Source organism: Bubalus bubalis, chromosome X, assembly GCF_019923935.1.
Source record: "Bubalus bubalis isolate 160015118507 breed Murrah chromosome X, NDDB_SH_1, whole genome shotgun sequence".
In the NCBI taxonomy this organism is placed as follows: domain Eukaryota; kingdom Metazoa; phylum Chordata; class Mammalia; order Artiodactyla; family Bovidae; genus Bubalus; species Bubalus bubalis.
In genome coordinates this window covers 125753033-125825121 of record NC_059181.1, presented here as the reverse complement: position 1 = coordinate 125825121, position 72089 = coordinate 125753033, and the positions used below count along the sequence as shown (strand labels likewise).

At 38.8% G+C, this 72089-nt stretch overlaps 1 long non-coding RNA gene and 1 pseudogene across 1 annotated transcript; both read left to right on the top strand.

The window, feature by feature from the left end:
• Nucleotides 1-14361: 14361 nt before the first annotated feature.
• LOC123331957 lies at nt 14362-41293 on the top strand. Its single transcript, XR_006640624.1, has 3 exons — nt 14362-14421; nt 18475-18803; nt 41237-41293. It is a non-coding gene; the product is annotated as an uncharacterized LOC123331957 (long non-coding RNA).
• An 8218-nt stretch (nt 41294-49511) lies between these two features.
• LOC102391273 lies at nt 49512-50680 on the top strand (annotated as a pseudogene).
• The last annotated feature ends 21409 nt before the right edge of the window (nt 50681-72089 follow it).

The following is a 72089-nucleotide window of genomic DNA, read 5'->3' as shown; positions in this document are numbered from 1 at the left end:
AGGTTTGGATTGGTGTGATCGAAGGAAATAGGGTATGTCAGGCACACTATACAATTACTGGATGTTGGGGTATGTACATGTAAAATTCTAATATAAACTTAAATATATAATTGACATTTTATAGATTTCAATGTAGAGCTTTAATAGTCAGTAACAATTTGCCTTCTGAAAAGCTTGCAGCAATTTATAATCACTGTCACCAGTAGGATTTAAGAGAGTCCACTTCTCCATACTTTCATCAGTGGCATTGCATGCATGCTAAGTCGCTTCAGTTGTGTCCGACTCTGTGCGACCCTATGGACAGCAGCCCACCAGGCTCCTCTAGTCCACGGGATTCTCTAGGCAAGAATACTGGAGTGGGTTGCCATTTTCTTCTCCATCAGTGGCATTGGATACGCATTGACAAGTGTTTGATTGTTTTCATTTTTGCCAACCAGAGTAAAAAGAAAAGATCTCATTGTTTTTTAAATTGATTACTAGTGAGGCTGAATGCTTTGAATTGCCTGTTTATACCTATTTTTCAAAATTTTCTTCTCCTATTGATTTTTGGGAATTCTTTATCCTTTATGTATATTAATCCTTTAATTTGTTAGTGTATTTTATCCAAATAGTACTTATTAGTGTTTTATTAAAACACTTGATTTTTATTTATGCTGTCATTTGTTGTGCAATTTTAAATTTATCTGCAGCCAGATCTATCATTTTTTCACTTTATAATTTCTGTGTTTTGTGAGTTGCTTTTCCTATTTCAGTATTGTCATGAGTCTTGTTTTTTCTTCTATATTTTCTTTTAGATCTTCAATCCATCTGGAATTTATTTTTTAATTTTTAAAAGGTTATTTATTTTTAATTGGAGGATAATTGCTTTACAGTGTTGTGTTGGTTTCTGCCATTCAACAACATGAATCAGCCACAGGTATACATATGTCCTCTCTTTCTTGAATCTCCCTTCTACCTCCCACCCTGTCCCACCCCTGAAATTTATTTTTGTATATGGTATAAGGTAGAGATTCTAATTCTCCCCCAAAAGAATAGAAAACTGTACTATCCTTATTTACTGAATAATCATTTTCTTCCCCTCTGATTTGAAATTTCACTGTTATCACATACTAAATCCCCAGATGTGCATAAATATGCTTTGAAACTGCATTCATCACTGTTCCTTTATATAAATTTTGCTTTCTTGTGAATCAAGTCCATTCTCATTATTCCTCTTTTTCAAAAATTTCTGGGGTATGTTCTTCCAGAAGAATTTTGGAATTAACTTTTAACATTTCCAAAAATTTCTTTAGGTTTTTGATTAAAATTGCATTAGATTTATACATTAATTATAGGAAGAATTAGGTTTTTGATTAAAACTGTGTTAGATTTATATATTAATTTTAGGAAGAATTGTTTTATTTAGACTACTTATTCTAAATAATACAAGTTCCTCCAGGAACTTGGTATACTTTTCCATTTTTAAAAATTTTCTTTTATGTGCATCAGTGAAGTTTTATGATTTTCTTCATATAGATTTTACACATTTTTTTCTAAGTATTTTATAGTTTTGCTATTATTATGAATAGGTTTTTTAAATTGTATTTTTGGTTAGTTATTTTCATTATATAGAAAGCAGTTGATTTTATGTATTCATCTTTTATCCTGGTGTCTATAATTTTATTGACTTTTATTCTTTCCCAGTTAGATCATCATATCATCATCAAATAATTTCAATATTTAGCACTCACTTCTTTTTCTTCTTCTTTTTTGTTTTTTTACTAAGACTAGTGTGGGGAAAGTGGATATCTTTTTCTTTTTACTTAATCCTGATAGCTTCAATGATAGATGAATGCTAAGTCTGCACCTCTTGCAATTTAAATTCAGATTTGGGTTTGAAATGTTGGGTAGATGCTTCCTGGAACCTTAAACTCAGCATATCTAAAATTAAATAAAGTCCTAATTACCCACACTTGCCCAAACCTGTGCCTAGTATTCATTTCTTTTTTCTGTTACCCAGGTTTAAATTACTCTGTTATTCTAGTCATTCAGGTTCAAAATCTTAATCATGCTTGATTTTCTCCTTATGTCTTTCCTCTCTCCCACTATTTTGTTCAGAAAATTCTCTCAATTTTGTCTCTATCCATTGTTGTAACACACATCTCCTCTCTATTCTTACTGTTACCTCCTTCCATCTAATTTACAAACTATTATTGAGGACCTTCAGTTTTTAAGTACAGTATCAGTTCAGTTCAGTCGCTCAGTCGTGTCTGACTCTTTGCGACCCCATGAATTACAGCACGCCAGGCCTCCCTGTCCATCATCAACTCCCAGAGTTCACCCAAACTCATGTCCATCGAGTTGGTGATGCCATCCAGCCATCTGATCCTCTGTCATCCCCTTCTCTTCCTGCCCCCAATCCCTCCCAGCATCAGGGTCTTTTCCAATGAGTCAACTCTTTGCATGAGGTGGCCAAAGTATTGAAGTTTCAGCTTTAGCATCAGTCCTTCCAAAGAACACCCAGGACTGATCTCCTTTAGAATGGACTGGTTAGATCTCCATGAGTCCAAGGGACTCTCAAGAGTCTTCTCCAACACCACAGTTCAAAAGCACAGTATATAGAGGTGCAAATGTAAATAACACAAAGTTCCTGCTCTTGAGTTCACAAGAAATGGATGATAGTTCTTAAACTTAACTAACTATAATACAATGCAGTATATGCTATAAGAACTTTTGGTTGCTTTGTTGTTTAGTTGCTAAGTCATGTCTGACTCTTGCAACCCCATGGACTTTAGCCTGCCAGGCTCCTCTGTCCATGGGGTTCTCCAGGCAAGAATACTGGAGTGGGTTGTCATTCCTTTCTCCAGGGGATCTTCCTGACCCAGGAATTGAACCAGGGTCTCCTGCATTGCAGGCAGATTCTTTACCAACAGAACTATGAGGGAAGTCTGGGCTTCCCTTGTGGCTCAGTTGGTAAAGAATCTACTAGCAATGTGGGAGACTTGGGTTTGATCCCTGCGTTGGGAAGATCCCCTGGAGAAGGGAAAGGCTACCCACTCCAGTATTTTGGCCTAGAGAATTCCATGGACTGTATAGTCCATGGGGTCATAAAGAGTCAGACATGACTGAGCGACTATAAGAACTACACATATACTAACTACAGTAGCCCAGAGGAAGAAATTATTATTTCTGCTTTATGCTGAATCAGAAAGGGTTGACATTTGAGCTGAATCCTGAAGAACAAGTATAAATTTTTTTTCAAGTGCAAAAGGAGAGGGAGAAGAGGCATTTCTGGTAGAGGAAATAGTATGAATATATGTTATATATTATTCAACAAGCATCTATTGAGTGTTGACTATGTGTCAAGCATAGTACTGGGTGTGCGGCTTTAAGAATCTCTTACTTTTGTAGGAAATACACAGATAATCACAATAAGAAATTATGGGGAATATAGGTCATTCATTTTTAGAACTGTCGGTTCACTCAATGAAGTTTTTCTTTTGGCCAAATAATTTGCATATAGAAGCAATATATACACAATATTAAACAGTCTTAGCCAAATTTGACAAATTTCTCAAAATGTACTTATGACTGGGTTTGGACCAGATTTTTTTCTTCCTCAAGGCATTACTTCATTTCTGGATTGGGGCAGGGGGATTGGTTTAGCAATGAAATGACAGGACTGAGTTCATTTATTTTTTTATTTAACCAGCAAGAATTTATTGAGGGCCTGTTGTATACCACATATTGTTAAACCTTGGGAATACACAGAGAGAAAAGAGAGAGCCCTTCCCTGAGAGTGCTGCCATTAAATGGGTTCAGTGGCACACTAAAATATAATTAAAACACAGTGAATGAAAAATTGTAATAAATTCCATATTCTGTATTATAGGAGGATGTATGAGAGATGTTTAACCCAGTCTTTGGCGAGAAGCTACCAGGGAGCCACGGAAGATTTCCTGGAGGTGATGACACTTGAACTGAGGTTGGTTTTAATAACTTTAAGGCAATACTGTGATGAACGTTTAGTTGCATATATGTGTGTATATGAGTGTGTATGTTTGGACCCATTAAAATAATTTCTTTAGAATAAACTACTAGATGTATAATGGCTAGATTAAAGGATATGAACAAGAAATTTATACAAGAAATTTTAATAACTTAGGAGCACTTTGGTGTAGGGTAGGCAAGGCTAAAGGCAAAGGACAACAGGGATTTCAGTTGCTGGCATGTTGTAGCTTCAGCCAGGGAGTAGGTAAAAGCCTGCCTTCTTCTTGAGAAGGTTTGTTGGTAGGGTTACTAGGGTGGAGGTGGAAAACTGGGGGAACTCCAGAGATCGGTTGATGCCCTTAATAATAGTTCAGGGGGGTTTCCACTCCAAGATAACTGATACTTTGTCCAGCATCCTGAAGATGTCTCAGCCAAAGAGAACTTATCCTTTGCACTTCTAAGTTTTTTAAAATAAACATCTCTAGGTTGGCTGAAGAATGTTACTGTGACAGCTAAGATGCAGGGAGTTCTACAGACTAGTGATACCCTGTGCTACTGAGACTCAAAGGACAGCCAGTGGCCAGGGGCCCAGCCTCAATAACCATGAGGACATCTTGGGAAGGAGAACGGAGTGAAACATTGAAAGTCTAGGCATTTACTCAAAGGAGATTATTTGAAATAGAAAAATACTATTTTTTAAACTTAACGAGTTACAGATATCTTTAATTGAAAAATTTATGTCTGTGTGCCTCCTGTATCATCCAGAAGAATAAGGGTATTAAAGAAACTTTAGATATAAAAAAATAAAGTGGCTACACATATTTGCTCAATATGAAGTGTAAAGTATAAATTTCTTGTTCATATCCTTTAATCTAGCCATTATACACCTAGTAGTTTATTCTAAAGAAATGATTTTAATGGGTCCAAACATACACACTCATATACACACATATATCCAACTAAATGTTCATCACAGTATTGCCTTAAAAATTGAAAATTGGAAACAAGCTAAATGTTTCATCATCTGAGGAATGGTTATAGTATAATAAATCTACACAGTGAGTATTAATAAGCCGTGTTCTTGCCTGGAGAATCCCAGGGACGGGGGAGCCTGGTGGGCTGCCATCTATGGGGTTGCACAGAGTCGGACATGACTGAAGCGACTTAGCAGCAGCAGTTTAATAACTCTTTAGTCATTACAAAGAGTAAGAGAAGTCAATGTGTATCGGGATGGGAAACACATTTGAATCATATTGTTAGGAGATAAAGTCAGGATGAAGAATATTATATATAGGATAATCTCATTTATATAAAAGTGTATAGTGATCAAGGGCTTCCCTGGTGGCTCAGTGGTACAGAATCTGCCTGCCAATTCAGGAGACACAAGAGATGTGGGCTCAGTCCCTGGGTTGGGAAGATCCCTTGGAGAAGGGCATGGCAACCCACTCCAGTATTCTTGCCAGGAGAACCCCATGGACAGCAGAGCCTGGCGGGCTATAGTCCATGGGGTTGCAAAAGAGTCGGACATGACTTAGCAACTAAACCACCACCACCACATATAGTGATCTATGTTCTCATAGAAATATACCCATATTCTACAGGAAAATTAAAAAGATTTTATCACTAAACATAGAGTGTGATCCCTTATTTGTTTAAAGTGTATATAATATAAAACTTGTATGTGTGTATTTACATATACACACAGAAGAAGGTTTCCAAGTATTTACAGCAAATTTTTAGCAGTGATTATCTATGGATGGTGAGATTAAGTAAAAATTTCACTCTTATTTATACATTTCTCTATTTCCTGATGCTTTCCCCCCAGTGAGCTAATATTATTTTTATAATTAGAAAAATTAACATGTTTATTTCCTTTTGAAAACAAAAATGTATATATTTAGTGACATAAACATGTTTTTAATGTATTAATATAGTGCATGCATGCATGCTTAGTCACTCAGTTGTGTCCCACTCTTTGTGACTCCATGGACTCTAGCCCACCAGTCTCCTCTGTTCATGGGATTCTCCAGGCAAGAATACTGGAGTGGGTTGCCATGCCCTTCTCCAGGGGATCTTCCCAACCCGAGGATCAAACCCAGGTCTTCTGCATTGCAGGCGGCAGATACTTTACCACCTAAGCCATCAGGGAATAAAAGAACAGATTACAAAAAAGTTGTGATTTAACATTTGTTCTTATAGAAATGTTATAAAAATGAGTACATGTGCACATAAGTAGAATATATACCAAAATATCTAGAATGGTTATCTCTGGTTCTTGGGATTAGCAATGATTTTTATATATTTTTATTTTTGATTAATCTATTTTTTTGATTAATCTATTTTCTTTTTTTAATTTAAATTTATTTATTTAAATTGGAGGCTAATTACTTTACAATATTGTATTGGTTTTGCCATACATCAACATGAATCCACCACGGGTGTACATGTGTTCCCCATCCTGAACCCCCCTCCCACTTCCCTCCCCATACCATCCCTCTGGGTCTTCCCAGTGCACCAGCCCCAGGCATCCTGTATCCTGCATCGAACCTGGACTGGCGATTCATTTCTTATATGATATTATACATGTTTCAATGCCATTCTCCTAAATCATCCCACCCTCTCCTTCTCCCACAGAGTCCAAAGACTGTTCTATACATCTGTGTCTCTTTTGCTGTCTCGCATAGAGGGTTATCGTTACCATCTTTCTAAATTCCATATATATGCGTTAGTATACTGTATTGGTATTTTTCTTTCTGGCTTACTTCACTCTGTATAATAGGCTCCAGTTTCATCTACCTCATTAGAACTGATTCAAATGTATTCTTTTTAATGGCTGAGTAATACTCCATTGTGTATATGTACCACTGCTTTCTTATCCATTCATCTGCTGATAGACATCTAGGTTGCTTCCATGTCCTGGCTATTATAAACAGTGCTGCGATGAACATTGGGGTACACGTGTCTCTTTCTGGTTTCCTTGGTGTGTATGCCCAACAGTGGGATTGCTGGGTCATAAGGCACTTCTATTTCCAGTTTTTTAAGGAATTTCCTCTAATGTATTTTGTGAAATTAAGGGAAAAAAAACCCCATTAAAGTACCATCAAGTTCCAGCCTGCTTGAAGGAGAGCTAAAGTACCTGGTTGGTAGGTTTGAGGTGGTTGATGTGTCTTGCAGGGAAAATGTGCTCATGCTGGACTAGCTGCCTGATACAAGGCCCATTGCAAAATGAAAATGCTTTTTTTCAAAAGCAAGGGGAAAATTGCTGTTAAAGGTACTAAAATACAAAGCTTTTTTTCTTTGTTCCACATATCTTCTCTGCTCATGAACATGATCTATTGTCCCATTGGACTTCACTTATAAAACATAAATTCAAAGATAAAATCGTGAAGAATTTCAAGATGGTTCTCTATACACTTGGCTAGGAACACCCATGAAACTGTGGCAGTGTCTTTTCCTATCAGCTGCAGAACAATTTGGAGTGGCATGCTTAGAGAGGATTCAGATCAGGCTTCTCTAGTCCAGGCTCTGCTTTGCAAAGCTAATAGTTACTTTTCCAAAGTGTGTCTTTGGAATCCATTTGTATGTATTCTGATCTGCACTAAGGACTCATGTTTATTAGGGGTAGTGCTGACCCAACCAATTGTCCCTTTATTTGTGGGCTGTGTGGTTTCCTAACAGTGACTGTGGTTCTGTTTTGAACAAAGAGACCTGTCCCATCAATGATTAGTGAGGACTTTACCCAACTCTATCAACTTTTTCTTCCTTACTTTGAAGGTAGTTTCTAAGCTTTGACTTCAGCCTCATACAAAAGTCTATTCTGTCTTGCTGCCTTCTAACTCAGTACTTCTTACCCCAGTTCTAGAGCATTCCCTGCTATTTCCTGACAAACAGAACTGGAGACTCCCTAGGTCCAAGTAGCTAGTGGCAGCTTTCCTGGTCTGCCATTCTGGCTCAATAAGATGAATGCAGGCTGAGTATGGAAAGGAGACAGAAATGAAAGGATCTTGAGTTGAGGGACCCTAGGGAGAGGATTCTGTAGAACGATATGGGATGGGAACAATAGAAAAGTGAAGAAATAGAACATAGTTTGAGGAAAGGAAAAGGTGGTTGAAAAAGAGGAGCAAAGACTCCAGAGGTCTGGAGAAATGTGGCAAAGTTTAATCTTGGGGATTTATTAAAAATAAATGTCAAGTGAGGGATTAAAATTGTGGTATATTTAAAGTGTTTACTTACATTTAAAGAATTCATGCTTTTGAATTGTGGTGCTGGAGAAGACTCTTGAGAGTCCCTTGTACAATAAGAGGATCAAACCAGTCAATCCTAAAGGAAATCAACCCTGAATATTCACTGAAAGAACTGATGCTGGAGCTGAAGCTCCAATACTTTGGTCACCTGATTGGAAGAGCTGACTCATTGGAAAAGACCCTGATGCTTGGAAAGATTGAGGGCAGGACGAGGAGAACGGTTTGAGATGCGATGATTGGATGGCATCACCAACTCAAAGGACATGAATTTTAGCAGACTCTGGGAGATGGTGAAGGATAGGGAAGCCTTGTGTGTTGCAGTCCTTGGGGTCGCAAAGAGTCAGACAAAACTTAGCAACTGAACAACAACAACACATTTAAGAAGTTGTTTTCTCTTTTTTTTTAGAAGTTGTTTTTTCTTAACATGGACAATATTTACATTTGAATCAGTTCTAATGAGGCGGATGAAACTGGAGCCTATTATACAGAGTGAAGTAAGCCAGAAGGAAAAACACCAATACAGTATACTAATGCATATATATGGAATTTAGAAAGATGGTAACAATAACCCTGTGTACGAGACAGCAAAAGAGACACTGATGTATAGAACAGTCTTATGGACTCTGTGGGAGAGGGAGAGGGTGGGAAGATTTGGGAAAATGGCATTGAAACATGTATAATATCATGTATGAAACGAGTCGCCAGTCCAGGTTCTATGCATGATACTGGATGCTTGGGGCTGGTGCACTGGGATGACCCAGAAGAATGGTATGGGGACGGAGGAGGGAGGAGGGTTCAGGATGGGGAACACATGTATACCTGTGGCAGATTCATTTCGATATTTGGCAAAACCAATACAATATTGTAAAGTTTAAAAATAAAATAAAAATTTTAAAAAATATTCTGAAATATTATTTAGAATGATTCCTGGGTTTGTACAAAATAAGTATTTATAGTATGTTATATAGGCACATATTGGAAATGAAAGACAATGTTAAACTTACACAATGATTGTTTTTTTAAAAAGTTTTAATTGTGGTAAAATATACATAACAAAATTTACCACCTTAACCAGTGTTATGTGTACAGTTCAGGCATGTTAAGTACATTCACATTCTTGTGCAACCAATCTCCAGAACTCTTCATCTTGTGAAATGGAAACTTTACACCCACTAAACAACAGCTCCCCATTTCCCCCACCCCCACAAGTCCCTGATTAACCACCATCCTACTTTCTGTTTCTATGAATTTGACTACTTTAGACACCTCATATAAGTGGAGTCATAGAGTATTTGTCTTCTGTAACTGGCTTATTTTATTTATCATAATGTCATTAAGCTTAATCCATGTTGTAGTATGTGCCACAATTTCCTTCCTTTTTTAAAGGCTGAATAATATGCCACTGTATGTGTATAGGATTTCCCTGCTGGCTCAAAAAGTAAAGAATCTGCCTGCCATGCAGGAGACCCAGGTTTGATCCCTGAGTTGGGAAGATTCCCTGGAGAAGAGCATGGCTACCCATTCCAGTATTCTTGCCTGGAGAGTTCCAGGGATGAAGGAGCCTGGCGGGCTATCACATTTTGTTTATTCATTTGTCTATCGATGGACATTTGGGTTACTTCCATCTGCTGCTATGAATATGGGTGTGAAAATATCTCTTTGAGACTCTGCTTTCAATTCTTTTGGATATATATCCAAAGTGAGATTGCTAGATTATTTGGTAGTTCTAAATTTTTGAGAAACTTCCACATTGTTTTCCATACTGGTTGCACCATTTTACAATACTGTAAACATGTACTATGGTTCCAATTTCTCCACATCCTCACCAACATTTCTGTTTTTTTTTTTTTATAGTAGCCATGCTAATGGATATGAGGTGACATTCATTCCAGTTTGCTGCTGAATATTATCCCATAGTATGAGTGTAACACAGTTTAGCTATCTACCTGTTGAAGGACATCTGAGTTATTTCTAGTTTTTGACTATTATGAATAAAACTACTATAAACATTCTTGCATAGGTTTTTGTGTGAACATAACTTTTCATTTCCCTGGGATAGATGCCCGGGAGTGCAATTGCTGAGTCATATAATGGTTGCATGTTCAGTTTTTTAAGAAATTACCAAACTGTTTTCCAGAGTGGCTGTACCATTTTACATCCCCACCAGCAACGTATGAATAATAGTCTTTTTACATCCTTGCTGGTATTTGGATGTTGCCATTATTATTTTTTTTTTTTTGCCCTTCTTATAGTAGTAATATCTCACCATTTTGATTTTCATCTCCCTAGTGGCTAATGATTTTATTTTAAAAAAATGATTTATCTACTTTTGGCTGAGCTGGGTCTTTGTTGCTGCACAAGGGCTTTCTCTAGCTGCGGTGAGCAGGGACTAATCTTTGTTACAGTGCTCAGGCTTCTCATTGTGGTGGCTTCTCACTGCCGAGCTCTAGATGCATGGGCTTCAGTAGTTGCAGCACGCAGGCTCAGCAGTTGAGGCTTGCAAGGCCTAGAGCATGAGTACTTGTGGCACACAGGCTTAGTTGCTCTGCAGCGTGTGGAATCTTCCCGGATCAGGGATTGAATCTGTGTCCCCTGAAGTGGCAGGAGAATTCCCATCCTCTGTACCACCAGGAAAATCCAGCTAATTACTTTTAACATATTTCATGTTGTCATATGTATATCCTCTTTGGTGAAATGCCTCTTCAATGTCTTTTGCCCATTTTTCTAATGCTGTTGAGTTTTCAGAGTTTTTAAAAATATATATTCCATATATTAGTCCTTTGGAATATTTGGACTATCTTCTTCCATTCTGTAGCTTCTCTTTTCATGTTCTTAACTGGATCTTTCACAGGGCAGAAGGTTTTCATTTTGTTGAAGCCCAACTTAACCAATTTTTTCTTTTATGGATCCTGCTTTTGATGTCAAATCTAAGAATGCCTTGCCTACCCCAGATCCCAATGATTTTCTCATAAAAGTTTTATAATTTTATTTTTAAATACCTGATCTATTTTTAGTTAATATTTGTATAAGGCATGAGACTTAGATTGAGTTTCATTTTTTGCTGATGGATGACCAGTTGCTCCATCATTTGTTAAAAAGTCTATGTTTCTTCCATTGGGTTGCCTTTACACCTCTATCAAAACTCAGTTGGGTGTATTTGTGCAGGTCTAGTTCTGGGTTCTCTATTTTATTTCATTGGTCTATGTGTCTCTCCCTCTACCAATATCACACAGTCCTGATTACTATAACATTATAATAAGTTTTAAAATCATGTAGACTGATTCTCTCCACTTTATTCTTGTTCAAAGTTGTTTTAGCTATTTTAGTTACTTTGTTTTTCTATATAATTATGGAATAATCTTGTTTAGATCTATAAGAAATTTTGTTTAGATTTTGATAAGTTAGGTAGGTTTAGTTGCTCAGTCGTGTCCAACTCTCGCGACCCTGTGGACTGTAGGCTGCTAGGCTCTTCTGTCCATAGGATTTCCCAGGGAAGAATACTGGAGTACGTTGCCATTTCCTTCTGCATTAAAACTGTGTATCAGTTTGGGAGAAGATTGACTTCTTTACTATGTTGAGTCTTCTAAGCCATGAACTTGTGTTTAGATATGTGATTTATTTTATAAGCATTTTGTAATTTTTAGCATTTAAGTCCTGTATGTGTTTTGTTAGAATTGTTGTTAGTTAGTTGCTAAGTCGTGTCCGACTCTTTTGTGACCCTATGGACTTTAGCCCACCAGGCTCCTCTGTCCATGAGATTTCCTAGGAAGAATACTGGAGTGGGTTGTCATTTCCTTCTCCAGGGGATCTTCTCGATCCAGGGATCAACCTCCATCTCCTGCACTGGCAGGTAAATTCTGTACTGCTGAGCCACTAGGGAAGCCCTTATTATTAGAATTACACCTACACATTTAATTAATTTTTGAGCAATTATAAATTGTATTTTATTTAAATTTTGGTACTTTGGTGTAGATGTTTTCATTGCTATTAGATTGGTGCAAATTTAATTACAGTTTTGGACCATGAATTTTAAATCATTATAACTAGGCTAGGAACCATTAAATCAACACATTTTTTTGCCAACAAGAAATAAATTTGCTTTTTCCTATAGCATGAAAATCCATGTTTCAGGATTCAGTGAATTCTTGGAAAGCATTTTCTGCCTCCTACTGGTTGTGGAAGTGTTTTCCCTGCAAAAAGTTGTCAAGATTCTTGAAGAAGTGGTAGTTGGTTGGTGAGAAGTCAGGTGAGTATGGCGGATGAGGCAAAACTTTGTAGCCCAATTCGTTCAACTTGTGAAGCATTGGTTGTGTGATGGGCAGTCAGGCATTGTTGTGGAGAAGAATTGGGCCCTTTCTGTTGACCAATGCTGGCTGCAGGCATTGTAGTTTCCAGTGCATCTCATTGATTTGCTGAACATACTTCTCAAATATAATGGTTTCACTGGGATTCAGAAAGCTGTAGTGGATCAAACAGGCAGCAGACCACCTAAGAGTGATGATGACCTTTTTCTTGGTGAAGTTTGGCTTTGCAAAGTGTTTTGGAGCTTCTTCTCAGTCCAGCCACTCAGCTGGTCATCGCCCATTGTCATATAAAATCCATTTTTCATCACACATCACAATCCGATTGAGAAATGGCTTGTTGTTGTTGCGTAGAATAAGAGAAGACACTTCAAAATGATTATTTTTTTGATTTGTGGTCAGCTCATGAGGCACCCACTTACTGAGTTTTTTCACCTTCCCAATTTGCTTCAAATGCCGGATGACTGTAGAATAGTTGACATTGAGTTCTTCTGGAACTTTTCGTATATTAATATTATATAGAAGTTCAGTGGATTTTTATGTATTTATCTTGTATACTTAAATTTTGCTGAACTTCTAAGGCATCTATGGCAGATCCCTTGGAATTTTCTGCATAGACAATCATGTTGTCTGCAAATAGCAACAGTTTTATTTCCTCTTTTCATGTCTGTATACCTTTTTTCTTTTCTTTTTTTTTTTTTTTTTTTTTTTTTTTTTGGTCTTATTGCACTGGCTAGAATTTCTAGCACCATGATAAATAAGACTGGTTCAGAGTAGATATCCTTGCCTTGTTCCTGATCTTAGGAGGAAACCATCTAGTTTCTGCCGGGAGCCGGCATATTGCATATTGAGTGCATATTGCATATTGAGTGCAGCACTTTCCATAGCATCATCTTTCAGGATCTGGAATAGCTCAACTGGAATTCTATCACTGCCGGGAGCAGGAGCTCCGCCCATGGCAAAGGTCATGAGGAAGGAGGCTCGGCATACTAAAGGCGGGATCGAGCCTCAGGAGTCCCCCTGGAAATTCTCGAGCATCTACCCCCAAAACCAGAGTCTGCCTACTTTCTGCTTTGTGCTTTCACCTACACCTCTGACTTTACGGGGTGCTGTCCCCCACTACCTCTCTCTGAAAAAAGAATTAGCTTACAGCTCCAGTGAATAATTCCTGGGTGTGACAGTGTTTCAACCTACAAACTCCTTTGGAAATCCTCTAGCCTGCCTGAATAGGTTTTTCCGGCCACATGTGATTGTTCAGAGCCTCCCAACTGTGAGAGGCAGGAGATGTTCTAAACTGTCTAAACACAGATTCCTTTGAGTAGTTAAAAGATTGATTAGAAATTGTATTGGTGAAGGGTTTTTCACTTATTGGGCCAATGTTTGCTGCTAAGTCTCCATACTCCTTACCTACTGTGTCCTTGGCAGTGTATTGATTGATATAATGAGTGTATAGAAATGTAAAATGCAGCTTTGTCCAATGCTTTTTTGGAGGCTGGTGCCTGACTTTGGAATAATCACCTTTAGAGAAAAATAAGTTTCTTACAATGTTAACAGGCCTCCGGGCCAGAAGATGATGTAATTCACCTGAAGTTTTGCATATGATAAGTTTGAAAGCCTGGCTTCGATTAGGACCAGGAACTGCTGTCCTTGCATGACTCCACCCCTTCCCCCATTATCCTCTATGCACAACTTAAGGTATAAAAACTACTCTGGAAAATAAAGTGCGGGCCTTGTTCACTGAAACTTGGTCTCCCCATGTCGCTCTCTCTCTCAAATTCTGGCTGAGTCTCCATCTGGAGCGCGGAACCCGCCATGCTTGCTAATTATGCCTGGGCTTCTAAGATCCGACCGCGGAGGCCTCAGTGTCTCCTCTCCTTTGGGAGAACGGAAGGACGCCTGCGACCTACGTAAGTGGTGCAAACTTCTTGTCTTGAAGTTTTATTGGTCTCCCGCATAAACCAAGCTACTCAGCCTCTTTTCTCCACTGAATTTTCCTACTGAGCTATCCTCATTCTATTACTCTTTATATCCTTAACTAATGTTTAATTAAGCAGTTGTTTCCTGACCCTCGCCTACGCCGTCTCTCCTTCGAATACCCTGGATCAGCTGGGGCTGGACCCTGGCAAGTTTCTTACATTAAGTATGATGTCAGCTGAGGGGATTTTGTAGATTTCTTTATCAAGTTGAGGAAGTTCCTCTATATTTTTGGTTTTTCTGAGATTTTTTTTCTTATGAATAGTGTTGGATTTTATCAAATTCTTTTTCTGCATCTATTGATATAATTATGTGATTTTTCTTCTTTAGCTTGTTTGTACAGATGATGTTTGACTGCTTCAGAGTAGTTGTTGCCTAAAAGTTTTCTGTCTTACTAGGCTGTCCCTTTCCTAATCTTTTAGATAGAGAGTTCAGTCTTTTCTAATGGATTTTTGTGTTTGTGCCCATTGTAGTTTTGGGGATGCCAGTTTACTCATATTTAAGCCTTTTTTATATTGCTGAAAGAACTTTTAACATGTATTTTGACTAAACAAACTCTCTTTACTAATAAAATGAACATCTCTACCCTCTTCCAAATCAAAACAAGAACTTCAGAATGCTTTAACTCCACTGAAACCCCACACCTCTGCATTTGTACTTTTTACTGTTGTCCAGTATTTACTTCCCCCTTATCCAAATCATATATTGTTAATATTGTTTCATACAGCCAATGCTTGTTTGATTTGACCACATATTTTCTGATTTCCTTCCCAGTCATGGGTTCCTTTTTCTTCTTTCTTCAGTTTGCTGTTGTTGAGTTGCCAATTTGTGTCTGACTGTTTGTGACCCCATGGACTATAACCCTCCAGGCTGCTATGTCCATAGGATTTTCCAGGCAAGAATGCTGAAATGGGTTGCCATTTCCTTCTCTAGGGGATCTTCCCAACCCAGGGATAGAACCCCTATCTCCTACATTCACAGGCAGTTTCTTAAGTTTATTCATTAGAATTTCCTTTGATGAAGGTCTTTTGGTAAAACTTCTTAATTTTTTTTAATTTAAATTTTTTCTGTTATTTTAGCCACACGAGGTCTTTGTTGTGGTGTGTGGACTCTTCATTGCGGTGCACAGGCTTTCTCTAGTTGCAGTGCTCTGGCTTCCCTTGTTGCGGAGTATGGTCTCTAGAGTACATGGGCTCAGTAGTTGTGGTGCACGGGCTTCTTTAGTTGTGGCAACAGGTTTAGTTGTCCCACAGCATGTGGGATCTTAGTTTCTCGCCCAGGGATCAAACCTGTGTCCCCTGCATTGGAAGGTAGATTCTTAATCACTGGACCACCAGGGAAGTCCCTCTAATTTTCATTTGTCTGAAAATGTTTTTATTTTGCTGTATGTAGTTTTTGACAGCTAGTTTTGCTGGTTACATAATTCCAGATTGACAATTATTTTCTCTCAGCACTTTGAAAATATTATTTTATTTTCTTCTGGCTTTTATTGTTGCTTTTGAGATACCTGCTGTCAGGTGTTTTTTTTTTTATATATATAATAATCTATCTTTTCTCTCTGGCTGCTCTAAGTTTTTTTTTGTTTTTAATATTTGACAACAACGTATTTAGATTTGTGTGAGGTATTAATAATATATGTATATTGATTTCTGTCTCAGTTCCTGGCACAGAGCTACTGAATCCCTTGTAATTTCCTAAGTGATAAGAATACTGGGAGCATCTTTTGTTCTAATTCTGTCTTTGACCCTATCCCTGACACAGGGCTCCTAAAACCCTGGTAAATTCTTAAGTGATCAGAGCAAGGAGGAGCATCTTTTGTTCTCCTGAGGTGATTCTGGGTGAGTTCTTGCATGGTTCCTGCATGGGAGTGATCTCCAGAAAGACCGAGCCATAATAAAAATCTTGAGATTTTCAGCTCCCTCCATATTATCCAGAGAGGGAAGAGGGGCTGGCAATGGAGTTAATGATGGATCATGCCCAAAAAATTTATGGAAGCCTCCATAAAATCTCAATAGTAGGGGGTTCAGAGAGCTCCAGTGTTGGTAAAACACATCCATACTGGGAGGATGACATATCCCAGCTCCACAGGAACAGATGTTCCTCCATTTAGGACCCTCCCAGACCTTGCCCTGTGTATCTCTTTTGTCTGGCTGTTCATCTGTAGCCTTTATATTCTTTAATAAACTGGTAAATATAAGTGTTTCCCTGATTCTGTGAATTGTTATAGCAAATTAAAGAAGCCTAAGGACGGGAGTTGTAGGAACCTCTGATTTGTATCAATAACTAAATTGGATGGAAGTTGTGGGTAACCTGGAGACTTACTACTTATAATTGGCATCTGAAGTGGGGTAGGAACAGTCTTGTGGGACTGAGCCCTTAACTTATGGAACCTGACAGTATCTCCAGGTAGATAGTATTAGAATCAAGTTTAAAATTATAGGATACACAGCTGTTGTACAGAGAATTGCTTGACATCACATTTGGTGATTGGAGCATCAGGAGTGAAGTGTTCTTTGTGTGTAGGGTGTCTATGTAAAGGAAAGGAGAAACAGGAGGGAAGAAAGAGGTTTTTCCCAACATGGGAGGTAGACTTAACTGAGGTTCAAAACTCAGAAATCTTGAGTTTTCCTTTACAGTTTGGAATTTCTTTTTTTTTTTTAATCCTGTTTATGCTTTTAGAATTTGAGGCTTTATAACTTCCACAATTTCTGAAAAATTTTCTGCTAATATCTCTTTGAATGTTCATTAATGACAACTGCAAAAACACTCAGGGCTGTTGAAGCATCAACATTTGATTAGTGTTCTATCAACTTCTTTTCGTTTTTGACCTCTGGAGATTTTTCTTTTCTCTTGTGGGCTGAGTTTTGTTACACATCAGAAAGATTAGATAAATCTACAGAGGGCATCCCTAGTGGTTCAGTGGTAAAGAACCCGCCTGCCAGTGCAGGAGACAGGAGTTTGATTCCTGGGTCAGGAAGTTACCCTGGAGAAGGAATTGGCAACCTACTCCAGTACCCTTGCCTGGAAAATCCCATGGACGGAGGAGCCTGGTAGGCTGCAGTCCATGGGGTCACTAAGAGTCAGACACGACTGAGCAACTTCACTTTCACTTTTCACTTTCATGCATTGGAGAAGGAAATGACAACCCACTCCAATATTCTTGCCTCGAGAATCCCAGGGACAGGGGAGCCTAGTGGGCTGCTGTCTGTGGGGTCACTCAGAGTCGGACACGACTGAAGCAACTTAACAGCAACAGCAACAGCATCAACTTCTTTTCGTTTTTGACCTCTGGAGATTTACTCTTTTCTCTTGTGGGCTGAGTTTTGTTACACATTGGAAAGATTAGATAAACCGGCAATGGCACCCCACTCCAGTACTGTTGCCCGGAAAATCCCATGGATGGAGGAGCCTGGTAGGCTGCAGTCCATGGGGTTGCTAAGGGTCGGACACGACTGAGTGACTTCACTTTCACTTTCCACTTTCATGCATTGGAGAAGGAAATGGCAACCCACTCCAGTGTTCTTGCCTGGAGAATCCCATGGACGGAGAAGCCTGGTAGGCTGCAGTACATGGGGTCTCACAGAGTCTGACACGACTGAAGCGACTTAGTAGTAGTAGTAGTACAGAGGGCTTCCCTAGTGGTTCAGTGGTAAAGAACCCACCTGCCAGTGTAGGAGATAGGAGTTTGATTCCTGGGTCAGGAAGATACCCTGGAGAACGAATTGGCAACCCACTCCAGTATTCTTACTTGGGAAATCCCATGGACGGAGGAGCCTGGTAGGCTACAGTCCATGGGGTCACAAAGAATTGGACACAACTTAATGGCTAAGCAACAATAACAACAAAACCTACAGAATTTCTAGTTATTATGTAGCAGGAGATTTCTAAAAGAGATCTAGTCCCCCAGATTCCTGGAAATGAAATTTCACGAAGATCTTTCCATCCCTTTATTTGTCTCTAAGATTGTATATATGACTTTATTGTAGGTAACATTTAAGAGTTAAAATAAAGACCCTGATGCTGGGAAAGATTGAAGGCAGCAGGAGAAGGAGACGACAGAGGATGAGATGGTTGGATGGCATCACCGACTCGATGGACATGAGTTTGAGCAAGCTCCAGGAGTTGGTGATGGACAGGGAAGCCTGGCGTGCTGCAGTCCATGGGGTTGGAAAGAGTCAGACATGACTGAGCAACTGAACATTGAGAGATAAATTTGAAGGCTATTGAGAATATGGGGCTGGAGGCCATTGACCTGCATGGTCCCGTGAAACTGAGCCGTGAGGTTGAGGGCTTCAGAGAGGTGGTAAGGAGTAAGGTGAGTAAAGTTTGCCTCTGTCTTGTTTTTTCTCTCTCTCTCTCTCTCTCTCTCTTTTTTTAACCTTTGCTAGCTGCCTAAGTATTGAGCACATTTTAAAAGGTTTTAGCCTCAATTTCATCATCTGTCCATTGAGAATCAGTTCAGTTCAGTTCAGTTGCTCAGTCGTGTCTGACTCTTTGCGACCCCATGAACTGCAGCACGCCAGGCCTCCCTGTCCATCACCAACTCCCAGAGTCCACCCAAACTCATGTCCATCGAGTCGGTGATGCCATCCAGCCATCTCATCCTCTGTCTTCCCCTTCTCCTCCTGCCCTCAATCCCTCCCAGCATCAGAGTCTTTTCCAATGAGTCAACTCTTCGCATGAGGTGGCCAAAGTACTGGCGTTTCAGCTTCAGCATCAGTCCTTCCAAAGCACATCCAGGACTGATCTCCTTTAGAATGGACTGGTTGGATCTCCTTGCACTCCAAGGGACTCTCAAAAGTCTTCTCCAATGCCACAGTTCAAAAGCATCAATTCTTCGGTGCTCAGCTTTCTTCACAGTCCAACTCTCACATCCATACATGACCACTGGAAAAACCATAGCCCTGACTAGACGGACCTTTGTGGCAAAGTAATGTCTCTGCTTTTGAATATGCTATCTAGGTTGGTCATAACTTTCCTTCCAAGGAGTAAGCGTCTTTTAATTTCATGGCTGCAGTCACCATCTGCAGTGATTTTGGAGCCCCCAAAAATAGTCTGACACTGTTTCCACTGTTTCCGCATCTATTTCCCATGAAGTAATGGGACCAGATGCCATGATCTTACATTGAGAATAATAGCTCCAATTATTTAAGGCTGTTGTAGAAGTAAATGAGATGACATGTATAAAATATTTGGCTCACTGCATGGCACAAAAGTATGTTCAAGGAACCCTCGTTCCTCTCTTCCTCATCAGTAACATCATTTTCTTTTTCCCGATCTCCATTTGCCAACCAGCATTTATGCAAAATGGGACTAGAACTGAGTGGAAGAGATACTAGGTAGTGTTTGGCAAAGTAACAGTGGAGGAAGTGTAACTAGGAGAAGAGGAAAGCCCCAGTGATATGGGAAAGAAATGGAAATATTGACTTCCACCCCAATGACTCAGCCATTCATATATAATTTGGAAACATGGAATCAAAGACCACCTCCCTCTGCATCACATACAATAGTTTTGTCATTCTGTTTATAAACAATGTTTCAATCTCATGCAGTTGTACCTTATCCATGATTCTAAGAAAAGAGGCATCAAAAGGAAAAAGGAGAGAATGGGAAAGAAAAGAGTATAGACTTACATCACAACTAAGAAGAAATAGGATGTAATTCCTATTGCTAAGAATAATGGAGTGTAGATTTGATGGTATAAAAGTGCTTTCTGGAATTTTATTAATTGGAAAAATATGTTTTCAAAGGAATAACTTGTCATCTGCAAATTATTGACTTTTAGTTTAGATAAAAGGCCCTAACCTAAGTGACAGGCAAAATAAATGAAAACAAAATATATATCTATTTAGCATGATATGAGCTGTAGTTTTAATACTGAGGATTAGAAGTAGAGTTTCAATTCTTAATTTATGAGTTATCACTCTAGAGTTTATCACTCTAGGTGATAGAGTTAGATTTTATGGTAATTTATATAGGCTTGCTTCATGGTTTAATCTTAACTATATATTACTGATCCTAATTCAAATGTCAGAGTCTTAGATTAAGAACCCAAAGAGGATTTAAATTATGGGCTTCTTCTGTTTTTTTTTTTTTTTTTTTTTTTTTTTGCTGATTTACCAATTGCAGTAAAGCATGAATTATAGCCTTGCTATTCTCTGGAAGACCATGACTAATACTAGAAATAATAATAATTGTTACCACCCCTAAATCAAGAGAAACAGCATAAACGTAGTAACTGATTTGGGATGTGGATAGGAAATTTATTTCTTTTGGAGTGAGAGTGAAAAATAGGCAATTTGCCTGTGGTTTAGGGGAAAAGATATAGGAATGCTTTTGTGATAATCAGTCAATAGTTATTCAAGGGAGACTTTGAGAGAAGAGCAATTATTTTGGAAACTCTCGGACTGATGTGGGGAGCTGTATGTAATTCAGAGGAAGTCAGAATGCAGGTCAATTGGCTAATTTAAATCTTTTTAGTACATCACTCAAAAAAGTCAGGATCATTGTTTTAAAATCTATATTTACTAATATGACTTCTTAACTATAAAACAATTATCTGAAATATCAGTATTAGGAGTATTAATATATTTAGTTAGAGTTGTGATCTGTTGAATATAGTATATAATGAAGATTGTTATTCTTAGCTGTGTGAGAACTTTTTATAATTTATTATGCAAAAGAGAGTTGAGTCTTAAGAGCACTGGACTAATGTGCTCCTAGTCAATGAACCTCTAGGCCTTTCCTGCCATATACCTTAGTCAAGCCTCAGAAAAAAAATCTTTCTCATTTCTCTTTCTAGCCCTTCTCTTAGCAGGGCACTCTGTCACTTTTCCTAAAGGCTTCAAAGCTGTGATATTGGCGGGGCCGAGGGTGGAATTCCTTTGTAATCTAATTAAAAGCCATTTACAGATACATAGACTAATTGACAGAGTTCAGCCTGAGTGGATAGGTGTCTCTCATTCATCAGTGATTGATTTAGAGAAACTGAAACCAATAAATTCAGTTAGTGTGATTCAAACAGCAACCTCATTTTCTATGTTTAAATTGTTATTATTTTTATTTTATTATTATTTTCAGTAAGTAAGTAAGTAAGTGTTAGTTGCTCAGTCGTGCCCGACTCTTTGTGACCCCATGGACTGCAGCCCACCAGGCTTCTCTGTCCATGAGATTTTCCAGGCAAGGATACTGGAGTGGGTTGCCATTTCCTTCTCCAGAGGATCTTCCCAACCCAGGGATCGAACCCGGGTCTCCTGTACTACAGGCAGATTCTTTACCGACTGAGCTACAAGGGAAGCCCCTTTTATTATTTTTAAATAGTTATATATTTATTCATTTGATTGTGCTGAGTCTTATTTATGGTACACAGGATCTTTGATCTTCATTGCTTTGTACCTTAGGGTGGCTGTCAGCCTTAAATGTGATAATACATGTAAAACATTTATCACAGTATCTTGGTATATAGTGAATACTCTGTAAAAGTTAGCTATTATTGTTCTATGCTGGAGTGATAAATGACATCAAAGAGTTAATAAGCTAATATCTATGATCAGCATTTTGTTGATCTCAACCAACACTATTTTGATAAAATGACATACCTCAATGAGAACAGTACCACCATTTTAACCAGTAAGTTTGGAATAGTATAGTGATAATTTAATTTATTAATTATTTTATGGACATTAACCAGCTACCTGCCAGTAAGTGGCATGTCTAAACATACCCTACTTGGTGCATTGTTCTTCTTCTAACAAAACAATTCCTTTAATGAGCCATACAGACTCCATCAGAGAGGTCTGAAGGGGGATGGTACATCTAGGAAAATACTAGTAATGGTGCACAACTGAGCTTTCATAGTGGAACAATATGCGAGGCAGTATTAGCTAAGTAATCCTATTACCAGAATCTCTAGCATTCTACTGTTTTTGATTTAGTCATTCTATCTGTGATGTTTTGAGTAAAACATGTTATTTATTATCTTAGTGTTAATCACATTTTCCTCTAAGAGATATAGTTGAAAATTCTATAGCATTTATTTTCTTGGGCTCCAAAATCACTGTGAACAGTAACTGCAGCCATGAAATTAAAAGACACTTGCTTCTTGGAGGAAAAGCTATGACAAAACTAGACAGTGTATTAAAAGGCAGAGACATCACTTTGCTGACAAAGGTCCATCTAGTCAAAGCTATGGTTTTTCCAGTAGTCATGTACAGATGTGAGAGTTGGACCATAAAGAAGGCTGAGCACCAAAAAATGATGCTATCGAACTGTGGTGTTGGAGAAGACTCTTTTAGAGTCTCTTGGACAGCAAGGAGGTCAAGCCAGTCAATCCTAAAGGAAATCAACTCTGAATATTCATTGGAAGGACTGATGCTGAAGCTGAAGCTCCAATACTTTGGCCACTTGATGTGAAGAACCGACTCACTGGAAAAGACCCTCATGCTGGGAAAGATTGAGGGCAGGAGGAGAAGGGGACAACAGGGGATGAAATGGTTGGATAGCATCACCAGCTCGATAGACATGAGTTTGGGCAAGCTCTGGGAGTTGGTGATGGACAGGGAAGCCTGGCGTGCTACAGTCCATGGGCTCACAAAGAGTCAGACACAACTGAGAGACTGAACAACACAATAGCATTTATAATTTGTAATTTAAGAAACTAGGGAACAAAATCCTTTGCAGGGCAATGTGGCTCCTAATTTGGTAGGGCAAATCAATGAAAAAAAAAATGAATTCCTTGTTTACTGCTTTACAGTAAACCTTTCAGAAACTTAGCAAGTGTGTTCCATTAGGATTACCTATATAAACATTTAATGCCATAGTGTGTGATTATAGAGGAAACCAGAGAATATATTCTTCTTCCAATACTTAGATTATAGCTTGTGTGTTGTAGCCAGAAATAGAGTAAGGGGTTGTTACGGAGAGTGCTTCTTCGGAAATTCCCGGAGGCACGCATTTAGCTTCCTTCTCCCCAGGGCTAGAGACTTCTGTCCTTTTGCCAGCTGCTCTGTTCAGTTGTCAGGGCTATTTTGGGCTGCAGTGGGTTGATTCCAGTGGGGAAACGGCTGTATATCTCTGCTTTTTGAAATGTCCTGTATAAATGTATTATGAAAACCTTGGGGGTGGAAATCTTAGTCTTTCTGAAACAGCTTTTATTTGAATTCTGGGGAGTCGGCCAGGTTGTAAACTTTAGAAACCTGCAGAACTTAGTAAAGAAACCAATTGTTTATTAATTTTGAACACCTACCATGAAATGGGTGTCAGAGCAGCTTAGCCAACAAGGGAATGGTGTGGACAATTTCCAGAAAACATTGGGAATCTCCAGATAGCCTGATGGGTGAGGGCAGATTAGGGGGTGTGAATAGAATGATAGTACAGTCCACTGGATTGGTAGCTCATTACCCAAAGAGATTTATTAATGTGATCCTAGAGGGATCCCTGTTCTCACCAGCAAGGCTCTGCTTAAGCTGCATCATGTGTTAAACATTTTCATCAACAACCTGGATGGAAACAGAAAGCATGCTTGCCTCATTTAAGTGTTTCATAAAGATGAATGCCATGCATTAGAATCATGATACAAAAAGAGCATGGCCCACTGGGTTAAAATGATGAAATCTGGCAAGAATGCATTGATAGGTCTATACTTAGGAATGGTGATGTATTATTAATTGGCAGAATAGTTATTTACACTTATATGTATTTTTTTTTTTTTTTGCTATCTGTATGATTTTGGGCAAGTGACTTAACCCTGTTTGAGTTTCAGTTTCCTCATCTGTAAATATTTGCTCATGATAAAAAAAACAAACAAAATCCAGTAGTGCAAAGAGATATACAATGACATGGAAGTTTTCCAGACCTCCAGGTCCCCAGTCCCTTTCTCCATACATTAAAAAACAGAGATAGCATGTGTGTGTATGTAAAACTTCCTTTTTAAAAAATGTATAATATGTATAGTATTTTCTCCCATGATTTTCCCACTTAATGTATCTTGTAGGTAGTCCCATGTCAGCACATACATAACTACACAATTTTCCCCCTGTGATTTATTTATCTAACATACAGATTAAAAGCATAGATTCTGAAGCCATACTACCTGGGTTCAATTCCCAGCTCTTCTACTTACTGGCTGTGTGATCTTGGGCAATTTACATAACCTCTCTGTGCCTGCAGGAGACACAGTACCTAGGACCTATTCTAGTTTTAAGAATCAATGAAAATGTTTTAAATTTAATTTCATCTAACATCAGAAGAAAAGTGATTATAAAACTAATGAATATATAATAATGAATCCAGGCTGGATTATATTTGTCTTTATACACCAAAGCAGTTGGAAAATATAATTGTCAACACTTTCTTATGGTGGAAGTGTCCCACAATAGCCAAAGTGCTCAGGGCCCACGGAAATCATAATGTGACCCTGTGTGCCTCGGTTTCATCACGTTGTGAAATACAGATAAAAAGAGTCCTTATTGTGTAGTGTTGTTATGAAAAACATTTGAACTAATATTTGGGAAGTCAGTCGTGTTTAGCACATACTGATTTCTACATATTCATTAAATAAATTGATAAGTTTTAAAAATAGGTAAATTATGGATATAGTAAAAAAAATTCAAGAAATATTTTAAAATGTATATGATGAGGGAATTCCCTGGAAATCCAGTGATTAGGACTCCTTGCTTCCACTGTCCCAGAGCACAGGTTCAATCCCTGGTTGGGGAACTGAAATCCCACATGCCACATGGTGTGGCCAAACAAACAATCAAAAGTGTATGCAGTGAAAAGCACATCTCTTTCTAATAACTGATTCTCAGTTTCCTTTCTCAGAAAAAGCCACTTTTAACATTTTTCATATATCCTATAGAGATTACTTGTATAATCATATAGTTTTTTAAAATTTATTTAAACTGTCTCCTATTTGATGGACATTTGGTTATTTCCAACCCTTGCTATTGCAATCAATGATGCAATAAATACCCCTGTACATATGTCATTTTGCAAATGTTGGAGTATAACAAGATAAATTCTCTGAAATAAAATGACTGTATCAACTACTTTAAATTTGGATAGATATTGCTAAATTGATCTCTGTGCTGCTAGCACCAATGTACACTCTTATCAGAAATGTTCTCTTGCACCTGCATCAAAAATAATGTTATCCAACTTTTGGGTGCTTGATAATTTAGTAGGTGAAAATTGTTTCTCTTTGTAAGTGTGCATCTGTTTAATTAAGAGTGAACTTCAGTAATCTTGACATTCTAAAACCAATTTCCTTTTTTTTGTTGTTAACTCTGTCCATATTCTTTGCCTATTTTTCCATTGTTTTTTCCCCCCTTTTTGAGTTGTAGGAGCTCTTTATCAAGAAAACTAGGTCTGTTTTATGAATTGCCTGTAATTATCCAGCTTGTCTTTTGACTTTGGTTATAGTGTTTTTCCCATGCAGACCTCACAAATTTTTATGCATTCAAGTTTGTCAATATTTTCTTTATGGCCTCTAGATTTTATGCCCTGTTTAGAAAAAGTCTTTTCTTCACTTTGGGATAATTAAAAAAAAACTCCCACTTTTTTGTCATTAAAAAAATGTTTAAATCTTTGATCCATTTAGAATTATTTTGAGGTAAGGAGCAACTGGTCCCATTACTTCATGGCAAATAGATGGGGGAAAAAATGGAAACAGTGATAGATTTTATTTTCTTGGGCTCCACAATCACTGCGGACAGTGACTGCAGTCATGAAATTAAAAGATGGTTTCTCCTTGTAAGGAAAGCTATGACAAACCTAGACAACGTATTAAAAAGCAGAGACATCACTTTACCAACAAAGGTCTGTATGGTCAAAGCTATGGTTTTTCAAGTAGTCATTTACAGATGTGAGAGTTAGACCATAAAGAACGCTGAGCATCAAAGAATTGATGCTTTCGAACTGTTGTGTTGCAGAAGACTGTTGAGAGTCCCTTGGACTTCAAGGAGATCAAACAAGTCAATCCTAAAGGAAATCAATCCTGAACATTCATTGGAAGGACTAATGCTGAAGCTGAAGCTTTCTTAAAAACTAATTCTCTCTGCAATACCATAATGTTAAGTAAATATATACTTATCCCTAGTTTATTAAGAATATTTTAAATCAGCAGTGGATGTTGAATTTCGTCAAATGCCTTTTCGACATGTGTGAAAATGATCATATTCTTTTTCTCCCTTGATCTGTTAACATAGTGAATTTTATTGATGGATTTCATAACGTTAAAAAAAAAATCCCTGCCCCCAGAAGTAAATCAACTTGGTCACTGGTGTGTTATTCTTTCAATGGGCTAATTTTGTTTTTTTTTTTTTTTTTTTTTTTTTTTGTATAGTATTTTTGCATTGAGATTCATAAGTGAGATTGAGCTCAAGCTTTCTTAAAATTTGAAGAAGATACTTTGGATTCTTTTCTGTGCTATTAAACAGGTGAAATAACTTGGAGTTATTCAGTATTTGTAGATTTGGTAGAATTTATCTGAGATTTCTTGGCTTCATACATTTGACAACATTTTCAATTTCTTTTATAGTAATTGGTTTGTTTTCATTCTGTTCAAAGAGTTAATTTTGGTGATTCCTAGGAAATAGGCTATTGACCCAAGTTTTCAAGTTGATCTGTAGAGAGTTGAGTAAACTACTGTACAATAATTCTTTTTACTTAATCCATCTGTGGTTGCTTCTCTGTTTTCAGTTTTGTAACTTTCCTCTTGATTTGTATAAAATAACTTTTTAAAAATGTCTTTCATGATATAATTCGCATTACAATCACCCATTTAAAGTGTACACTTTAGTAGGTTTAGTATGTTCACAGAGATCTACACCCAGCACCACAATTCATTTTAGGACACATTCTACATTCTCAGAAGAAACTTTGTAGTCATTAGTAGTCGTTTCTAATTTCCCTCCAAGACCCTCAGGCCTAGGCAGTCACTTATCTCTTTCTATCTGTATAGATTTTCCTAATCTGGACATTTCATATAAATGGAATCATATAGTATGGTCACACATATGGTCTTTTGTGACTGATGCTTCCCTGGTGGCTCAGATGGTAAAGCATCTGCCTACAATGTGGGAGACCGGGGTTCAAACCCTGGGTCAGGAAGATCTCCTGGAGAAGGAAATGACAACCCACTCCAGTACTCTTGCCTGGAAAATCCTATGGATGGAGAAGTCTGGTAGGCTACAGTCCATGGGGTCTCAAAGAGTCAGACACGACTGAGTGACTTCACTTTCACTTTATTTCACTTAGCATGTTTTCAAGGGTCATCCATGTTGTTATAAAGTAAAATTTAAAATATAGATCTATACTGGTTTTACAATTTTCCTTATGAGTTTACCATCTGTATTAATTAGCTGGGGCTACCACAACAAAATATGACTTATTGGGTGGTATTTTAAACAATAGGAATTTATTTTCTCACAAATCTGGAAGATCAAGAATTTCAAGATCAAGGGTCAGCAGGATTGGTTTCTTCTGAGCATCTCTCCTTGGCTTGTACATAGCCATCTTCTGTTGTTGTTAGTTGCTAAGTAAGGTCTGACTCTTTGCGACCCCATGGACTGCAGCACGCCAGGTTTCCCTGTCCTTCACCATCTCCTGGAGCTTGCTCCAACTCATGTCCATTGAGTCGGTGATGCCATCCAACCATCTCATCCTCTGTCACCCCCTTCTTTTCCTGCCACCTTCTGGCTGTATCTTAATATGGTCATTCTGTGTCTGTGTTCTAATCTCTTCTTATAAAGACATCAAGTACACAGGATGTACTTACCCTAATGACCTCATTTTAACTTAATTAGCTCTTTAAAGGCCCTATCTCAAAACATAGTCTCATTTTGAATTACTGGGGATTAGGGCTTCAAAATATTAGTTCTGACAGGACACAGTTTAGTGCATAACACCATCTTAAAGAGAAAAATCAAGTCTGTATAGCCTAGCCTGTTTATACATCTATTTTTGATCAGTTTGACCTAAGTCAGTCAAAATGCTCAGTTTCTGTGTGTGTGTGTGTGTGTGTGTATTTGTGTGTGTGCAAAATCTAAGTGTCTTAAAAAATAATTTAGAAATCATTTTTCTCATTATGAAATTAATATATGTACACTATATGAGATTCAAATGCTGTAGAAATACATAAACTGAAAAGTGAAAGTCTTATTTAGCTTCCACTGTCACTAGCTTACAGCTTATTCCTCTAATTTTTTTTCCTGACATACTGATACCAACTGTGAAAATGGATCATATTCAACATAGCATTTAAAAAAATTTTTATTGGACTACAGTTGATTTACAGTATTGTGTTAGTTTCAGGTATAGAGCAAAGGGAATCAGTCTGACTCTTTGCAACCCCATGAACTGCAGTATTCCAGGCTTCCTTATCCTTTACTGTCTCCCAGAGTTTGTTCAGACTCATGTCCATTGAGTTGATCATGCCATCCAACCATTTCATCTTCTGTTGTCCCCTTCTGTTCCTGCCGTCAATCTTTCCCAGCATCAGTGTCTTTTCCAGTCAGTCAGCTCTTCGCATCAGGTGGCCAAAGTATTGGAATTTCAGCTTCAGCATCAGTTCTTCCAATGAATATTCAGGACTGATTTCCTTTAGGACTGACTGGTTTGATCTTGCTGTCCAAGAGACTCTCAAGAGTCTTGTCCAACACAACAGTTTGAAAGCATCTATTTTTCAGCGCTCAGAGTTCTTTATGGTCCAACTCTTACATCCATATATGACTACTGGAAAAACCATAGCTTTGACCATACAGACCTTTGTTGGCAAAGTAATGTCTCTGCTTTTTAATATGCTGTCTAGGTTTGTCATAATTTTCCTTCCAAGGAGCAAGCATCTTTGAATTTCATGGCTGTAGTCACAGTCCACAGTGATTTTGGAGCCTAAGAAAATAAAATCTGTCACTGCTTCCAGTTTTTCTCCTTCTGTTTGCCATGAAGTGATGGGACTGGATGCCATGATCTTGGTTTTTTTAATGTTGAGTTTCAAAACAGCTTTTTCACTCTCCTCTTTCAACCTCATCAAGAGGCTCTGTAGTTCCTCTTCACTTTCAGTTATACATATATGTACTCTTTTTTTCGATTCTTTTCCCATATAGTTCGTTACAGAGTATTGAGTAAAGTTTCCCATGCTATACAGTAGGTCCTTATTAGTTATCTATGTTTATATATAGCAGTGTGCAATGCAGCATTTTACAGAATACTTTTTTTCAATTAATATCCATGTACATCTTCCCATGGTGGTACTGATGAATCTGTCATTAACCCACACACACACATACACACACACACATATATATATATATTGCATTTTGTTGTGTGCATATAATGATTAATTTAAATATGTCTCTATTGTTGAACATTTGGATTGGTATCAACTTTTAGTTATTGCACAAATCATGAACAATAGTGCAATGAATATCCTTGTACATTCATCTTTGTACTCTTACAGGATTCTGCAGGATAATTCTCTAGAAGCTGAAAAACTATAGTCAAAGGTTATGAACATTTGTTCATAGCACTTTTTGACCTAGAGGCAATTCCTGTAGGAGGTGGAGGATGTTGGCAGAGCCTGCTTTTCCTTTAGGTGAATCAAAAAGGTGTTTAGAGGTCCATGGTGGACCCTGTTCTGTCTGGTCTTTTTGAGGGGCCCATTTTGGGTAATTTTCATATCCATTTTTTGGAAATGCTGATATAAAATTATCTTTTAAACTTTGGCCACTAGGCTTAAATTTTTTTTAAAAGAGAAGTGTACTTACTTGAAAACCTATAGAATTAACATTGCATTGTTTGATGCATGTTCTTTTTTTTTTTTTCCTTTTTGGTCTTATAGCAATTAGCATATGACTCATTTCCATCTCAGTCATAGGATTATGAATTATGATTATGGCAATCCCCCTTATCCATTAAAGATAATGTACCCACTCGTGGGTACATTTTATAAAACACATTCACAATGATGTTGCCACATAATGCTGAAAGAGTATAATTATTCTATATCTCTGTAATGTATGATATATATTCTGTTTAAAATATGTTCACATAGCTTACATCTCAGAACTCTGATTTATGTTTAAAATTAGCCTTCACATACAATATGCATGTAGCATATATTCATTCATGATCTATGCTAAGGTTTTTATCCTTGCAAACATAACAATATGTATATTAAATATGAGCATATTTGCAAACCAATGTATAGTAAATGATACCTGCCACTGGCATAAGACACAGGCAAGAGAACTATTCCAGTCTCTCATAACATTTTGTTTTTTTCTTTTCCTGTTACCATGCCAGCAATCTAACAGTTTTGTTGTCACTGTAAACTCCCTAGATTAGCCTTCTACTTCAAATCACCCAAGCCAGCATTATCCAATTACAGCCTAAGAATGGCCTAATCTTCCAGGCCAGCTGCCACAGAATGGCATAAGCATCCCTTTCCTCTAATTTATAACATCTTATTCTTTCATTTTTTCCCATTGCAGTAATGAAATTGCTGAGCAAGAATACACGAAAATATCTACATTTTTCATTGATTGGTTAATCGTTTCTCCCAGCATTTTGGCACAATGTAGCATAACACTCCATTCAGAGAAGGCTTGCTTGAAAACAGCATTTTCTGCAATATTCTTTTTCTTTTGTTTTAATTCATGTTGCATTGAGTTTTCCTAATGAAGACTAAAGGTGTGTTCAGATTCCCTTGATTACTTTTTTTATTGTTTCTACTTTAAAAAAACATTTCTACTGCTTACAGTAGTAATATCTGCTTATTGTAAAACAAAGTAAACAATTGCAATATATAACAGATAGTGAAAGTAGGTTGCAATCCTCTCTTCTAGAGACACTCTGAAGAGTTAAGCATATAGTTTTTGCATGCTTCTTCCAACATATGTTATTTTAATTATTCATAAATATATACATATGAATGATTTTTAAACCATTTTTAAAAATTGAAGTATAGTTGATTTACAATGTTGTGTTAGCTTGAGGTATACAGCAAAGTGATTCAGAGACTGAACCTGCATCTCCTAAATTGGCAAGCAGATTCTCTACCACTGAGCCACCTGGGAAGCCTGTATATGTTATTCCCAAAGTCCTAATTTCTCTCTCCTGTCCGCTATTACCCCCTTTTGTAACCATAAGGTTGGTTTTTTTTTTTTCCTACATATGTGTTTCTTTATGCCTTGCTCTTCTTTTTAAACCTATTTTTTAAGGTAGGAATTATTTCTAACATAAAGACAAGAATAAATAATTAAATAATGAATGCCTGGGCACCCACCACCCACATTCATAAAATCTTGATATTATGTTTTAATATTTAAAAATATTTATAAAATAGAAATAAAAATGTAAAAGAGTTGAGAGACCCTATATATCTATCCTTTCTTGATTTCATTCTTTTTTATAGAGATAATTGCTATCACAAATTTTGAATATATCATTTAGGTACCCAGAAACAATAAGCAGTATTGTTTTCTGGGCTTTTAAAACTTCATATGAATTGTATTATTATATATATATATAAATTATATATATATTATGATATATATATTATATGTATATATATATGGATTATATTTTTTTGAAACTTGCTTCATTTCACTTAGTTTAGGTTCTGCTTACCAACAGTTTTTTTCTTGCTTCTTTTATTCCCTCCGCCTCCACTTTCCAACCTTCTGGTGGATTATTAAGTTTTCCTTGTTCTCTTTATTTCTTCTTCTGGTTTAAAAGCTATATATTATATTTTTGTCTCTTTAAGATATTTCAGCATTTTATGATGCATACTTAAATATACTTTTTAAAATAAAGTCAACAAATTATTCTGTCCTTCTTACTATTAATACCACAAGGATCTTATTTCACAATACCCTCTTCATTTACTATTTCCCTATATTGTTACTGTTTCAACTACTTTCCCACACATGCACAGCCTCCTTCACTGTAAACATCCCCAACCAGAGTGGCATACTTGTTACAACTGATGGACTTACGTTGATGCCTCATAATCACCCAAAGTTCATAGTTTATCAGTACATTTGGGTTCACTCTTGGTGTTGTACATTCTGTGCTTTTGGCAAAATGTATAATGACATGTATCCATCATTATAGTGTCATACAGAATATCTGTTTCACTGCCTTAGAAATTGTTCATGCTCTGACTATTTGTCCCACTCTCTCCCCTAACACCTGGAAATCACCGATCTTTTTACTATCTCCATAATTTTGCCTTTTCCAGAATGTCACATAGTTGGAAAGGTACAATATGTTTCCTTTTCAGGTAAGCTTTCACTTAATGAATTTAAGGCTATCCATCTTTTCATGGCTTGTTATCTTTTTTTTTTTTTTAAAGTGGTGAATAATTTTTCACCGTCTGAATGTATGACAGTTTATCCATTCAACTACTGAAGGATATCTCGGTTACTTCAAAGTTTTGGCAATTATAAACAAAGCAGCTATAAACATCTGTCTGCAGGTTTGTGTGTGTGTAAGCTTTTGACTCCTTTGGATAAATACCAACGAGCACAACTGTTGGATCATATGGTAAGAGTATGTTTAATTTTGTAGGAAACTGCCAAAAATTTTTACAAAGTACTATAGCTTTTTGCATTCCCACCAGCAATGAATGAGAATTCTTATTGCTCCATGTTCTAGCCAGTATTTAGTATTGTCAGTATTTTGGATTTTGACCCATTCTAAAGGTGTATAGTGAAATCTCATTGTTGTTTTAATTTGCAGTTCCCTAAGATATATGATGGGCTTCCCTGGTGGCCTATACGGTAAAGAATCTGCCTGTAATGCAGGAGGCCTGGGTTCAATCCCTGGGTTGGGACAATCCCCTGGAGAAGGGAATGACAACTCACTCCAGTATTCTTGCCTAGAGGCTACTGTCCATGGGGTTGCAAAGAGTCAGACATGACATAACACTTTCACTTTCAAGATATATGGTATTGAACATCTGTTCATATGATTATTTGGATATATATAGTACATCTTTGTTCTTTTACTTTTTACCTATATGTATCTTTTTATTATTATTAATTTTATTTTAATTTTTTTGCCTGCACTGGATCTTCTTGCTGCATGTGAGCTTTCTCTACTTGTAGTGAGTGAGGGCTACTCTCTAGTTGCAGTGTGAAGGCGTCTCATTGCAGTGACTTCTCTTGTTGCAGAGCACAGCCTCTGGGCATGCAGGCTTTAGTAGTTGGGGCACACAGGCTTAGTTGCTCCATGGCATGTGAGATCGTCCCAGACCAGGGATGGAACCTGTGCCCTCTGCACTGGCAGGTGGATTCCTAACCACTGGACCACCAGGGAAATTCCCTGTATGTATCTTTATATGTAAACTGGGTTTCTTGTAGACAACATATACTTAGGTCTTGTTTTTTATTCCCTTTGACAATTTCTGCCTTCTATTAATTATGTTGCCTTTAGACACTGATATTTAAGGTGATTATTCATACAGTTGGAGTAATATCTACCATATTTATTCATGTTTTCTCTTTTTCTCTGTCCCTGTTTTTGTCTCCTATGTTTTATACGCCTTCTGTGGTTCTGAGAATTTTATATGATTCTGTTTTCTCTTCTTTTTTAGCATATTAGTTATACTTTCTTTATATTTTTCTTAGATATTTTCTTTTATAGTTTTATTTATATTATCCTAGAGTTTGCAGTATACTTTTACAACTAATCCAAGTTCACTTTCAAATAATACTATACCACTTCATGGGTAATATGAGTACTTTCCAATAGCAAAATAATTAATTTTTGATTAATAGGTTTTTAATGGTATGGTGGTAGGTGTAGGGGTATGGCAAGTGTTCTATGGAACTATGATTAGGTCTCAGGCTTCTAGTGAGCTTATATTGTGGGCTGTGAACTTCACAAGTGCTTCACAGTTTTGTTCCCCCTTAAGTGGTACAGGATGTCTAGAAAGCGGTACAGGATGTCTAGAGTCGGCTGGAGTCTCATTGCTTTGAGCACTAAAATTTGGGGTTAGTTACTAGGGCACTAACAATAATAAAAGGAAGACTATTTCCTAGATTGCCCATTTCTTGTTTTGCAAATTGCCCTTCATTAGGCTCTCATTTTAGAATCAAATTATAAGATTTTTTTTCAAAATTCTCTTTAAAGGCTCATATAGCTTTCACAGGTCTAGCCCTGGTTGGGGGGTGGGGAGTGTAGAAAGAGGGTGTTAATTAGCTATATCTCTAGATCTGACAAAAGCTAGTATGAAACCTAGCTTGTTATGTATATGAAACCTATACATACTGTTTTCCTTCCCTGGGTTGGTTAGACTCTTATTATCAAAGACTCCAGTAAGTTCTGTGCTGGTGCTAAGTTGCTTCAGTTGTGTCCAACTATGTGTGACCCCATGGACTGTAGCCCACCAGGCTCTCTGTCCATGGGATATTCCAGGCACAAATACTGGAGTGGGTAGCCATTCCCTTCTCTAGGGGATCTTCCCAACCCAGAGACTGAACTTGTGTCTCTTGCATCTCCTGCATTAGCAGGCAGGTTCTTTACCTGGGAATAGTGCCACCTGGGAAGCCCTATGTGCTGGTGAAACAGTTTATTTTGAAGGCAGGCCTTGTTAAGAAGAACAGAGTTACCTTGGTATATTTCAAATGGTTACTTTTCTCCTCCTGCCCTAAGTCCTGGAGGATTTTTCTGAGATATTCACTGTGAGAACCTGCTAATGTTTCTGGAAGTAAAACTCACAAAGTGTGGGGACTCCCCTATGACCAGGCCCCTCTGGATTTTTAACTCTTAGACTAGTCCACACTTAGACTAGCCTCCAGCAATTTGTCAGTTATAGTACAGGTTTTTATTTCCTGGCAATAGTTCCTGTAGAGGTTTCTGTTTATAGGTTCTTGCCCCAGTAAGTTGTGATTCTCTGTATTCGCCTATTAGTCTCTAATTTGGGGGCATCAGTTTGGCCTGTGACCTCATTTCTCTGATGGATCTAAAAGAGTTGTTCATTTTTTAGTTTGATCAGCATTTTACTTAGAATGGAGTGATGCCTTCCAAGTTCCTTATGTTCCTGACTGGAAACTGGAAGTGTCTCATCCCATTTTAATATGGGATTACTTGTCTTGATTATTCAGTAGAAGAATTATCCATATATTATGGCTTTAAGTTCTAGTTTATTTTTGATTTTGTGGTTCTTTTAGCCTTGTAAATTGGTTTCTTTATTTTGGGATGGTCATTTATAATTCTTTAATGTTATGGCTTCATGTTTTGTGCCATGTTTAGAAAGACCTTTCCAACTTAAAAATATGAAAAATAATCACGCACATGTTCTTCTTGTACACATATTATTTCATTTTTATTTTTTATAAATTTATTTATTTTAATTGGAGGCTAATTACTTTACAGTATTGTAGTGGTTTTGCCATACATTGACATGAATCCACCACAGGTGTACACATGTTCCCCATCCTGAACCCCCCTCCCACCTCCCTCCCCATCCCATCCCTCTGGATCATCCCAGTGCACCAGCCCTGAGCACCCTGTCTCATGCATTGAACCTGGACTGGCAATCTGTTTCACATATGATAATATACATGTTTCAATGCTATTCTCCCAAATCATCCCACCCTCACCCTCTCCCACAGAGTCCAAAAGACTGTTCTATACATCTGTGTCTCTTTTGCTGTCTCACATAGAGGGTTATCATTACCATCTTTCTAAATTCCATATATATGTGTTGCTGCTGCTGCTGCTAAGTCACTTCAGTCATTTCTGACTCTGTGTGACCCCATAGATGGCAGCCCAGCAGGCTCCCCTGTCCCTGGGATTCTCCAGGCAAGAACACTGGAGTGGGTTGCCATTGCCTTCTCCAATGCATGAAAGTGAAAAGTGAAAGTGAAGTCGCTCAGTCATGTCCGACTCTTAGCGACCCCATAGACTGCAGCCCACCAGGCTTCTCCATCTGTGGGATTTTCCAGGCAAGAGTACTGGAGTGGAGTGCCATTGTCTTCTCCGATATATATACGTTCAGTTCAGTTCAGTCGCTCAGTTGTGTCCGACTCTTTGCGACCCCATGAATCGCAGCACACTAGGCCTCCCTGTCCATCACCAACTCCAGGAGTTCACTCAGACTCACGTCCATCGAGTCAGTGATGCCATCCAGCCATCTCATCCTCTGTCGTCCCCTTCTCCTCCTGCCCCCAATCCCTCCCAGCATCAGAGTCTTTTCCAATGAGTCAACTCTTCGCATGAGGTGGCCAAAGTACTAGAGTTTCAGCTTTAGCATCCTTCCAAAGAAATCCCAGGGCTGATCTCCTTCAGAATGGACTGGTTGGATCTCCGTGAGCCCAAGGGACTCTCAAGAGTCTTCTCCAACAGCACAGTTCAAAAGCATCAATTCTTCGGTGCTCAGCTTTCTTCACAGTCCAACTCTCACACCCATACATGACCACTGGAAAAACCATAGCCTTGACTAGACAGACCTTTGTTGGCAAAGTAATATCTCTGCTTTTGAATATGCTATCTAGGTTGGTCATAACTTTCCTTTCAAGGATAAGCGTCTTTTAATTTCATGGCTGCAGTCACCATCTGCAGTGATCTTGGAGCCCCAAAAAATAAAGTCTGACACTGTTTCCACTGTTTCCCCCTCTATTTCCCATGAAGTGATGGGACCGGATGCCATGATCTTCGTTTTCTGAATGTTGAGCTTTAAGCCAACTTTTTCACTCTCCACTTTCACTTTCATCAAGAGGCTTTTTAGTTCCTGTTCACTTTCTACCATAAGGGTGGTGTCATCTGTTAGTATACTGTATTGGTGTTTTCCTTTCTGGCTTACTTCACTCTTTATAATAGGCTCCAGTTTCATCCACCTCATTATAACTGATTCAAATGTATTCTTTTTAATGGATGAATAATATTCCATTGTGTATATGTACCACAGCTCTCTTATCCATTTATCTGCTGATGGACATCTAGGTTGTTTCCATGTCCTGGCTATTGTAAACAGTGCTGCGATGAACATTGGGGTACACATGTCCCTTTTGATTTTGGTTTCCTCAGTGTGTATGCCCAGCAGTGGGATATCTCCAATTGATATCTCCAGTTTTCTTGAAGAGATCTCTAGTGTTCCCCATTCTATTGTTTTCCTCCATTTCTTTGCATTGTTCACTTAGGAAGGCTTTCTTGTCTCTCCTTGGTATTCTCTAGAACTCTGCATTCATTCATTTGGGTATATCTTTCCCTTTTTTGCTTGCCTTTTGCTTCTCTTCTTTTCTCAGCTATCTGTAAAGCCTCCTCAGACAACCAGTTTGCCATCTTCATTTCTTTTTCTTTGGGATGGTTTTGGTCACTGCCTCCTGTACAGTGTTACAAGCCTCTGTCCATAGTTATTCAGGCACTCTGTCTACCAGATCTAACCCCTTGAAACTATTTGTCACCTCTACTGTATGATCTTAACGGATTTGATTTAGGTCATACCTGAATGGCCAGCCTAGTGGTTTTCCCTGCTTTCTTCAAGCCTGAATTTTGCTATATAGAGCTGATGATCTGAGCCACAGTCAGCTCCAGGTCTTATTTTTCCTGATTGTTAGACCTTCCCCATCTTATAGGCTTGGTATAGGCTTGATTATAGGCTGCAAAGACTATAATCAATCTGATTTCAGTATTGACTATCTAGTGATGTCCATGTGTAGAATCGTCTCTTGTGTTGTTGGAAGAGAGTGTTTGCTATGACTGTCCTTCGTTTGTTCCTTTAATAGAGTATATTGATGTACTTTAAAGTTTTTGTATTTTCAATGGCATGTCATGTTATTTTTCAAATAGCAGTCAGTGACTTCCATTGTGAAATCTAATGGAACTTTTACTTCTTATGGCACTTATTTTGTATTGTAGTCATCTGGAGAAATGGGAGAAGGGACTGTGTTTTTTTTCCCCTCAACTTCTAGCACTAAGCATAGTCTGGCCCCTCAGTACATTTTTTTAATTGATGAAAAACAAAGATCAAACAATCATTAAGAAACATCTGATCTTACTTTGCCCATTCTGATATCAACTATTATTTTGACTTTGTTTTGGTCACCCCAAAATGAAAGTCAAATGACTGAGTTTCTTTTTTTTACAGGACACAAGCACATGAAATGGAAAGTTGCTTACCATGAGACACAGGTATATGGTTTATCCACCACTCAAGTTACTTGTCACATTAGTTCAGTTCAGTCACTCAGTCGTGTCTGACTCTTTGTGACCCCATGAATTGCAGCACGCCAGGCCTCCCTGTCCATCACCAACTCCCAGAGTTCACCCAGACTCATGTCCATCGAGTCAGTGATGCCATCCAGCCATCTCATCCTCTGTTGTCCCCTTCTCCTCCTGCCCCAATCCCTCCCAGCATCAGGGTCTTTTCCAATGAGTCAACTCTTCGCATCAGGTGGCCAAAGTATTGGAGTTTCAGCTTTAGCATCAGTCCTTCCAATGAACACCCAGGACTGATCTCCTTTAGAATGGACTGGTTGGATCTCCTTGTTACATCAGTTAGTTGACCTAAAAATTTCAAGCATTGAAAACAATGTCAGCAACCTGAGATCAAAATGCACCACTGACCTCTTAGTGGCAGGATAAATTTATATGCAGCTCATCTTGAAGAAATCTCATAAAACTGATAAGAAACAGGTCCACTAGGGCTCAATGTTCGGAGATTCACCAAACTATTGGCTTGGCCAAAAAGTTCATTCGGGATTGTTCCATCTGATGTTATGGAAGAATCCATGCAATTTTTTTTGCCAGCCCAATAGTTGATAATATGCATTGCTGCTGCTGCTGCTAAGTTGCTTCAGTCATGTCTGACTCTGTGCGACCCCATAGACGGCAGCCCACCAGGCTCCCCCGTTCCTGGGATTTTCCAGGCAAGAACACAGGAGTGGGTTGCCATTTCCTTCTCCAATGCATGAAAGTGAAAAGTGAAAGTGAAGTCGCCCAGTCATGTCTACCTCTTAGCGACCCCATTAGCATGGACAAAAAAAAATCATAGGTCATGATTTGGATTTTGATATGCTCTTTAATCTTCTATTAATTTAATGATTTTCTGATCATCCAAGACTCCATTTTTGTAACTCTTTATTTTAAATAGCATTTGATTACAAACTTCTTTTGTTGGATTGGGCACAGCTTGACTCTATTGTGCAGTGTTGGGAAATGTGCTTGCTGATCTTAGGTTTTAAAAATTTGAATTGAAATTATTTCTATCCATATCCAGGTGTTATTAAACTGAATCTCATACTAATTTATTGTAGCTAATATAAAGTATCTCTTAGGCTTTTAGATGCCTTGTATAGTGTATACATTACAGCTGAAGTTAAAAAAAAAATGTGTTCCATTTAGTTTTTGTGTATTATGGGTATCTTTCCTAATTCTAATCATGTTCTCAGTCTTACTCAGTTTACTGAATTGATTTCTCTGTTACTGTTAAAATAAAAGCTTATAATCTTGGGCTGTGAGATTATCTATCACTCTTGCTTTGTACCACTACATGTTATATTTTTATTACAGTTGCTTCGGTGGTAGGATTCAAATGAGAAAGTTATATATAGGGACAAACGAGTACAATTTCTTTACTTGTTTAAGTAACTAAAGCTGGAGTTGATCTGCCAAAGATCATTACACAGTTTTCATACTAGCTTTTGTCAGATCTAGAGATATAGCTAATTAACACCCCCTCTCCCCCCCCCCCCCGCCCAGGGCTAGACCTGTGAAAGCTATATGAACCTTTAAAGAGAATTTTGAAAACAAAAAAATCTTGTAATTTGATTCTAAAATAAGAGCCTAATGAAGGGCAATTTGCAAAACAAGAAATGGGCAATCTAGGAAATAGTCATCCTTTTATTATTGGCAGTGCCCTAGTAAATAACCCCAAATTTTAGTGCTCAAAGCAATGCGGACACTTTAGACACTTATGTTGAAGTGGCAAAGGACCTCTCTTTGAACATTTAAACCATCAAAAGAGTGACCTGTAGTGATATCGGTTTCATTACTGGTCATTTTGATGTTCTGAACTAATTCCAGATATGGCCATTGTGCCTCCAATGCTGCTTAAAGGTTCCCCCATTTAGATTTGATTTGACAAGGGATTAAATGTGAAGAGATGAGGCAGGTGAGGTTGACAGAGCTGGACTGATTACCTCATTTCTGGATTCCTGGAACATGCTTCTAATAGATTTCCATGCTTCCAGTTTTCCTCCTTAGTCAATTTTCTCTACTAGTACTCCCATTCTACCAGAATCTACAACATGGCTTTTGTTTTCATCCTCTTGCTTTCCTGCTTAGAAACTTCACAGACTTCCCACTTTCTGTAAATTTGAGTCCCTAGTTCATAATCTGATATTCAAGGCCCTTCATCATCTTGCCTAACCACCCATTTCATGCACATGTTCTTGAGTGTCCACCACTGGGCCAGAACACCTAGGTCAGAACATTGCCAGAGCAGAGTAGAATTTTAACTGGGAAGTACCAAAACCATGACCTGGGATTCAACTGTGTGTATCCAATTCCAAGACATACTTAGAGGCAAAGACTATTTGAAATCTCTTTGTGGAAGACTGAAGAGAGATAGAATGGGGTGGAAGGTGTGTGTCAGGCTGGGAAGGGAAGTTCAGAAAATAGTAACTGAACTAAAACTTTGATATTAATTATTGGCAACACATTTTATGTAGTGCGTGCTGTGTGCTCAGTTGTGACTGACTATTTGTGACCCATGGACCCACCAGGCTCCTCTGTTCACAGGATATCCCAGACAAGAATATTAGAATGGGTTTCCATTTCCTCCTCCAGTGGATCTTCCTGACCAGAGATTGAACCCACATCTCCTGCATCTCCTGCATTGGTAGGTGGATTCTTTACCACTGAGCTACCTGGGAAGCCAATGATAGTAATTATTGGCAACACATTTTATGTAGCACCTAGAACCTATTGGTAGGAATAGGTAGAGCATGTGTTTTTTTTTTTTTCTTTTTAAATTAATTTTTATTGGCGTATAGCTGTTTTACAGTGTTGTGTTAGTTTCTGTGCTGTGCTAAGTCACATCAGTCGTGACCAACTCTTTTGTGAACCCATGGGCTGTAGCCCACCAGGCTACTCTGTCCATGGGATTCTTTCTTCATGCAAAAATACGGGAGTGGGTTGCCATGCCCTCCTCCAGGGGATCTTCCCAACCCAGAGATCAAACTCGCATCTCTTAAGTCTCCTGTATTGGCAGGTGGGCTCTATACAGCAAAATGAATCAATCATACATATTCATATACCCCCTCCCTTTTGGCCCTTCTTCCTATTCAGGTCACCACAGTGCATTAAGCAGTAGGTAGAGCATGTTAATGGAACCACATTGAGCGAGTCACTACTTGTCATCCCTCGTCTGCACCCTGCCCCCTCCATGCCCTGTGCTACAGAGTGTGCAGGATGTTGCTCCTTGGGCTGTACCTCTACTCAGGTCAAGATACTTCAACTGACCTTAGTAGTGACAGGAAGATTATCAGAGTTATGGATAGGAGCAATGGTGGTTTGGTGGATATAGGCAGCTACTTGGAGGCATTTCCAAAATGAGTGTAGAGGGAGAGGTCTGGCTGGAGATGAGCTGGGAAGTTACCCACATGTGCTTGTAATCCAGGGAATGGGTGATATCCTCCATGGAGAATGTGTGGGATAAAAGGAGAAAAGAACTCTGGGAAATTCTAACACTTAAGGGCTGGATAGAGGCTGAGAGAAAAAGAGGCCCGTAAGAGCAATAGGAGAAGTGGCCAATAACAGTGGCGTGGTGACTGGACTGAGAATGTGTTTCAGTAAGGAGGAAGGCATCCACAGATCCAACGGTTACAGAGAAACCAAGATAGACGTGGCTGGAATTGTGTCTACCAGATATGGCCATACAGAGGTCAGTGGCAGCCTCGGAGAAAGTGTTTGAGTAGTGATGAGATCAGTGCATGTGGTGAGCAAGTTGACAGAGGAAATCTGGATTATTCGTTTCAGGTATTTTCCAGAGAAGGACGAGAAAGAGAAAAAGGAAGTGGCTATAAGCCTGTGTGAGGCAAAGGAAGGATCTTTAAAGGAAAGGAAAGCCCTAAGCAGGTATATTGGTAGAGGGGGATGGATCAGAGGAGTGAGAGAGTTGAAAGTAAAAAAAAAAACCGAGGGTAGGTGGGTTGGAGGAGATAGGAGGGATGGAAGTTTGAGTACAGGGTAGATGGGGAGGCTGGGGGACCTGGAGGTGTGGACAATAGCCATGTCCTTTCCTCTGGCCAAAAGAAAGAGTGGGTTACAGGTACAGGAAAGTTTGCACAGTGAAAGGAAATTGAGACTGGGCACATCTCCTATCAGCTACCTTTTCCTCACCAGTTCAGATCCTCTGGGCCTGATTGTCTCAGGGGCCTTTGGCTATTGCTTTGTTTCAGCCCATTCTCTCAATGGGCTCAGACACACTGACAAGGTGCAACCCTGCAGCTTCTTAGCTCTGGGCCCTGGCACTTTTCCTGCAGACACTGAGGCTTGAGACAGGGTGGGACGGCCTGGGGCACCCATGCATGGTGTAGCCTGGCAGAGCCTGGAGATGTGGAGGAGTTAATGCAGCCCAGGGGTACAAACTTTTGAACAAAGAAAACCTTTATATTGACTGTCATTCCTTTGTGCTAAGTTGCTTTAGTTGTGTCAGACTCTTGAGACCCCATGCACTGTAGCCCACCAGGCTCCTCTGTCCATGGGATTCTCCAGGCAAGAATACTGGAGTGGGTTGACATGCCCTCCTCCAGGGATCTTCCTGACCTGAGGACTGAACCCACATCTCTTATGTCTCCTGCATTGGCGGGGAAATTCTTTACCACTAGCACCACCTGGGAACCTTCCCTGGGAGTGCTCTCTAATAACTTACGAGGCTGAATCTTATGGCTTCTGTCTGTCAGAATGGCTGAATTTCAGCACTTTCTTATGATTCAACCAAATAGCACATAAAGCATTGTTCTGCCTTTTGGGGACCTCAGTTAAGAAACACTTAATGGTCTTATCAAAGTAGGAGGTATAGTCACCTACTGAACAGGAGCTCTCATTTTGTTTTTTTAAAGATCATGTTTAAGCATTTTTATATTCTATTTTTTGGCCATGCCATGTGGCATGCAGGATATTAGTTCCCTGACCTGGGATTGAACCCATGCCCCATGTAGTGGAAGCATGGTGTCTTAACCACTGGACCGCCAGGAAGTCCCATAAGCTTATTAATAGCTCTCATCTATTCAGCAATTCGTGAGTATCGGACAGTATGTTAATTGTTTTACATACATAATCTTATTAAGATATAAAGTAGGTATTATTTTTCCCATTTTACTCATGAGGGAACTGAGACAAAAAGAATTTTAATAACTTGTTCATGACCATACAGCTAGTAAATGGTGGATCCAGATATCAAACCCAAGTGTGTCTGGATTCTAAGCCTGCAATCTCTTTACAGCATTATGTTGTCTTGCCTAATATAAATGTGATAGTTACAGAAGACTGTTAAAAGGGATAGACTAGAAGTTGTGAGGGCCCAGCTGGATTTAAAATTATGAGTTCATAGTGGCTCAAATATATATAGTGGTACAGGGCTTCCCTGTAGCTCAGATGGTAAAGAATCTGCCTGCAATGCAGAAGACCCAGATTCAATCCCTGGGTCGGGAAGATCCCCTGGAGAAGAAAATGGCAACCCACTCCAGTAGTCTTGCCTGGAGAATTCCACGGACAGAGGAGCCTGGCGGGCTACAGTCCATGGGGTTGCAAAAAGTTGACATGACTGAGTGACTAACACAGACAGACAGTGTTCTCCAGCTGTGTTCAGCCATTTGGCCATAGGATCAGAGAAGGCTGGTAATTAAATTTATTCAGAAATGGTGTATGGTTTTGATAGTGAACAATGTACAGTGGAAAGAACAGGGAGCAAGGGGATTGAGGATATAAGAGAGTGCAGTGACTGACCATGGCATCCAGACTGGGTAAGTGAAAAGTGAGGCTCAGTGGAGGCAAACTAATAGGAAGGCAATGGAGGGGTTGTGAGCTTAAAGATCAGATTTATTGGGGAACAAACAGTTGGAAAGTCTGCAGGATAAGAGTTGTGGGGAGAGTGGCAAATTGGTTTGAAGGTATTAAAGGTGGAGTGAAAATCATTGGGAATGAGAAAGTCACGGCACTGTGAGGCCATGGCAGTGTATTGATCATCCTTATGGTCAAGTCTGGCCTTGCTGCCTGTTTTGTCAATAAAGTTTTATTGGAACACAGCCATGTCTATTTGTTTGCATATTGTTGATGGCTGCTTTCAAGCTGCAACAGTAGAGGCAGGTAGTTGCAAAAGAGCCAGTATATCCTACAAAGCCTAAAATATTTACTGTATGGTACTTAAAAATGTTCGGTGACCATGGTTTCGAAAATGCAATGGGGGAGTAAGGTGAATGGTGACATAGCTCTCCCTAACCCTCACCTTCACCCCGCATGTAGGCTGTGGAAGAGAATACAGCCTTGAGATGGCTTTATGGGACATGGTGCTGTAGGTGGGGAACTACCTTTCAATTAGCAACAGGAGATGGAGTGAATGTTCAGGGAAAAAGTGGACACATAGAAGTGGACTTTGTTTACCATGGTTAGAATTCCAGACTGTGCAGTGGAAATGTTGGGAGAGAGAGGAGGAGTTAAGACATTGGATAGAAAAGGGAGGAAGAGAGGATTGGCATTCAGATAACTGTTGGATTGTTGATGTCTAGCCAGAGCTTGCAATTTGGGTGGTGCCCAAGGATCACAGGCATAAAAAGGGAAGGAGGAATTTACCCAAGGTTCTCATTTGGGTCAGGCTGAGCTACTTCCAGATCGCCTCTAGTTTAGCTACGAATTCCAAATTCCAAAGGCAAGCTGCCCATGGCATGGTGGCTTCCAGGACAGCCCTAGGCCTCTCTAATTTCCTTGTTTTGGCGGTCTGAGAGAAATTTCATCTGGTAATTTTTGAATATAGAATAAAATCCTGTTTTTCCCCTAATGGAATATTCATGGATTTTGCTTTCTGTCAGTGGAATTAGAAAGATTGTAAATTTACTTTTTGGTCACCTAGTCAGAGAATGTGAATGCTGATAACTTTTGTTTTAAAGTAGTAAACTATTTTTTAAATATATCTTAAATTTTAAAAATGTATATCTATATATATAGAAGGCATTCCTAGGTCGGAGTCATCTCCTTTCTCTTTTCTATCTTGAATAGTGTTCAGAACCATAAGTTCCATCAAGGCAGGGACCATATTTGGCTTTTTCACTGTTGTGTCCTTACAGCCTAGGAATAGTAAAAACTCAATAAATTTTTGTTAGGTAAATAAGAAAAATGGTTTTTCCCTTAGTGGAATATGACTTAGGTGTTAATGCTGAAAATATTGGAAAATACGGTTTATGATTTTCCATGAAATCTAGTGCTTGCTCAAACTGCACAGAAAAAACCTATAGATTCTACCAGGTTTTAAAAAAGTACCACAGGGGACATTTTTAAAGAAATAAATGCTTTAGGAAGAATTCTGGTTTGAATTATATTAGCATTGGTAAATTTTTATGTATGTGTCCTTTTTAAAATGTTATTGTAGTATAGTTGATTTACAGTGTGTTAATTTCTGCTGTACACCAAAGTGATTCAGTTATACATGTATATATTCTTTTCCATTGTGTTTTATCACAGGATATTAAATATAGTTTCCTGTGCCCTATAGTAGGACCTTGTTGTTTATGGAAATACGTCATTTTCAACATGATTTTAAATGAATGATGTTTGAGGGGCCTGAGGTAAAATAGGAGGAAGAGACAGAAAATCTAAGTTTTCAGTGTCTCAGTCCTTTGGGGCTGCTATAATAGAAAAATCATAGACTGGGTGGCTTAAACAACAAACATTTATTTCTCACAGTTCTGGGGGCTGCTGGCAAGTCCAAGATCAGGTGCTGAAAGATTCAACATCTTCTGGGGACCTGCTTCCTGGTCCATAGATAGCCAACCTCTGGCCGTGTCCTCACACAGTGGAAGGGGCAAAGAGAGAGTGCATTTTATAAGTGCACTAATCTGATTCATGAGGGCTCCACCCTTATGATCTAGTACCTCCCAAGGTCGGTCCCCACTTTCAACATGTGAATTTTGGAGGGATGCAAACGTTCAGTGTATAGCTCTCTACTGCAATACGTTATAGTCAAAATCACAAATAGAATCATTGCCAAAGTTGGGAAGGAACATAGGAGATAAGCCAAAGAATTACAAATCTGGACCACCATGAGACGAATAGAAATTGAACCAGGGATCTTGTCTTGCCTTCATCTATGAATATTTTGAGAAAGAATGGGTAAGAGCATGGCTTCAAGTTGTTTGAGAGAGACCTTACTGAATTTGAGCTTTAGAAAGAGGCAGTATGGCATGGTGGTTTAGAATCTGGGCTAGTGTGTCTCGGCTCTACCACTTAGTAGCTGTGTGGCTTTGAGAAATTTATGTACCTTCTCTAGGCCTCAGTTTCTTCATCTGGATAGTGGAGTTTATAATTGTACCTCTCTTATAGGGTTGTGTGAGTATTAAATTAGTGTGTATATATATATTGGAGAAGGGCATGGCAACCCCCTCCAGTATTCTTGCCTAGAGAATCCCATGGACAAAGGAGCCTGGTGGGCTACAGTCCATGGGGTCACAAAGACTCGAACATGACTGAAGCAACTTAGTGTGTGTGTGTATATATATATATAATATTATATTTATTATATATTTATTGCAAATTTTAATATAATATTTAATATAGAATAATATTTAACATTAATAAAATTTAATTATTTATTATATAAATAATATTATTTATATGTAAATATATAAATATTTTTATATTTAAAATGTTTAAAGTTTATAAAAATTTAAAAACTTAATAAATATTTTAATAAATATATAATATATAAATATATTATTGTATACATATTAATATTGATAATAAAATATTTAATAAATATTTAACATGATAAATAGTATATATTTATTATATATTTATAATATATCACATATATATTTTATATATATATATATATATATACACCATAATCTGGTTCATAATAGGAACTCAAGAATCATTATGATAATAATGATAATGTTTGGTATCAAGTAAAAAGGACTCTTGTTTTACCAATTTAGTACCCAGTTCAATAGCCAAGTGAAAGATTTTGCTTAATTTTAACTTAGCCTTGGCCATTTTGGCACCATCAGCATATCATGGAAGAGGATTTACAATTTGTTGGGGGAGGTGGTCTGTATTTTTTAATCCTTTTCCCCTCTGAGTTTCTAAGTGAAGTGAAGTAAAAGTCATTCAGTCCTACCCTTTGCGATCACATGGACTATACAGTCCCTGGAATTCTCTAGGCCAGAATACTGGAGTGGGTAGCCTTTCCCTTCTCCAGGGGATCTTCCCAACCCAGGGATTGAACCCAGGTCGGCTGAGCCACCAGGGAAGCCCAAGAATACTGGAGTGAGTAGCCTATCCCTTCTCCAGCAGATCTTCCCGACCCAGGAATGGAACCAGGGTCTCCTGCATTGCAGGCGGATTCTTTACCAACTGAGCTATCAGGGAAGCCTGTCTTGAGTTTCTGCTGCTGCTGCTGCTAAGTCACTTCAGTGGTGTCTGACTCTGTGCGACCCCATATACGGCAGCCCACCAGGCTCCCCCGTCCCTGGGATTCTCCAGGCAAGAACACTGGAGTGGGTTGTCATTTCCTTCTCCAATGCATGAAAGTGAAAAGTGAAAGTGAAGTCGCTCAGTAGTCTCCGACTCCTAGCGACCCCATGGACTGCAGCCTACCAGCCCCCTCCATCCATGGGATTTGCCAGGCAAGAGTACAGGAGTGGGTTGCCTCTAGGACAATTCTAAAAATCGTGGCCTTTTCTTGGTGTACTTCAAAATAGTACCATAAGGTGGAGCTCTTCCCTTACTCTAGAATTCCGAATGGCTTGACTAAGACTTGACTATATAGAGAGTAATGAAAGCCGCTTAAAATTATGGTCTTGGTACACTAAAGGTAGTCCTGTATTTTAAAAGAATAACATTATAAAAAGTTCAAACTTTAACTATCTCACAATAGACAAGTACTTGCTTCTAGAAAAATCAAAACATCCATTTGAAGATTTTAGATTCAAAACAGAGACATGAGAAATTCTAAAATATTAGGCAATCTAAAATGAAATGCATAATATAAAGCACTTTACATAGTGAATGCCTAATGTATGTGTGTGTGTTACACATCTCAATCTCCTAAAGACTGTTAAAAGGTCTCAAATTGATGTCTGAATGTGCTTGCTCTTGGGAGGACTGGGTAAATCCAGGTCAGTTGTCTGAAGTCATTTGCTTTTATATTGCAGGTGTCTATCCCGGGTGTCTAGCATGGCTGTAGGCCTTCAGTGCAGATGAGGATGATGGATCCACCTATATACCTTGTGACCAGCACATGGTGAGAGATAGAATGTCAAATATTCTCACCCAGTTTATGACAAAAGTTCTGGATCCTCATTCAGGTTCAAGCAAACCAAATCTAATCACAGGGAATATCAGAGGCTGGTACAACTTGGATGGATGGGGTTCCTCAGGGCTTAATCAGGAAATCTTAGTTCAGTCAGAAGAGGGTATCAACTGGGTAGTGGGATTGTGAATAATTTTTTTGTATATATGCCAGTGCAGGAGATGCAAGAGACCTGGGTTCAGTCCCTAGGTTGGGGAGATCCCATGGAGGAGGTAATGGCAACCCACTCCACTATTCTTGCTTAGGAAGTCCAATGGACAGAGGAGCCTGGCATGCTACACTACATGGGGTCGCAAAGAGTCAGGCACAACTGAGGACACACACAGTCGGTTTGTCATAGCTTGCCTTCCAAGGAGCAAGTGTCTTTTAATTTTATGATGGCAGTCACCATCCACAGTGATTTCGGAGTCCAGGGAAATAAAGTCTGTCACTGCTTCCACTTTTTCCCCTTCTATTTGTCATGAAGTGATGGGACCAGATGTTGTGATCTTGGATTTTTTAATGTTGAGTTTCAACCAGCATTATTGTCACTCTCCTCTTTCACCCTCATCAAGAAGTTCTTTAGTTCTATATATATATATTCTGATATGAATTGAAAATCTTTTATAAAATTGGCTAATATTTTAGAAGAATTCTTGGTGTTGATGCCCAAGAATCGGAGACAGTCCCAGCTGCGGGGTTGCAGCTCTTCCAGCCACCTGACAATGTCATCTCACTTAGTAGAACAGCTGCCGCCCCCGCACAACAACAGCAATAACTGTGCGGAAGGTGAACAGTCTTTGCCACCGCCTGCTGGCCTCAACAGTTCCTGGGTGGAGCTGCCCATGAACAGCAGCAATGGCAATGAGAAGAATGGGGGGCTAGAGCTTGTACCCTCCTCATCCTCCATCCACAATGGGGACATGAAGATTCTTTTGGATGCACAGAATGAATCCAGACAGAGCAGTTCAAGAGGCAGTTCTCACAGTGACAGCCCTTCCCCACAAGAAGATGGGCAGATCATGCTTGATGTGGAAATGCACACCAGCAAGGACCATAGCTCTTAGTCAGAAGAAGAAGTTGCAGAAGGAGAGAAAGAGGTGGATGCTCTGAAGAAAAGTGTAGACTGGGTGTCCGATTGGTCCAATAGACCTGAAAATATTCCACCCAAGGAGTTCCACTTCAGGCACCCTAAATGTTCTGTTTCCTTAAGCATGAGAAAAAGTGAAGCCATGAAGAAAGGGGGGATCTTCTCCACAGAGTTTCTTAAGGTGTTCATTCCATTTCTCTTCCTCTCCCATGTTTTGGCTTTGGGGCTAGGTATCTACATTGCAAAATGACTAAGCATGCCTTCTACCAGCACCTACTGAGGGAAGAGAAGAGCCCCTGGGCCAGCGTGAGACTTGTGAAGTGGTGTCTTGTCACAGTAGTTTATTTGAACTTGAGACCATTGTAAGCATGTCCCAATCTCCTCCCTCTTTTTACATATCCAAGTTCCAGTAACTCTCAAATTCAATATTTTATTCCAACTCCGTTGAGGCTTTTTACTAACCTCATTCCCTTTTTGGCCTGTAAAACACTTCTGCTGCTTCTACTGCTGCTAAGTCGCTTCGGCCATGTCCGACCCTGTGCAACCCCATAGACAGCAGCCCACCAGGCTCCCCCATCCCTGGGATTCTCTAGGCAAGAATACTGGAGTGGGTTGCCATTTCCTTCTCCAGTGCATGAAAGTGAAAAGTGAAAGTGAAGTCACTCAGTCATGCCCGACTCTTCACGACCCCATGGACTGCAGCCTACCAGGCTCCTCTATCCATGGGATTTTCCAGGCAAGAGTACTGGAGTGGGGTGCCATTGCCTTCTCCATAAAACACTTCAGAATTTCCTAATAAGAGTTTACTGTTGTTTAGAAATTTGCAAGGGCTTCTTTTCCACAAACGCCACCAGCAGATTTAAGTTTGTCAAGACTGCCGTTGTCTTCTCTCAGTACCACCAGACCTAGACCTGCACCATTCATGGTATAAATCTTACTCTTTCAAGATAACTCCCACTGTCTCTTCCAATGAGACCAGGTTGCAAATGATATGAAAGCTACATGTTGTTTTGTTTTTCAAGACAAAGGGATGCTTGAATTTATACTTATGAAAAGAGAAAACAAAACAAATAAAACAGACAAAATACGACACAAGGAAAAAAAATATCCTGGGCAATAAAAAGTTATTTTAAACCAAAAAAAGAAAAAGAAAAATTCTTCACAATGAATATATAGTATTTTCGTAATCAAAATAAAGTAACCCAATCTCATTCTGGAAGAATGAACAAACAAAATAAACAAAGGTGAAAACTAGATGATATCCAAAGCTCTGGTCTTGGAGGGGAGCCCATAGTATCACCAAAACTAAAATATGGGCTAAATATGGGTGTTAACCCTGGGGTATGGAGCCAAGAGTCCAGGTTCTACGTGATGAGAACAAACATAAGTTGATTTGACAACAACGCATATAGTGGTGGTGAGTGATTCTGAATAAGTACTTAGAGAGAAAGGAATCCACCCCTTCAGGATGAGCAAAGCCAAGCCTTTCCAAGGTTATCTGGGTGCCTGACAAGTTCTGTGGTGTGCGTGAGGTGGGAGACAAGCTCCATGACTTGGGTCCTGGTCCATTGCCTCTGAATTGTGGTTGGGAGGCCAGTAGAGTTAGGCTTCTGTGTGTGTGGTTTATTCATCCTAACTGTGTATTGAAAATGTTTGGGGGGAAAAAATTCCAGAAAGTTCCAAAAAGCAAAATTTGAATTTACCATGCACTGGCAACTATTTACATAGCATTGACATTATATTATATATTATATTTAATCTAGAGATGATTTAAAGCATACAGGAATATGTGCATAGGTTATATGCAAATACTGAGCCATTTTATATAAGGGACTTGGGCATCCATTTGGTGGGGATGGGGTTGTCCTGGATCCAATCCCCACACAAGCTGAGGGACATCTGTACTCAGTTTCCTGGTCTGAGGTTGTTGGGGTAGCTCAGGGTTGGGGAGTGGCAGGTTAGGTTTTGATGGGCCAAATGCAGGCCCCTTCCTTTTCTTGGATTTCTGGACCATTCTCAACAGGTGACACTCTAGAGTTATAAATGTATCGGCAGCACTCCTGTCCTGGCATGCAGTGTTATATTCACGAAATATAACAGCGAGGAAGGCTGCATAGTGCTCCAATGGGAAACTGGTTGGTGAAGAAGCATCACTTTGGTTAAAGGAGAACCTGAGAATATTCATCTGCCTTCTCAAGCCCAGACCAGCTGTGAGTCCTGTTAGTTTTGCCTTAAGTAAAGCTACTTGGTCCCATCACTGCCTTTTTCTTCACAGTGCTTTTGTCCCAGGAATAAGAAAAATGGTGCTTCTACCATATTCCCCAGGTGCTTGATGGAAAGCACTGGAGGCTGCCAAACCTGCAGAAGTTCCCCCTTTTCCTCTGTGTGTGTGTGTGTGTGTGTGTAGGTATGAGAAAGAGACAAAGACGGAGAGAAAGAAAGAAAGAGTAATAAACACAAAAGAGCCAGCAAAATTGATGTGTAGGCCAGAAAGGCAAGATTCAAAAAATCACTATGGATGAGACACCATGATTTATGGGATTAGAGGCAGCTATCAAAGCTGAAGTACACATTTAGGATTCTAAAGTTAAGGAAACAAGAGAAAATTGGTGGGAAACAATCTCGATGACCAGGAATCTAAAGGACAGATACTAGCAATTGTTATTTTAGACATCTGTTTTTGGTGTTAGTTATATAAGCATATACCCCTTTGTTAATTAGTTGTATCTTTATAGCTGTGTTATATTAGGCAATTACTTGACCTGTTTGTTTTCCCAACTCTACTAAAATTTTGCAAGAAATGGAGTGTCATCAGATAAAAGAATTGACCATAAAGGTAGATCCATCATTTTGCCTTTCTCACCATTGAACAGTGCCTGTGTATATGCATCAGAAAAGAAAGATATTAAGGCCCCAGCTTGTTTTTCTGTTTAGATGAGAAATATCATGTCTTTGTGTAATTGGCTTTGTTTTGAAACACAGATTTTTTTCAGGCCAGATTTTTTCTCTGACCCAATTTTTCCCTCTCTTCTGTCATTTGGCTTATTTAAAATATGAAACTGGGAATCAGGCACTTGAGGCCTCATGATGACTGTGTCACTGATTTGGTATGTGATCTTGGCCAACATACTTAACAAATGAGGCACAGAAAGGTTAAATGGGGTTCGAAGGACTGTAAATACTGACCTGCCTCATTATGATATTGTTTAGGTCTAGTACTTTTTTTAAACCAAAAACCAAAGCAAAGCAATTTAAAGCAAAGCACACAAGTTTTTTCTACATTTTTTCTACTCCCTTTCCCTTTCTTACTCCCTGCTCCCCTCCTTTCCCATATCTGTTGATTTGGTACAGAGTAGAGATGGTCCCTTTTCAGAATGTCTCTCATCCCTCTTTGTCTGGGCTGTTAAGCAATCCAGCAGCATCTTTTGGGTGTGCTTTTGGGTATTTGGTCTTTGCAAATGGGGAAAGAGTTCTATTTGGGGAAACATAAAAATTTGTTTTGAATCATATGGCCCATATTGCAAATCAGTACTGGGTATGTTGAGGGATCTAGGCTTAACCTCAGTTCCATCCATGATTAACTGTGCACTCAGGCCCCATTTGAGGGGTAATAGAAGGGAAACCTGGGGTCACCAATCTGTCTGGGAAAAACAAACTTACTTGCTAGAAAGCCCAATAGAGGACTTTGTGTTTGAAGCCATCTGAGAAACCCTATGACCATGAGCATTAATTTGTTTTTGACCTTATCAAAGGCTCAGTGGTAAAGAACCCAATTGCCAATGCAGGAGATATGGGTTCAATTCCTGGGTTAGGAAGATCCTCTGGAGGAGGAAATGGTAACCCACTCCAGTATTCTTGCCTGAAGAGGAGCTTGGTGGGCTACAGTCCATGGGGTTGCAAAAGTCGGACATGACTTAGCAACTAAACAACAGTCAATAAAATAACTACTAAGTTATTTACCTACTGTATAGCTCATATGTATATCATGTATATTAGATTAAAAATGATAAGGACAGTCATGTATTTTAGTTTCTTGGAAATATAATTTCAAAGCATAGTCATAATAAAACAGGGCTTTAGAACATCTATTTGAGGATCTGGTGATATAGACTGTGATTCCTGATAATGCAGTCTGTAATAGGACTCCAAATGGCTCTTTTCTAATTCTCATTTCTATGTTTGCATGTATGCATGCTAAGTTGCTTCAGTTGTGTCTGACTCTTTGCGACCCCATGGACTATAGCCTGCCAGGCTCCTCTGTCCATGGGATTCTCCAGGCAAGAATACTGGATTGCCATGCCCTGCTCTAGGGAATCTTCCAGACCCAGGGATCGAACCCACATCTCTTATGTCTCCTGCATTGGCAGGCAGGTTCTTTACCACTAGTGCCACCTTGGAAACCTCAATTTCTATGTGTAGCTATAACCAAGTCTACTAGTAGTATTTTCTGAATTGTACCAAATGGGTAAACTACTTTAAAATGCTTATGGGTTAAATCCCTGGGTTGGAAAGATCCCCTGGAGAAGGAAATGGCAACCCACTCCAGTATTCTTGCCTAGAGAATTCCATGGATAGAGGAGCCTGGTGGGCTACAGTCCATGGGGTCGCAAAGAGTCAGACATGACTTAGTGACTAAACAACAACTTAGAATGCATAAATCTACACTGGAGTATATTAGTTCAGTTGCAAATAAAAGAATAATTCCTCTCTCAACCATACATGTTGGAAAACTTGCCTTTCTTGACACCTTTTCCTTTCCTTTGCTCCCCTTCTCAATCTTATGACTTTTTTTTTTTTTTTTTTTTTGGAAGCACAATGCAGTTTGTAGGATCTTAGTTCCCAGACCAGGGATCAAACCTGAGTGGTTGGCAGTGAGAGCATGAGTCCTAACCACTGGACCACCAGGGAATTCCCTCTCCTTTTCAGTCTTATGGATTTCACCTTCTGTGGTAGACCTTGCCAATTACCTCCAAAATCCATTCTTCCTTTTTTTTTTTTTTTTTTTTAAATAAGAGAAACTGGACTTTTAGCTGGACACATGTTCATTGCTTTCCTTGTATGTGTCCATGTGACTAAGTTCTGGCTGATGAGGTACACGTGGGTGTGTTGTGTGATCATTTCAGGAAGTTGAAAAGGTAGAGATCACACATTTCTTCTCGTCTTCCTCCAGCGCGCAGTCTGGAACAAGGATGTTATGGCTAGAATTCTAGCATTCATTTTCATACTCCTGGCAGAATGTATACAACTAGGAGTCTTGATTCCTGAACATTTCCTGGTGCTGTCATACTAGTCCTGGCCTGCCTACTTCTGAAGTTCTTATTTAAGCCACCCTTGTTTTGTGGTGGTATGCACAGAAGAAATAGTTTTCAGGACAAAGATAATGGGTTTGATTTGGGGTATGTGAAATATGAAGCATTGGCAGGTCACTCAGGGAGAAATGTACAAGAGTCAGGGCTGTGGAGAGATGGTAGGCCTGAATGAAACCATGCAGCTTTCTCTGCTTCTGTTCTCCTGCTATCTGGTATTCTTGTTAAAATCCAGGGGAAATAGCACTAGTTCCACAGAGCTACTTTGGAAAATGTTGGCTTATACTACAAGGCCAGTGAGCATCTAACTGGTCTTTCAGTCACTCCCAGTTCTTGCCTTTTGAAAGTATTTTATACATTTTTCCCAAGGAACTTCTTTTTTAAAAAAAGAAAACTTCTTAAAAAATAATTAGTTGTTTTTTTTTTTTTTTTTTTTGGCCACACTGCATGGTGTGTGGAATCTTAGTTTCCTGACCAAGGATCGAACCCGCGCCCCCTGTATTGGAAGCATAGAGTCTTAACCCCGGGACCACCCAGGAAGTCCTCCAAGGTAACTTCCTGAAACTATTTTGACCTGTGCCTACTGACTAGAGTTTAATTTACTTATGGTGACACTCACGGCCCTCCACAATCTGGACTGAATCTACTTTTCCAATTTGTTTTCATTGTGTCTTTTCATGCACCCCAAGCTTTTGTCAGACTGATGTTGACAGTCTGTCCAAATAGACTCTCTGTTCTATTTATGCTCCAAATTTTCTCTATTATGCCTTTGTACACACTCAGGATCATCTCTAGCCCATTTTGGTATGAAGCAGAAAAAGATGTCTCTTCCTCAGACACTTACTTCCATCTGTCAAAAAATTGTTGTTGTGTACTGATTGGTAGAAAATGACATTTTCCTGTGATCTAGTAGAAAATTTTTGTAATAAATGTACAAATCACTCACCTTTGAAGTAACAAGAAAGTTATTAAAATATGAACATTTTCAACTAATAGGGGTATTAACAAGGTGGACAGTGCCCTCTTAGGTGTAGTACTTTTGCAGCACGCAGACTGAAGAACCATGAGGGAGGCCCTACTTGTATTGTTCCCTCCACCTGAAATTCTACCCACCACCATCTTCGCATGTCCAAGGGCTACTCAAATGCCACTATCACAAAGCTTTTCCTGATTCTTCAAGGTGAAAATAAGTCTCCTCTCATCCTGAAAACTGGAGAAGGCAATGGCAACCCACTCCAGTACTCTTGCCTGGAAAATCCCATGGACGGAGGAGCCTGGTAGGCTGCAGTCCATGGGGTCACCAAGAGTTGGACACGACTGAGCGACTTCACTTTCGTGCATTGGAAAAGGAACTGGCAACCCACTCCAGTGTTCTTGCCTAGAGAATCCCAGGGATAGGGGAGCCTGGTGGGCTGCTGTCTATGGGGTTGCACAGAGTCGAACATGACTGAAGCGACTTAGCAGCAGCAGCAGCATCCTGAAAACGCAGTATGTTTTATCTGGACCTCTCTTAGGGTATTTATCACTTTCTAATAGTATTCTGTTTACGTTGGTGTCTCCTCACTCTACTAGACTTAATGCTCTTTGGGGACAGGATGCATTTATGATTTACTTTTTAACTTCATAATACTTGGCAGAGTATCTTATACTTAGCGTTACCATATGTCTCAATTTGCTTGGCCAATCTGGTTTATGTCTAGTGCTCTGACGTAAGCATTAATAGTGATCCCCTTTCATACTCAAAATGTCCCAGTTAGAATGACAAATTGTATAGTCACTCTGCATGCGTGCTGAGTAGCTTCAGTCATGTCCAACTCTTTGCCACCCTATGGACTGCAGCCCACCAGGCTCTGTCCCATGGGATTCTCCAAGTGAGAATACTGGAATGGGTTGCCATTTCCTCCTCCAGGGGATCTTCCCAACTCAGGGATCAAACCCACATCTCCTGCTGACTCCTGCATTGCAGGCAGATTCTTTACTGCTGAGCCACCAGGGAAGTCCAAAGTCACTCTACATATGTGGTATTCATTCAGTAAGTAATTAATGAATGAAGACATGAATAAATGACAGTGATTGAGGAGCCATTCACATAGAGAAGATAAGTGAATATGTGCAATTGGTAAGCTCATCAAAACAGAGAGAATACGAAAGATAAGGGCGAAGGACAGGGCCAATGTGGAATGTTTACATTGAAGGGATAGAGGAAGAGTCAACCAAGGATTCAAAGCAAAAGAAGTTGGGACTTCCCTGGTAGTCCAGTGGCTAAAACTCCACACTCTTAATTCAGGAGAGCTGAATTTGATCCCTGGTCAAGGCAATAGATCCCATGTACTACAAATAATACCATATAATTTAAAAAGGAGTAAAATAGATAGGAGAAAAATCAGGGTCATGTAACAGAAGCCAGAAAGAGAGTTTTAGGAGGGATGAAGTGGTCAGCATTGGTAAAATGCTGTGGCTAGATCAAGCAAGGTGAGTTTTAAGAAAAAGCCAGCCAATCTACCAGTTATTAGGCCATTGCTGACTTTCAAGACAGCAGTTTCAATAGAGTGTCGTTGAGGTGGGGTGGAAGCTTGGTTGTGAGGAGTTAGTGGTGAGAAAGGAGTCAGTAAGCATTGACTACATTTGTTAGAAGTTTGACTTGTGAAAGGAAGGTGATTGATAGGGTGGTAACTTGGGTCCAAGTCAGCGGACCTCTGAGTGGGTTTATAGACCGTAGGGAAGGAGCCATTAAAATAGCTGATGGAACAATTTCTTCCTGGGGTGGAGAGGGAACGAGATCAAGTGTCCAAATAGACAGCATAGCCTAGGCAAAAAAAAAAAAAAAAAAGAATAGATGTGGTTTTCTTTGAGACTCAAGCATTGTGGTGCAGGCAAAAGCACCATGCATCATGCAGTTTGAAGAAAAGGAGCCTACACGGTCAGTCTTTGTGGTGAAGCGGGAGGTGAGATCATCTTTGAGAGGACGGACAGCTGGGGTAGGACTGGGGACTGGGGAGCAGTGGAAACAATTTGGATTTTGAACAACTGTTCTAAGAAATTCTCGAGGGAGTCAACAAGAGGCCTGCCAAGCTGCAGTGCAAGCCCAGCTGAGGTTCAACTTCCCAGAGCGAGTGAGATAATTTATTTCCACAGAATCCAGAGAAAATGTATTTCTCAAGCTTATTATCAAAATAGGCTTTTTGTTTTCCACCAGGAAGAGAATAAAGGAAAACATGCTGGCAGTTTACAATGTGACAGAGGGTTATGAGCATTTAGTCTTTCCCAAAAGTTGCTCAGCCATCTGGAAGACTTACAGCATCCCAAGTGAAAGTGAACACTCCTACAGGTTGTTTGTGGGTGGTTAAGAACAGAGACCTAAAGTCAAGCATCTTCTATTTTCAGAGCTACTCCGGGATAAACCTTGAGTTGCTATGCCCAGTCCTGAGCAAAGGCAAACACTGACATTTCTGTGAGATGGAGCATGAAGTTGCAAATAGCCTCTGCAATAAAACCCACTTTAACCAGGCAAAACCTTTAAGCTTACAAGCGGCCTGTTAAATCTACCAAAGACCAAATGTCAGGAGTTGCCCTTTAAAGCCCAAGTAAATGACCACAGTACTCGTGGCTTAAAATGAGAAAAGTTAAACATCTCACATGCCCACAGGTAATCTTTCCAAATGTCGTTTCATCATATATTCATAGTTATTACCGTGTTCTTGAAGGAGGTTAACATTTGGAGACAACTGTTTGGCCAAAGTGTTAGGCGTTATTTTCTTGAAAACAGAGTTTGCTTCCTTTGTTTCAGTGGGGAATCAAGGTGGCATTGGTCCAACAGCACAGCTGCCCAAGTGCATAAACAAGTGACTCCAATTCTTTTTCATCCACCTCTCTAACCAAAGTGTGCAATCTACGCATATGCACTTGATTAAGGCTACTTTCGTGTTTGTGTTGCCAGGCTCGTCCAAAGACACGCATCTGAGAGATGAGCAGTAAACCAGGATACAGGTCTTAAGACGTCTATGCATAAGGCACCATAAGCGATTTCACTTAGATGCCTATAAATTACTCACAGTTTCCCTCTTTTGTTTACTCAGTGAAAGGATTGTTTATTAAGCACCACCTGCATTAAATTATATGAGTATTCATTTCTTTTGGAAATAATTAGCTTGTTGTTTATGCATCATTTTTTTTCTCACCAATTGTGGTACCATTTCAGGGGCACTATGGTGGGGGGGAGGGTAATAGCATCTCTCCATCAGAAGAGGAGTATGGCTGTCTCACTTCAGCCTGAAAGAGTTCCCTTTACTAGCTCTGCCATGTACTTCTTTTTTTAAAATTTATTTTAATTGGAGGCTAATTACTTTAAAATATTGTGGTGGATTTTTGCCATATATTCACATGAATCAGCCATGGGTGTACATGTGTTCCCCATCCTGACCCTCCCTCCCATCTCCTTCCCCATCCCATCCTGCAAGGTCATCCCAGTGCACCAGCCCTGAGCACCCTGTCTCATGCATTGAACCTGGACTGGTGATCTGTTTCCCATATGATAATATACATCTTTCAATGCTATTCTCTTAAATCATCCCACCCTGGCCTTCTCCCACAGAGTCCAAAAGTCTGTTCTTTATATCTCTTTGGCTGTCTTGCATATAGGGTCATTGTTACCATCTTTCTAAATTCCATATATATGCATTAATATACTGTATTGATGTTTTTCTTTTTCTTTTTTTTTTAAGTTTTCTTCTTCAGTGTTTATTTTTCTCTCAGTTTTATTTATGTATTTATTTTTACTTTACAATATTGTATTGGTTTTGACATACATTGACATGAATCTGCCGTGGGTGTACGTGTGTTCCACATCCTGAACCCCCCTCCCACCTCCCTCCCCATACCATCCCTCTGGGTCATCCCAGTGCACCAGCCCTGAGCACCCTGTATCATACATTGAACCTGGACTGGCGATTCATTTCACATATGATAATATACATGTTTCAATGTCATTCTCCCGTATCATCCCACCCTCACCCTCTCCCATAGAGTCCAAAAGACTGTTCTATACATCTGTGTCTCTTTTGCTGTCTCACATACAGGGTTATCGTTACCATCTTTCTAAATTCCATATATATGCGTTAGTATACTGTATTGGTGTTTTCCTTTCTGGCTTACTTCACTCTGTATAATAGGCTCCAGTTTCATCCACCTTATTAGAACTGATTCAAATGCATTCTTTTTAATGGCTGAGTAATATTCCATTGTGTACGGGTACCACAGCTTTCTTATCCATTCATCTGCTGATGGACATCTATGTTGCTTCTATGTCCTGGCTATTGTAAACAGTGCTGCGATGAATATTGGGGTACATGTGTCTCTTTCAATTCTGGTTTCCTTGGTTTATATGCCCAGCAGTGGGATTGCTGGGTCATATGGCAGTTCTATTTCCAGTTTTTTAAGGAGTCTCCACACTATTCTCCATAGTGGCTGTACTAGTTTGCATTCCCACCAACAGTGTAAGAGGGTTCCCTTTTCTCCACACCCTCTCCAGCATTTATTGCTTGTAGACTTTTGGATAGCAGCCATTCTGATTGGCGTAAAATGGTACCTCATAGTGGTTTTGATTTGCATTTCTCTGATAATGAGTGATGTTGAGCATCTTTTCATGTGTTTGTTAGCCATCTGTATGTCTTCTTTGGAGAAATATCTGTTTAGTTCTTTGGCCCATTTTTTGATTGGGTCATTTATTTTTCTGGCATTGAGCTGCAGGAGTTGCTTGTATATTTTTGAGATTAATTCTTTGTCTGTTGCTTCATTTGCGCTTATTTTCTCCCATTCTGAAGGCTGTCTTTTCACCTTGCTTATAGTTTCCTTTGTTGTGCAGAAGCTGTTAATTTTAATTAGGTCTCCTTTCTTTATTTTTGCTTTTATTTCCAATATTCTGGGAGGTGGGTCATAGAGGATCCTGCTGTGGTTTATGTCGGAGAGTGTTTTGCCTATATTTTCCTCTAGGAGTTTTATAGTTTCTGGTCTTATGTTTAGATCTTTAATCCATTTTGAGTTTATTCTTGTGTATGGTGTTAGAAAGTGTTCTAGTTTCATTCTTTTACAAGTGGTTGACCAGTTTTCTCAGCACCACTTGTTAAAGAGATTGTCTTTTCTCCATTGTATACTCTTGCCTCCTTTGTCAAAGATAAGGTGTCCATAGGTGCGTGGACTTATCTCTGGGCTTTCTATTTTGTTCCATTGATCTATATTTCTGTCTTTGTGCCAGTACCATACTGTCTTGATGACTGTGGCTTTGTAGTAGAGCCTGAAGTCAGGCAGGTTGATTCCTACAGTTCCATTCTTCTTTGTCAAGATTGCTTTGGCTATTCGTGGTTTTTTGTATTTCCATACAAATTGTGAAATTATTTGTTCTAGTTCTGTGAAAAATACCGTTGGTAGCTCGATAGGGATTGCACTGAATCTATAGATTGCTTTGGGTAGTATACTCATTTTCACTATAGTGATTCTTCCAATCCACGAACATGGTATATTTCTCCATCTAGTTGTGTCCTCTTTAATTTCTTTCACCTGTGTTTTATAGTCCTCTATATATAGGTCTTTAGTTTCTTTAGGTAGGTATATTCCTAAGTATTTTATTCTTTTCATTGCAATGGTAAATGGAATTGTTTCCTTAATTTCTCTTTCTGTTTTCTCTTTGTTAGTGTATAGGAATGCAAGGGATTTCTGTGTGTTGATTTTATATCCTGCAACTTTACTATATTCATTGATTAGCTCTAGTAATTTTCTGGTGGAGTCTTTAGGGTTTTCTATGTAGAGGATCATGTCATCTGCAAACAGTGAGAGTTTTACTTCTTTTCCAATCTGGATTCCTTTTATTTCTTTTTCTGCTCTGATTGCTGTGGCCAAAACTTTGAAAACTATGTTGAATAGTAGTGGTGAGAGTGGACACCCTTGTCTTGTTCCTGACTTTAGGGGAAATGCTTTCAATTTTTCACCACTGAGGATAATGTTTGCTATGGGTTTGTCATATATAGCTTTTATTATGTTGAGGTGTGTTCCTTCTATTCCTGCTTTCTGGAGGTTTTTTTTTTTTATCATAAATGGATGTTGAATTTTGTAAAAGCTTTCTTTGCATCTATTGAGATAATCATATGGCTTTTATCTTTCAATTTGTTAATATGGTGTATTACATTGATTGATTTGCAGATATTAAAGAATCCTTGCATCCCTGGGATAAAGACCACTTGGTTATGATGTATGATTTTTTAATATGTTGTTGGATTCTGTTAGCTAGAATTTTGTTAAGGATTTTTGCATCTATGTTCATCAGTGATATTGGCCTGTAGTTTTCTTTTTTTGTGGCATCTTTATCAGGTTTTGGTATTAGGCTGATGGTGGCTTCATAGAATGAATTTGGAAGTTTACCTTCCACTGCAATTTTCTGGAAGAGTTTGAGTAGGATAGGTGTTAGCTCTTCTCTAAATTTTTGGTAGAATTCAGCTGTGAAGCTGTCTGGTCCTAGGCTTTTGTTTGCTGGAAGATTTCTGATTACAGTTTCAGTTTCTGTGCTTGTGATAGGTCTGTTAAGATTTTTTATTTCTTCTGGGTTCAATTTTGGAAAGTTGTACTTTTCTAAGAATTTGTCCATTTCTTCCAAGTTGTCCATTTTATTTGCTTATAATTGCTGATAGTAGTCTCTTATGATCCTTTGTATTTCTGTGTTGTCTGTTGTGATTTCTCCATTTTCATTTCTAATTTTGTTGATTTGATTTTTCTCCCTTTGTTTCTTGATGAGTCTGGCTAATGGTTTGTCATTTTTATTTATCTTCTCAAAGAACTGGCATTTGGCTTTGTTGATTTTTGCTATGGTCTCTTTTGTTTCTTTTGCATTTATTTCTGCCCTATTTTTAAGATTTCTTTCCTTCTACTAACCCTGGGGTTCTTCATTTCTTCCTTTTCTAGTTGCTTTAGGTGTAGAGTTAGGTTATTTATTTGACTTTTTTCTTGTTTCTTGAGGTAAGCCTGTATTGCTATGAACCTTCCCCTTAGCACTGTTTTTACAGTATCCCATAGGTTTTGGGTTGTGTTTTTATTTTCATTCGTTTCAATGCATATTTTAATTTCTTTTTTGATTTCTTCTATGATTTGTTGGTTATTCAGCAGCGTGTTGTTTAGCCTCTGTATGTTGGAATTTTAAATAGTTTTTCTCCTGTAATTGACATCTAATCTTACTGCATTGTGGACAGAAAAGATGCTTGGAATGATTTCAATGTTTTTTGAGTTTACCAAGGCTAGATTTATGGCCCAGGATGTGATCTGTCCTGGAGAAGGTTCCATGTGCACTTGAGAAAAAGGTGAAATCATTGTTTTGGGATGAAATGTCCTATAGATATCAATTATGCCTAACTGGTCCATTATATCATTTAAAGTTTGTGTTTCCTTGTTAATTTTCTGTTTAGTTGATCTATCTATCTATAGGTGTGAGTGGGGTATTAAATTCTCCCACTATTATTGTGTTATTGTTAATTTCCCCTTTCATACTTGTTAGCATTTGTCTTACATATTGTGGTGTTCCTATGTTGGGTGCATATATATTTATAATTGTTATATCTTCTTCTTGGATTGATCCTTTGGTCATTATGTAGTGTCTATCTTTCTCTTTTCATAGCCTTTGTTTTAAAGTCTATTTTATCTGATATGAGTATTGCTACTCCTGCTTTCTTTTGGTCTCTATTTGCGTGGAAGATATTTTTCCAGCCCTTCACTTTCAGTCTGTATGTGTCCCTTGTTTCGAGGTGGGTCTCTTGTAGACAACATTTATAGGGATCTTGTTTTTGTATCCATTCAGCCAGTCTTTGTCTTTTGGTTAGGGCATTCAACTCATTTACATTTAAGGTAATTATTGGTAAATATGATCCCGTTGCCATTTACTTTATTGCTTGGGGTTCGAGTTTATATACCCTCTCTGTGTTTCCTGTCTAGAGAAGATCCTTTACCATTTTTTGGAGAGCTGGTTTGGTGGTGCTGAATTCTCTCAGCTTTTGCTTGTCTGTAAAGCTTTTGATTTCTCCTTCATATTTGAATGAGATCCTTGCTGGGTACAGTAATCTGGGCTGTAGGTTATTTTCTTTCATCACTTTAAGTATGTCCTGCCATTCCCTCCTGGCCTGAAGAGTTTCTATTGATAGATCAGCTGTTATCCTTATGGGAATCCCCTTGTGTGTTATTTGTTGTTTTTCCCTCTCTGCTTTTAATATTTGTTCTTTGTGTTTGATCTTTGTTAATTTGATTAAAATGTGTCTTGGGGTGTTTCACCTTGGGTTTATCCTGTTTGGGACTCTCTGGGTTTCTTGGACTTGGGTGATTATTTCCTTCCCCATTTTAGGGAAGTTTTCAACTATTATCTCAAGTATTTTCTCATGGTCTTTCTTTTTGTCTTCTTCTTCTGGGACTCCTATGATTCGAATGTTGGGGCATTTAACATTGTTCCAGAGGTCTCTGAGGTTGTCCTCATTTCTTTTAATTCTTTTTTCCTCTCTGTTTCATTTATTTCTACCATTCTATCTTCTACCTCACGTATCCTACATTCTGCCTCCATTATTCTACTGTTGGTTCCCTGCAGAGTGTTTTTGATCTAATTTATTGCATTATTCATTATATATTGACTCTTTTTTATTTCTTCTAGGTCCTTGTTAAACCTTTCTTGCACCTTATCCATCCTTGTCTCCAGGCTATTTATCTGTAACTCTAGTTTGTTTTCAAGGTTTTGGATCATTTTCACTGTCATTATTCGGAATTCTTTATCAGATAGATTCCCTATCTCTTCCTCTTCGGTTTGGTTTGGTGGGCATTTATCCTGTTTCTTTACCTGCTGGGTATTTCTCTGCCTTTTCATCTTGTTTATAATGCTGTGTTTGGGGTGGTCTTTCTGTATTCTGGCAGTTTGTGGAGTTATCTTTTTTGTGGAGTTTCCTCACTGTGGGTGGGATTGGACAGGTGGCTTGTCAAGGTTTCCTGGTTAGGAAAGCTTGTGTCAGTGTTCTGGTGGGTGGAGCTGGATTTCTTCTCTCTGGAGTGCAATGAAGTGTCCAGTAATGAGTTTCGAGATGTCAGTGGGTTTGGTGTGACTTTGGGCAGCCTGTATATTGAAGCTCAGGGCTATGTTCCTATGTTGCTGGAGAATTTGCATGGTATGTCTTGCTTGGAACTTGTTGGCCCTTGGGTGGTGCTTGGTTTCAGTGTAGATATGGAGGCATTTGATGAGTTCCTATCAATTAATGTTTCCTGGATTCAGGAGTTCTCTGGTGTTCTCAGGATTTGGACTTAAGCCTCCTGCCTCTGGTTTTCAGTCTTATTCTTACAGTAGCCTCAAGACTTCTCCATCTCCTTTCGAAGACAATGGGCTGCCTTTCTGGGTGCCTGATGTCTTCTGCCAGCATTCAGAAGTTGTTTTTTGGAATTTGCTCAGCGTTCAAATGTTGTTTCGATGAATTTGGGGGGAGAAAGTGGTCTCCCTGTCTTATTCCTCTGCCATCTTCTGGTGTTTTTCTCTCTGACTTACTTTGCTCTGTAGAATAGGCTCCAGTTTCATCCACCTCATTAGAACTGATTCAAATGCATTATTTTTAATAGCTGAGTAATATTCCATTGTGTATATGTACCACAGCTTTCTTATCCATTCATCTGCCAATGGACATCTAGATTGCTTTCATGTCCTGGCTATTGTAAGCAGTGCTGTGATGAACATTGGGGTACACGTGTCTCTTTCAATTTTGGTTTCCTCTGTGTGTATGCCCAGCAGTGGGATTTCTGGGTCATATAGCAGTTCTGTTTCCAGTTTTTTAAGGAATCTCCACACTAATGGGACCTAATTAAACTTAAAAGCTTTTGCACAATGAAGAAAGCTATAAGCAAGGTTAAAAGGCAGCCTTCAGAATGGGAGGAAATAATAGCAAATGAAGCAACTGACAAAGAATTAATTTCAAAAATATATAAGCAACTCCTGCAGCTCAATTCCAGAAAAATAAGCGACCCAATTAAAAAATGGGCCAAAGAACTAAACAGACATTTCTCCAAAGAAGACATACAGATGCCACATGCTTCTAATTGGCAGTTGGATGGGGATGACAGAGCCTGTAGGCAAAGGAATCACCCTTTTCTCCTAGACAGCCCAGACACCTACTTACCTCAATAACAGGAATTATGATTATTATTTCCAAGCATGTATTAAATGCCATGACTACCAATGGTGGTGCTAAATGTTCTTTCTGTTATTTCATGTGATTTTCACTACAGCCATGTGGAGTGATTAGAAAGTTTTTTTTTTTTTAATGAGAAACTTGATATTCATAGAGGGTAAATGATTTCTATCCCTCACCTAATGTTCTCAGTGGTTAATTGAGGGAACACATTTTAAAGTTTTGGTATTCCAAAATCAGAAGTGCCCCTGAAGGCATGTCCTTTTTCCTCATGAAAGGTTACTGAGCAAGTGCATGCTCTCTCTATGGTGGACTCTCCTTTTTCTGCCTGTAGCTAGAACTGTCTTCATTTTGTGCCTTTTTCACATTCACTGACAAATTTGCTTTTCCTTAACTATTACTTGTTCATCTGAGTTCTCATAGAAGTGTAAAAGGACAAGTTTACAGTCTAAAACTATTGAGGCAGTTTACACAAATGGCTACTAAATTCCAGAAGCACTCTGATTTAACCAGCTAGTAATTATAGACTTAGCTATGCCCTGAGCCTAATCACAGTTGCTGAAGCAGAACTTCCTACTGCATAAGCCTGATCAAAGATAATTAGAGACGAGCACAGGTGGTAAGTCTGTCGCCTGGGAGAAGAATTAGAGCTAGTTTCCACCATACAGTACCCAGAAAAATTTATACGCTGGCATGCTCCAGGCCAAACTCACAAAGGCCCCAAGTCTCTTTCTTAGCATCAAGCTGCTGCTGTCTCTGCCTTACTTTTTAATTTTAGTTCTGCCATTATCTATGTAGTGGAGGGCAGCACTCCTCAGTGGCTTAGGGTGAGCCAACAGGCAAAGACTGAGGGGTACCTGACACATTCCCCATCAGCTTGCTTGATTCTCCCCGTGGCTGACTCAGTGCATCCAGCATTCTCCAGGCTGTTTCTGGGTCCCTGGCCATGTTATTGATACAGAGGATGTATTGATGTGATTGTTCCGCATGTGCTCCTGCTGGATTGTATTTACCCATGTAGGTTATTAAGCTTTTAGATCTCTGCATCCATTTGGTAGCTCCAAATCCTAATAGATTTCCCATGGAATATGGACCTAACATGTAGTCTGATCTATGAAAAAAAACTCTGCTGGAGGTATGAATTCTAATACCAAATCTGTCAACTCTAGACCTACATGTGATTGGCATACAGAGACCTTAAAGTGATGCAAAACCAAGAATAACAAACCAGTGCCCTTCCTAAAATTATACTATTACTTACAAACTGTGGAAAATTAACAAATGTGGGGCCGAGTCATTTAAAGAAAGACTGTGGAACCAAAAATTCACAGTTCTGGAGCACACATCTGGTCCTCAACCATTGAAACATAGAGCACAGGTTTCTCTTCCTTCTGATTTCCCATTCATCCACTAGTGATGGTTTCATTTTTTGTTTTCCTCCATTGTAATGTATTAAATGAAAAGAATAGCCATATTTTAAACCTATCACTAAATACCAATTTTATGCTGATTTATACTGACATAAAGCCAGACAAAATGCAAAGACTAAAAGGGCCACTTCAAGTCTAATAATCACAATTACCTAGATATGGGAAAGTGTCTGAATTTACATCCTCATAAGAATTGAGACAACACAAATACTGGAGCTAAGTGTATGCATTTTAATTATGATCAATCAAAAGGAACATTAGGAGTCCAATTCAAGTGTTACTTTATACATAATAGAGAATACAAACGTGCTTGGAAATGAATATGAGAGAAAAAAATGTGCTAAAGTGAAGAATTGCAATTTCATACATGTACATCAATTACATTTATTTTGCAAAAAGCAATGTTCACCTAAAAAATCTCATTTATTTTTAGTTGCTTCTATTTCTAGATAAGATGGATACTTAATTGTTGAGAAGATTGACTATTTAAACATTGGATTTAAATAATATTTATGAAAATCCCATTGGTAACAATTTGATTATGCTTTTTGTGTATTTTATTCCCCAAGTTACAGCCCTTTTCCTACTTCTTTACATATATTTTAAGTTTTATTATTGGAATATTAATGCATGTGCAAAAGGAAAAAAAAAATCAGAGCAGGATTTCAAACAGATATTTACATCTCTGTTGGGGTCCTTTAATGGACCGGGATCTGGTGGTCCGGAGGCAACGATAAGAAAGTGAAAGAGAGAAAGAGGCTGATGCTCCCTGGTTTATGGAGAAAACCAAAAAAGTCCTTGACACAGGACTTGCATCTCTCATGAAGGCACCAGGCGCCCTCTCGAGGGGGGTAAAGGCACAGGGTGCCTTCTCAAGAGAGTCTTAGAAGCCCAGGCAGGAGAGTGAGTAAGACGGGTCTCTGCGCTCCAAGGAATCAGCTGAGAAGAGTGAGAGAGAGAGAGAGAGAGAGAGAGAAAGACAGACAGACACAGGGACCCAAGCTCTTATGGAGCAAAGGTGCTTTAATTATTTTTCTGTGAGTTATATATAGGCTGTGGTACAAGAAGTTTCTTACAACTATGATAAAGATCAGAAAACCAAGTGTATAGCAACCGTTACCAAGGGAACAAGGGATTAATAATGGTCACAAGGTCAGAAGACCATCCATATCTCAAGAAAGCAGATTGGGACTAAGCAGTTTTGTCATAAAGAGAATGTTTACTAAAGGAGATTCAAGCCTGTCTCACACAATGACCTTGGTTCCTGGGAGCAGCATGCTGCTCTGCTTAAAAAGAAACAAAGGACTTGTCAGAAACACCACGTAGGAATCCTGTTAAACACTCCCCGACACATCTCCATGTTCATTACAGCATTATTGACAGTAGCCAAGAGGTGGAAGCAACCCAATGTCCATGGATGGATGAATGGATAAACCATATATGGTAATAGATGCAATGGAATATTATTCAGCCTTAAAAAAGAAGGAAATCCTGTCACATGCTACAACATGGATGAACCCTGAGGATATTATGCCAAGTGAAACAAGCCAGTCTTAAAAAAGACAAATACTATATGATTTCACTCATGAGAAAGGAAAAGTAGTCAAACTCATAGATAAAGAAGTTAAAATGATAGTTTCCAAGGGCTGAGGGGAAGAGAAAATGGGTATGGAGTTTCAGTTTTACAAGATGGAAAGTTCTAGAGATCTGTTACACAATAAGGTGAATATACTTAACACTACTGAACAATATACTTTAAAGCAGGTAAGATGGCAAGTTTTATGTTATGTTTTTTTAACCACAATTTAAAATTTTTTAAAAGTTTAAAAATGAATACTAATACTAGAGTAGGGTGGGCCCCTAATCCAATATGACTGGTGTCCTTATGAGAAAATGGCCATGTGAAGACACAGGCACCAAGAATCTGTGTGAGGATGGAAGCAAACCAAAGAATACCAGGTTGCCAGGCAACCACCATTGGAAGCTAGGAAGAGGCAAGAAAGGATTCCACTACAGGTTTCAGAAGGAACATGGCCCTGCCAGCATCTTGATTTTGGATTCCTAGCTTTTGGAACTGTGAAATAAATCTCTGTTGTTTCAAGCTACCCAGTTGATGGTAGTTTGTTACAGAAGCTCTAGGAAATTAATACAAGCAGGGATGATGTCTTTTTGTTCACTGCTGTATGTTCAGCATCTAACCCAGGGTCTGGAACATAGTAAGTGCTCAGTAAATATATTTGTTGAATTTAAAAAGCACATACAAAAGTAGAATAGCAGTGGTGTGCTCATAAGCATTTTAACATCCAACTCTTGGGGGAGGGAGCTGATGTGTGGCATGTGCTGATTTTCATGATGGAAATACTTCCACCATGGCCAATTTCAAGATACCAGTGTGGTGTCAGAATTCCTGAAAATTAAAAAATAGGCTCTCCTGAGTAGGTCTTAGCCAGTTTCAGCACACCACTACTAGTATAATAGGCCCTCATTACCTGCTTCAACAATTATCAACTCATGGCCAATCTTGTTTCATTTCTACACTCACCCATTTCTCTCCGCTTATATAATTTCAAGGCAAATAATATTTTGATGAGTTAAATTTGACTAAAGAAAATTCATCAGTGACATCTCATTATATGTCTCTAAAATATAAGGACACTTAAAATCACAATACTGTTATTGTACCTACGGTGTTATAGTTTCTTAATATAATCAAATATCAGGTTGGTGTTCATATATCCAGTTGTCTCATAAGTACCCTTTTCTTGCATTGCTTGTTTGCCTCAGGATTTAAAAGAGGACCATACAGTGCGATTATTTCCTAGGTGTCTTCATTGACTTAATTTTTAGGTTTCCTCTTTATTTCTTAATTTATTGTTACTTATTTGTTGAAGAAACTGAATCCTTTGTTCTGAAGAGTTTCCCACTGTGTGATTTTGATTTTTCTTTTATCGGAAAGCACCTAAGGTCTGGTTCTCTCTTTTAGAGTATTAGCCACCCACCGCTTATGATCAATACCTAGATATATTAACTCACTAAGGGTTGCAAAATGATGATGTCCTGACATTCATTCTTCATTTATTAGCTGGAATATTTTTATAGAGAATACAAGTCCCTTCTATCTACTCTTTGGTTATGCTGAGCTCCAGTGTTTATGGGAAAAGCTGGATAAAATACATGAATTCTTCCCTTTGTTTACCATTTTTCAAAATAATGAATTGGTTTACTAGCATCCTTCAACAATGACCAGTTGTTTTTCCTTTAACCTAATCATGAACCCCTGGATTTAAATATATTTGATGGATTTCAGTCTACTGCAGCTAATATTTTCACTGACTGTAATTATCCCATCTTTGTAGATTGAGACCATTCAATCTGACAAGATCTCAGTAATCTTTTTCTTTTTTTTTATATTCTTTTTTTTCTTTTTTTTTAAATTTAATTTTATTTTTAAACTTTACAATATTGTATTGGTTCTGCCATATATCGAAATGAATCCGCCACAGGCATACATGTGTTCCCCATGTAGCTGCTTTTCAATGATCCTAGTAGTCTTAGATAGATGCCTTAGTGTCTAGTAGGACAAGTTGTTCCATTCTCAAGCTTCTAGACAGGGTGTTAATGTCTTCTATCTTATATCTTTTTACTTTGCTTATGTGTTTTTTTTTTGACATGCAAGTTTTAAATGTTTCTATGTCATTAAATTTATCTTCCCTTTTTGCTTTTGGATTTTGAGTCATAGGAGAGATTTCCTCATTCTTGGGTTATAGAGGAAATCACCAATATTTTCTGTACTGATAAATGTTTTCTTGCTTACTTCATTTAAATTTCTGATTCAGTTGGAAGTTATCTTGTTTATGGCATGAAGAATAGATCCAATTTTATCTTTTTTCCTTATGGCTCTCTAGTTATCCCAATATAATTTATTAGTAAGCCCAGTAGTCATGTACAGATGTGAGAGTTAGACTACAGAGAAGGCTGAGCACTGAAGAACTGATGCTTTCGAATTGTGGTGCTGGAGAAGACTCTTGAGAGTCCCTTGGACTGCAAGGAGATTAAACTAATCAATCCTAAAGGAAATC